The sequence below is a fragment of the Quercus suber genome, unplaced genomic scaffold, assembly GCF_002906115.3.
Source record: "Quercus suber isolate HL8 unplaced genomic scaffold, Cork oak 2.0 scaffold_634, whole genome shotgun sequence".
NCBI lineage: Eukaryota > Viridiplantae > Streptophyta > Magnoliopsida > Fagales > Fagaceae > Quercus > Quercus suber.
Genome location: NW_027070076.1, coordinates 305,585 through 376,976, shown reverse-complemented (window position 1 = coordinate 376,976; position 71,392 = coordinate 305,585). Strand labels below are relative to the sequence as shown.

The following is a 71,392-nucleotide window of genomic DNA, read 5'->3' as shown; positions in this document are numbered from 1 at the left end:
AACGCTTTTTAGCTGTTTAGACGACACCGTTTTTTGGTGTTACCGTTGTAACAGTGTCTTCTTCTTCCTCGTCAAGTTCTTGGATTCTGCAGCTTGTGCTTTCAGATTGTTTCTAAGAAGAAGACAACGAAGATCACTACCACCTTTATCTCCCAATATCTCTGGTGTTAGAAATACTGCATCGGCTGGATATCAAATCCGTTATTCAAGTCTGTGTCGAAGGAATGGTGCTCTGTTGTCTCTGTTCCTTCTTTCGCTCGCTACTTTGTTAACAGGTCAGCACTGAATTATCGCCATCATCATTGACCCTTTACCTTGCTCCTCCAGTGCAATAATTTGCTGATAAAGTACGGACATCTCCTCTTGCCATTGGAGAAGGATCCTTATTTTAAGTCTCTGCCTTACATTCCACCAATATATCAACAACACCACAATGAAGTCAACATTCAAGCTTCGTGTCATGACTTGTTCTTATGCTCTGCAGTTTTTAGTGATAATACTCACGTTTACTGTCTCGAACATCTAAAAGTATCAACATCTAAAAGGTACATGTAGTTTTTTCCTTTTGAACAATTCAATCCAAAATTCATTATCAAAGTATCAACATCAAGAATTATCATAATAATTTCATTAATGATACTCTTAAAATAAATCAGAGCTCCATGTAATAATTACAAGAACCATTGGCCACAAAAGAATGGAGTTCTGAATAAATACAATTACAAATCATTAACTTGTCCCATCGGTCTAAATAAAGTCATAACCACTCTAACATACAAAAAAATGAGTCAAGCCTACACTAAAATATACATCATCTAAATATCATCATCACAAAAGTCCAACCTCCATCAGTAGTTAGTCTAACTATCACTAGCTACAAGAACATGCCTCAAAACGATCATTGCCTACTTTGAAAAATTTTGTAAAAGAATAGAATAAGACAAGGCCCAGTAAGTAGCATAATTAATGAAGTGGGGGAAATGCAAGTTTTATGATGATGAGACAGCCTCCATATTTTTCTAAATTATATTATGGTACATTGTGTTTTTCTTTTTCTTTTTTCTTTTTTCTTACAACTAAATTATTTAAGTTTTTTATTCAAAAAAATTCTTTAAGTATCAAATATATTATTCAAATTTCTCATTTCTTAAATAAGATATCATGATAATCAAAACTCATCGCAACATTACATTTGATATTACTCAAATAGTTGAGAAACACATTCAAATAAATATCGAGATTGTATTTAGTATAAATTCTAATTTTCACTTTCAAAATAACTAAGTATTATGTCAAACAAAAATCAAACAAAAGCTATGAGAGGGAGAGAGAAGGCTTGTGATGGAGAACTCAAAAACACACATAAAATTGTATATTAACCCAAAATAGTGTTATAAAAAAAATATAATGATTCAACAACCTAAAGTTAAGTTGCAAGAAAGAATAAATAATCGAGAAAGAGAATAATCACTTTTTTTTGGAAAAGACCTGAATTGGATACATTTATAGAAAATAAGATGAGAAGAAGAATAGTCAAAACAACAGATATAGTCACACCAAATTATCCAAGTCGTGTTATGTAATTGAATAATATTATATTCTTATATTCTATCTTTATAATGCAATATAATAGCATTTGACAATCAAAAAAAGGGAAAAAATTACTTGAAAACACAAAACCAAAAAGTTTGGAGCATGAAATTCAATTCAATCCTATTTATTTTTTGTGGTTGTATGCATCAACCTAAAGTAGAGTTTTAAAGAACACACAAACTCATCAACCTAAAGTAAAGATATAAAACATTAAAAAAATCCACACAAAAAAGAAAAAAATATATATATGAGAGAGAGAGAGAGGGAGAGGGAGAATAATAGTAGAGCTCTAAAGAACATGGAAATTCATCAATATAAAGTAAAGATACAAAAAATATTTATATAAAAAAAAAAAAAAAAAACTACCAAACGAAAAGAAAAACACAAGAAAGAGAGAGTAATAACCTTTTTGTGTGATAAATTATGTATAGAGTGAAAGAGATTAGCAAATTTATAATAAGAAGATAGGGATAAGAATAGTTAAAATAAAAGGAAGATGAAGGGATAAAGGAAAAATTATATTAATGTTAATAGATGAAGGGATAAAGGAAAAGTGATATTAATGTTAATAGTAGTGGGGAGATAAAAAGGTAAAAATGTAAGGGGAAAGTTGGAGAAAATGTAACCGTAAACTACAAAATTAATTAATAAATAAAAAGAGTAAAAAATTAAAAAGAGAAATGATTGAAAATAAGTAGGTGATATGACCGCTAACATGGCTCAACAAACGCGTAGCAACAATAAATGCTACGCTTCAGCTTTTAGATATATATAGATATAGATATAGATATAGATTAGTAGCTCAAGTTATTTTTGTTAACAAATTAGAAGAAAACTATTAGGGTTTGTTGTAGTTGTAGAACAAACAAAGTAATCTTATATTAGTCTAAGTTTTTTTTTTTTTAATCTTACAATTTACCAAACAATTTTTTTTTTTTAATTCTTATTTTGAGCCTACAAAATGTATTTAAGTGGCGTGTTCAGAATCTATTTTATCAAGGATCTAAAACAAGCTCTTTCAACATATGTGTAGGCGGAAATAGCATTTGCTAACATATAGGCATATTGCGATAGAATTATGGAATAGCAGAATTTTTTTTAAATGAAATAATATATTGAGAGGATCAAAGATTCAAAGAAAGTAATAAAGAGAATACCTCTTGAACATCCTTAAGAAAAGCATCATAGGAATAGGATCCATCATACGTACGCCTCATAAGCAAGGTTTTGAAACCCGGACTGGACCGTACAGTCAGACTGGGAAAACCTCGAGCCGCTCATTTTTGCGGTTCTCTTAGCCTCAAGAACCCCTCTATGGGAAAAAATCAAGGACCCGTGCGAACCATGAACGGACCTCACGATTCTGAGAACCATGATCAGACTGCTTCTCACGGTTCCTTACTTCTCTTTGAATCTGAACCTTAAAAAAAAAAAAAAAAAAAGCTTTAAATTCTACTCCCTTCAGAGTAGGAGTTGATGGTGGAGAAGGCCGATTGTTGGAGCGAATGGTCTTTGTAGAGGAGATCGAAAGAACGAGGGATTCCAATGGAGGAGGAAGGACAGTTGCTACTGAAGCTTGCGTCTGAGTCTCGTGATTGTTTGAATTGAAGGAACTGTCATTTCCCCCCCTCCTCCCCCAAAAAAATGGTGGTCCAAAAGAACCAGATCTGAAATCACAGCTCACTATGGACTTCATTCTTCATAGTGTAGCTCCACAGTGGACTAGATGACATCTTTACTTTGTGATTTTGGTCTAAGAGGAAAGAGGAACAAGAGATTTCAAGGGGAGAGAGAGAGAGAGAGAGAGAATGGGTTCTGCCAAATAGAGTTTGAGCGAGAGAGGAGTTTTTTTTGTTTTTCAAAGGCAGTGTTAATACTTTATTTTTCAAAAGCCATGATTAGATGCTCAAATTCCTAACAGCTAGCCACCTTGAAACTTTAAACCTTGAGATTTGGAATTATCATTTATAACCCCTTTAAAATTGTACCGTTCCTAATCTGTTCAGTGGTTAATAAATAGTTAAAATATTTTAATGGTATAAATCATGGCTTTTAAAGATATTGTTATGTTGACTAATGTACAAATTTATTAAAATATTATAAATGAGAAGAAAATATCTATTTAAAATCCATAATAAATTGTGAAAAATACATTTTATTTTTAGTAGTCTCCGAATACTTGAATTTCTTTAAATGTTTAGTCAAGATTATTAATTTTTATGCATTAATTTTTATTTATTTCATATTAATTAATTATTATGTCATCACAGTTCAACTCCGGTTTGACCTCGGTTCGACCTCAAAAATCTTGAACCTCTCCCTTTTATGGTTCAATGAATGGTCCCGGTCTGAAAACCTTGCTCATAAGTTAATTTCATGTCAATAATTTTGAAGCCTAAATGGACTTGATAACATTGAAGGAAATTGAAAAGTATCACGAAGTGATCCTCCTATCAAACTATCAAAACCAATTTTTTTCATCTGCTGCTACAGCAAGGTAAAGCACATTTTTTCAGCATTAATTGTTCTACAATCACATTAGATTCAGTGTTAACATACTTGTTTTTTCCTCTTTCTATTTGGTTTCACTGCATGCTTCCACCAGTAACAAGAGCACACCCCCTCTATAACCAACAATAACAAGCCTTGAATAAGGCATAAGACTTTCATATAATTTCCTTAGCTTAACTTTTTGGATCATTTAATTTTAGATTGAATTTCTTTAGGAGTAGCTTGGTAAACTTATGCGTATTAGAGGTTTCTCTAACATCAAACCCATAATGTGGGCCTAAGATTTGGAGATGAAACTAGAAGAAGGATAGGCATTGGCGCATTGCCTAATAGACTCTCAGTTATCATAACAAATTAAAGAGACATTCATGACAACTTGTAAAGTAAGAGTGGTAATAGTTACACATTATGTAAACTAGCATTTAACCCGCACAATGCGCGGGAAACATTTTACACATTTAAAATACCATCAATTTGACATAACAATATAATAAATACAACAATTAATATGTTTATTAAAGGCTTTGTTTTAATGATGCCACTCAATTCAAAAAATAAAAATGACAATTGTGGGATATAGAGTTAAGTTCAATAACATTGTCAAAAGTCCAAAATTCCCCATAGCAGAAAATAAAGTTTAAGAACTCATTAAACCAAAAAACATTTAGTGAGCTAAGCCATATTCTAGCCCTGATGAACTGTAAGTGCCAGCTCTGTTTCACTTGGATGAATTGGGCCATCATCATTCACCTGCAAAAACTACAGCACAATCCACTCAAAAAATAAAATGATGACAAATAAATCCATTTTGCTACAAATATGGATGGACTTCATATTTGTCCATCTTGAACATGCCAACTACAAAGGTATACACAAAAAGAACAAAATGGATTCTTTAGTGTGCTAAATGGATGATTGTTGTCCAACCAGAGGCAATAGCACAATGAAGACCTATTTAAATGTAACCTCTGAAATGATAGAAGCAAATACAGCCTTTTGAGCTTCATGTTTCAAAAATTGTTTTCTTTAGTAGAAGTGCACTTCTATTCATAATCCACTCAAACTATTTTTGCCAATCTATAACAATCATGAAAACTAAGGAGAACATATTCAATAATAATATAAGGTAAAATTCCTATGTATAAATACAAAGAAACAATATTTTAATATCTATTAGAAGAAACACTCTAAATTAAATCTATGAAAAGTTGAAAACCACAAAACAACCTAAAACAAAATTGGAAAAGAAAAATTCATATTTTTTCTCTGCCAAGTTACACTTTGCTCAATCTTTTGTAGTCTGAATTCTAAGAATGCATCTTATAATCCTAGCCACCAAATCTCCTCCATGGAAGTTTCAAGTGTGTAATGGTCATAGGCACTATAGTGTCAAGAAAATTTTTATTAAAAAATAAAAGCAAATTATTATTGTAATTCAAACAGTTTTCTTTTTTTGATAAGTTGTAATTCAAATGGTTCTTTAGAAATTTTTTTACTAAACTGATGTCCAAAGTTGAAGCACATACATGCATGAGGAATTGCATCTAAAATCTCATCTTTAACAAATTTAAACACATCAAGTAGTTTGGATATTTTCTATTTTCTTTAACTTTTTACATAAAAGAACAGAGGAAAAATTCCTTCTTTTCACCAAGTAAAGACACTTCCTTCACTTCAGATGGACTATTATTTCTGGTTTAACTTCTTGGTTCTTTTATTTCTTAGGTAGGGAAAAAAACTTCTTAGTGTATGAACGATTCAACATAGTTCTCCAAATTTACCTTAAAGGATATTTATTTTATATGGTTGTATGATTATTTTTTGTCATTTTAAAAACCTTCTTACCCTTTCACTTTTTGCTGAATATGCCAAATTTCAACTTGGATGGTTTAAAATCTGAAAGTTCAAGGTGTACAGAAATTTATAATTTTCTTAAAAGTAAAATTATGGGATTTTTGGTTAACTACTGCATTTTTAAAAAATAAATAAATAGATTAATAACTAACAAATTGTTATACACTTTCCAACAGATTGTTACACTGTTATTAACTTCCTTACAAACTTTTTTTGTATTGGTTTTGCTTTGTAAAAAAAATGTTAGTTTGTTAAGAGTTTTCTTTGGTTTAAATGTTTTAAAAATTAAATAATTTTTTTTGAGGCTTTTAAATTTACATTTTAGTCTACTTCAAAACTTACATTTCTTTTTTAAAGGGAATTTTAGTCGTGGTTAGTGATGATTCTCCACATAAAAGTTTCGATATTCAAAATAGAGCTCTTTCACATGGTTTGTGATCTCAAGATTGTAAGAATTCAGTTGCTATAGTAGCAGACTACCTAAAACCAACATGTTCTATTTTGTTGAATACTTATATATGAAATAGAGCATAGAATTATTTTGTTATTGAACTTGGGTTTGGCTTTAACAAACGCTCAATTTTCTTGCTGTTTATTTCAAGTAAACCTGCCATGTTTTTCCATGGATTTTAGATAATTAGAGTTAATTACCTAGCATGCAACACATATTTTATAGGATCTCAGTTTTTAGAGCTTCATTTACATTGCCGTTTGTCAGTAATTTTGTATTTTCAATGACATTTTTTTACTCACGTGCTAATGTAGATTTATCATCTCTGCTCTGGCATATAAGACTGTTGGTAACTATTCAAGAAAAGCTCCTGGATTGAGTTGAAAGGTCAGGACAACTTAATTTCCCTTTCTTTTTTTTTTTTTTACTTTTATTTAAATTTGTCTTTTATCATTTGTTAATGTTTGATTAAAAAAACGTTGAACAAAAAAAGTTTAATAAGATTATTAAATATGTACTTTTTGACTCTTAAATCAGATGCTAAATTTTGTTTTTTCCCTTTACCATGTCTAGGATTCTTCTCTCACCCCTATTGAAATATAGATAGGTTTAGTATTTTAATTTGGATACTTTGGTGTCAAATTAACATCTCTACTTTTTTTGTTTTGATAGCATTGGGAGTATAGCCCAAGCTTAGAGTGTAGATTTATTGACAATTTTTTTCAAAGTGAAATTGGAAGTAGGAATAAACAAAGAAATAGCAAAGATTTTGTTAAAAAACTGTTACTTCATATCAAGGGATTATTTATTTGATATGGTTTTATGATTATTTCCTGCCATTTTAAAAAACCTTCTTACTCTTTTCACTTTTTGTTGAAATTCAGATTTGCTGAGTTTTCCCTGTCAAGTATGAAACTTAATAATTCATGTATATGCCAAATTTCAACTTGGATGGTTTAAAATCTGAAAGTTTTAGACTGTATAGTTATGGGTTTACCCTCTTTCTATGGAATGTTATGGTCTGAGATTATTATTTCTGGTAGTTATTTTGCGTTGTTGGAATTTTGCTCATGAAGAACAGAAAAAGGCTTATATTTTAGAAGGTAATTCAGGTATTGTTGCTTTCTACTATGCATTCTAATTTTTTTTATTTTTTTGTGGGAAAGGGTCAAAAAGAAAGAAATAAACTAAAGAATAGAGGGCATGGTGTGTGTATAGTGTCTTAGGTAAATTTGGAGAACTATGTTGAATCGTTCATACACTAAGAAGTTTTTTTCCCTACCTAAGAAATAAAAGAACCAAGAAGTTAAACCAGAAATAATAGTCCATCTGAAGTGAAGGAAGTGTCTTTACTTGGTGAAAAGAAGGAATTTTTCCTCTGTTCTTTTATGTAAAAAGTTAAAGAAAATAGAAAATATCCAAACTACTTNTGTAGGAGGCATCATTAACGGAAGCCTAACTCAAATAACGAAATCTAAACCAATCCAACCAAGAAATTCAAACCCAAATCATATTCAATCCCCAGATTTGTAAAACCAAAACAAAAAAAGCAAATAGTTTACCGCTTACCGGGATACGACCTATCTCTCTTTGCCTACAGTTCCGACAAACCTTAACTGAACAATGGACCTAAATAAGATTAAAAAAGAAAAGCAAATATCAGCACAACATTCAATCCCACACTTATTTGATCCCCAGGATTTCGTTGAGATTAGTTACAGAAAACTGTTTTTACTTTGAAAAAAATTGTCAATAAGTCTAAACAATAAACCCATCTATTGTGACCAAAGCATCCAAATTAAATTACTAAACCCAGTTCCAAAGCAATAAATTCAACTTGTCACCATTTATAGAGAACTGCTATTCCAAAGGAGCTTCAATTAGAAAGAAAAAAATAGAATAGGAAATATTTCCAAATTAAAAAAATCCAGGCCCAATTGTCCACTGCCCTTTTCTCTTTGCCCTTTGCATCATGTGTGTGGGTTTTGAGTTTGACTTGTGGTGATAGAGTCCTAAACCAAAACACAATGCAATTTCACAATGGTACACCGACCAATTAGCACTGTTTCTAGCAGGGATAGAATGGAAAAAAAACTAAAATCCAAGGGAAAAAAGCAAAAACAATAAAGCCATCTATTTTTTAATAAGGGTGAAAGAAGAACCCTAGACAATTCAGAAGGGGAAATTTCTTTTAAAATATATACAGACAGCTTTAAATTCAATTTTGAATTGTAAAAAGAACCTCCCTATAGAAAATTTTAAAACGTTGCAATTACCTACATGAATAATTATGTGTTTTCCTAGGCACCGATAAGAAGTTCCAGGGAAAAATCACTAAACCCTTAAAATCACCAAACCAAAAGCCGGATTATTGTAAATCTGGAGAAAAAATCCAAATCAATGCAATTAACAAAATGTGACCAAAGAACCCTAGCCAATGAAATAAAAAAAAAGTTCTAGAGTATAGAAATAACTAAAAATGGAGATGCTAATTCAAATAGGAAAAGCAACAGCAGAAACTTTGGATTGCAAAAACAGTATTTGAAGAAGGAAAATAATAACGCTATGCTACCTTAGGTATATGCAAAGAAGAAACAAAACATAACAAAAAGTGCAAGTACTAAAGATGTGAGAGTGAAAATTGAGAGAAGGAAGATATTTTCTTTTATCACTATGTTTTTTACCAAATTAATACATCATTTCATTTTTGGGATGTGCTGATTGTATAGGGGTGTGGCGTTTAAGGGGTTTTTGCATGTCTTTTTTTAAAATGGGTGTTTTCCCTACATAGCAGAATATCCTTGATTGTATAAAAACTATTTATGACTTAGCCGATATTGTAAATCTACTCATGCATACACATACCTTAAGCATCAATGTCTCAGTTCAACTTGCAAAGTATAAACAACATTTTTGCTTTAATATTCACATAGCCAACGGTATACCCTGCACACATATTTAAAATTTTTGAAAAAAAAAAAAGCATAAGACATCAGAAAGAAATATGGCCTAACTAAGGTAAATACAAATTTATAAATTAAACAATTTATGATAAGAAATTTTTTTGAATCATCAAACATTTTCCTTCTTGTTTACCCTAGAAGACCATACCAAAAGGTATATTATAATTGAATAATGGTCATTAGAAGGATAGTAATATCATAGATGTTTCTACAGCAAAAAAGTAAAAACCGAAGAAAATGTTCCTTCCACGGCACTTCAAAACCTTTTTGCACATAAGTAATCATAAGCTAGAGGAGCCTGTAACTGCCAAATCAAAAGAAAGGTGGAAGAGTTTCAAATTTTTTGGAAAAGTTATATTACTGACCATTACCTTTTTGTAACTCTTCAGCCATTGTTCTTATCTGGCAGTTACAGGTTTCTTTCTTTGCACATGTTCACAAACACTTTTACCCTAGGTCTTAAACTTCCATTTGAAGTTTTATCCTAAGAATCAATATAGGCAGCATTAAAGCTTTTAATATAAGAGTAGTGAACACCTAGAACATAACAGTCTATGCAAAGTGATTCATTTTCGTTTTTTAATGGTAAACGTGGCAGAAATTTAGAGAGGTACTTTTCCTACATGTCAAAACTACCTTAATTGTAGGAAAAGGCTTAAAATCAAGAGAGACAAACCATGAAGTTGACTTAAGCTAATGTAAGAGTATAACTATCAAATTATCAAAAAAGAAAAAATGCAAAAGTGAGTAAGACATTTTGTCAAACACATGTTGTATACCAGCTATGTTCTGCAATTAAAATGACTCACTGTAAGCCAAAGTAAACTTACAGAATTGGGAATCCATAGGAGAGTATGATTTGAGATACCATGAAATCCCTCAAGTCAATGATGAATTCATGGGTGACTCTTCCATTGACTCCTCGAAAAAGAATGGGGTAGTGGCTCTGTAATGTTCACATCATTATATTATACCAAGAAAACAATGAACTTCTATTTCATGCTGCAGAAAGCCAAATGAAATTATTTTTCAAGATCAACACATATATGCAAACATAAAACCAAAAGATGAAAAGGATGAGTTAAGAACCTCCAAACGTTTTGCCATGTAGTTTGCATTCAAGGTTGCTATGTTTGAGGCTTCAGTGAGTCCCTTAGAACCCATCATGGCTATGTATGTATATGAAATTGGCAAAATAAGTGCAGAACCCCGAGGAGCAGCAGAGATGGTACCAAGAGGTTGAGCCCTTTTTAGTGCTAGAATACCAACTGCTGGTACCTGCAAAGGCGAGAAAAAACATTATAGCAACAGATTGATGAATGTATCTTATAGAATTGCAATCCAGAAGTTGGGAACACATTTTCTAAGATTATCAATGAAAATCTTAAAGTCAGATGCATCAAAATACCAGGGTGAATAATTATTTTTTCATGTTCAATATACTCACATATTTGACAGTTGTTTAATGGTTTGCATATAGTAGTATCATTCTTCACTCAAGAAGTTAAAATTTTCAAAACAGAATTAAGATTTATTCTAGCATATTTTGACATCATGTGTGATGTGACAGGTTTCTCTTACCCCAGGATGTGATGGTAGAAATGGTGCAAAATGTTCTAAATGAGAATGAAAGGACAATTTAACAACATGAATCCACCCAAAAAAATACAGAAAAATGCAAAAGTGAGTGAGTCAAACATTCTAAATGGGAATGAAAGAATAGTTTAACAACATGAATCCAACCAAAAAAAAAAACACAAAACACAAAACTGTCAGAGGAAGTTTCAACTTTCAATTCTATATAAATATTCTCATGAGAATAATCTAATCTCACATCAATGTTATAAAAAATCAAGCCACACACACATTGTTCTAATCATGTAGAAATTGATGGTCTCCTCCATGTGCTTGATCAAACAAAAGTATTTAAATGATGATAAAATTGAAGGAAACCGCAGGTGGGCTGGGTTGTTGCTATAGCTTCCACTATTCTTTCAATCTCTCAGCCAACTCGGTTATGAATATGTCATTTATTTTTAAAATAGGGAAAACTGAAAAGGTTCAAGCATCAATTCACACCAACATAGCAAAAATAACATAACATTGTGTCTCCAATTTATATATTTTTTGATAAGTAACATTGTGTCTCCAATTTATTATAGGCAACTGAACACCAATCGGTCAGGGGGAAAAATCCTAAAAATAAATTAAAAAAGCTGAGAGACAAAGCCTAGGTAGAATTTGATCTTCTATGGTGTTTCCCTGAAAAAATAATAATAATAATAATCCAGAGAGGAAAACATATTAGGAATTGAAATCTACAATTGCAGCAAAACCATAATTAGAAACCCCCAAATCCCAAAATTAATAACAACTAAATAAGTATCTATTGGGTTTTGTTTTCAGTGGTGGGGAAACCGATGGTTCCAGAAAATTCTCTTTTAACCAATTGGGTTACGGTTCCGACGAACTCTGTTCTCTTTCCCCTTTCCTTTTGATTGCAATTTACTGATTTAAGTGGTTTGTTTTCTTTTATACTGAAGGCTATCAAAAAGTGTTTTAACCCTGTGAAACAGATCAAAAGGTGTTTTCCAAATCAAAACCCCAGGGAAAAAAAAACTATGAACGCAAATATTAGAGAACAGGTAAAGGCTTAAAACAAACATTTTCATGGAGAACCCAAAAGCCCGAAACAAAAAGGAATCAAAACCAAAATCAAATCTAAACCTATCCAACCAAAAAAACTCAATAAAAAGCAATATTTCATACCCAAATCTAAAAAAATGGAGAAAAACGTACCGAACCAGTTCCCGAAATTATCGATCTATCTTTCGATCTCTGTTCTTCTGCAGTTTACGAAATCTCTTTGTATCTCTCTGTTCTTTTGTGTTTTTTCTCTTTCACCAAACCGTTTCACCAAATCGTCTACCTTTATGGTCTGGGTTTTGGACGACGAAGAAGGGGTTTGGCCGTGGAGTGTGTTTTGGAAGATGGAGAAGTGGAACAGAGAAGGGGAACGGGAGAAATAGAATAAAAGATCAGAATTTCTGTTCTCTCTCTCTCTACTGTTCTCTTTCCCCTTTCCTTTTGATTGCAATTTACTGATTTAAGTGGTTTGTTTTCTTTTATACTGAAGGCTATCAAAAAGTGTTTTAACCCTGTGAAACAGATCAAAAGGTGTTTTCCAAATCAAAACCCCAGGGAAAAAAAAACTATGAACGCAAATATTAGAGAACAGGTAAAGGCTTAAAACAAACATTTTCATGGAGAACCCAAAAGCCCGAAACAAAAAGGAATCAAAACCAAAATCAAATCTAAACCTATCCAACCAAAAAAACTCAATAAAAAGCAATATTTCATACCCAAATCTAAAAAAATGGAGAAAAACGTACCGAACCAGTTCCCGAAATTATCGATCTATCTTTCGATCTCTGTTCTTCTGCAGTTTACGAAATCTCTTTGTATCTCTCTGTTCTTTTGTGTTTTTTCTCTTTCACCAAACCGTTTCACCAAATCGTCTACCTTTATGGTCTGGGTTTTGGACGACGAAGAAGGGGTTTGGCCGTGGAGTGTGTTTTGGAAGATGGAGAAGTGGAACAGAGAAGGGGAACGGGAGAAATAGAATAAAAGATCAGAATTTCTGTTCTCTCTCTCTCTATATAGGGCAAAAAGCCTTTTGAAACTGAGTCTCTTCGATCGCACCGTGCGATTTTTTTAAAGGGTAAGTTGTACACGTGTCAACGTTTTAAGGGTGTCATTTTTCATACGTGTCAGCACCTTATTAAAAGCTTCTGCTATTATATATAGTATTAGATTAGATGAGACATACAGTTGAAATGTGTACAGCAGTATGTAATTCAGCATGTGCAACAATAATTAACGATATGATAATTTTTTATTATTCCCAACTGTAGGTTAATGATTTCTAACACTAGTACATTGGCAAAAATATTTGAAAATTTTGTCTGACTTGTTTCGCTATGTGGCACGTACAGAATGCACAAATAGTAGTGCTAGAAAATAGACTAAGGAAACATTACTCACCTTTAACTGTTTTGCAACCACCAGTTGCATGATGCATCAGATTTATTGTATCCAAGTTCTGAAGCTCAACACTGAAAAAAACATTTTTGACACACTCTTCGCTGAGCCAAAGATTATCTTTGTAACCATTGCAAACAGTTTGAGAATCACAAAAAATGAGTGCACCAATATCTAATAAACATTTTAGACTAATATAAACTATAAGTGTTTTTAGGATCATGAAGTAAAAATCAAACCCAAGAATTTACCAAAATGAAAGGCATACAGACATTCTGTATATTAAAAAACAATAACTCAATAAGGAAGAATAGAAGAAAGTGTTGTTTAGCAAAAAAAAAATAGAAGAAAGTGTTTTAGGGAAAAAAACTAGAGGAAAAAAAAATTGAAAACAAACCAAATGAATAACTTATTCGGTCATCAATCACATTTAGTCATCATGCGAGCATAGTGTTAAAATAGGCATAAGCTTCCCTGCCATGTAACCAACCTGTTAATGCATTGCTGAGGGCAAATTCAAATTTAAGGTGTACATGTATGAACTGAATCTGTACATTCCATACAAAATAACAAATGAGTCTATAATCACTAGATTGAGATTCAATGCAATAGTTAGGGCTATTGCACCATCTCAACCCTTAAATAAAATTTTTTTTTTTAACTCAATTTTTTACCATTTCATTTTTACACTTCAATTTTTTATCTCTTTCTCACACATCATGACTAATTGCATGGTGCAATAGTTTTTTGCTATTATACCGGATCTCAATCTTGTATACACTAATCAAAACAACAGCGCTTGAGACTTACAAACACAGCTGTCTTATATTTAACCAAAACGGCAGCGTTCTGTTTAGTGAGAAACGGCACCGCTTCTCTTTAAACGAGACACGCTTTTAGCCCTTGTTTTAGACGACACCGTTTTTGGTGTTACCGTTGTAACAATATCTTCTTCTTCCTCTTCAAGTTCTTGGATTCTGCAGCTTGTGCTTTCAGATAGTTAACTGAATTTGTGTAAAATTTTATACTGAAGTTCAAATTCATAAGTTTACTAATAAAATTATGTTTGTTTGTTAATTAAAACAAAGCTAGGATTTATGTAATTTGTTCGCCGACATGGATAGGTCAGTGTTGTTGGTTTTTTTGTTTTTGGTATTGGTCGGTGGTGTTGATTATATATATACGGTGACAGTATCTATAAAATTGTAATCTTTAGAATTGTTTTTTAGTAAAGCAAATCCGATCTAACGATGGAGAGAAGCAAAGTAAAAAAAACGTGGTCGAATGATAGTTCGTAAGAAGAAGACAACGATGATCACCACCACCTTTGACGATCTCCCAATATCTCTGGTATTAGAAACGCTGCATCGGCTGGATATCAAATCCGTGATGTTATTCAAATCTGTGTCGAAGGTAGGGTGCTCTGTTGTCTCTCACTCTCATCCTTCTTTCGCTCGCTACTTTGTTAACAGGTCAGTACTGGATCATCATTATCATCATCATTGGCACTTTACCTTGCTCCTCCAGTACAATAATCGGCGGACAAAGTACGGACATCTCCTCTTGCCATTGGAGGAAGATCCTTATTTTAAGTCTCTGCCTTACATTCCACCAATATATCAACAACACCACAATGAAGTGCAACATTCAAGCTTCGTGTCATGACTTGTTCTTATGCTCTGCAGTTTTTAGTGATAATACTCACGTTTAGTGTCTCAAACCTAAAAGAGTTCAAAGCATGAGGAAAACATCTAAAAGGTACATGTAGTTTTTTCCTTTTGAACAATTCAATCCAAAATTCATTATCAAAGTATCAACATCAAGAATTATCATAATAATTTCATTAATGATACTCCCAAAATAAATCAGAGTTCTATGTAATAATTACAAAGATCATTAGCCACAAAAGAATGGAAGTCTAAATAAATACAATTACAAATCATTAACTTGTCCAATCAATCGAAATAAAGTCATAACCACTATAATATACAAAAGAACGATTCAAGCCTATACTAGGATATACATCATCTAAATATCATCAGCACAAAAGTCCAGACTCCACCAGTAGTTAGTCTAACTACTGCTAGCCATAAAAACATGCCTCAAAACGATCATTGCCTGTTTTGAAAATTTTTGTAAAAGAATAAAATGAGACAGAGCCTAGTAAGTAGTATAATTAATGGGATGGGAGAAATGCAAGTTTTATGATGATGAATAGCTTACAAAGCATGTTTTAATTTGAGAAATTTCTAACGAGATTCCATAAGATCATTTTCAATAATAATATAACAAGAATGATTAAGTAATGAAACACAAAGTTTCTCAAAATAAATATCATGAACTATATATTATAATCTATGCGCACTAACAGTATAATTCCAATGCCATAAAAATCTTACATAAGGTAATTTATCACAAATATACCACACTACCATATAGACCGGTCATGGGATCCACCCATTCACAATTGGTATGATATTGCCCTCTCTAGTATGCAGTCTCCTGGTCCCATGAGCAGCAATCTCACCCATACCCTCAAGGTGTTGTCTCTCCCCCTATGGGCAGCAGGAAAAACATGTCAAATATGACCTCTTTTGCATGTGCTCTTTTGGCCCCATGGGAAGCAGCCTCACCCATGCACAATTAAGAAACCTCTTCCCCTCATGAACAGTAAGGAAGAACGCGTCATTCAAAGTGAAAGGGCACTGACCTGGATCTGATTCCGTTGTCACAAAGACTACAGAAACCAAATCGGGTAATCACTAGGAAATCACACATGGTATAAGGTTAAAACAACAAAAAGCTCATAGGTTACATGTACTTTCAAATACATAGTTTATATCTAGGTAATTTAAAAAAAAAAAAAAAAAAAAAAAAAAAAAAAAAAAAAAAAAAAAAAAAAAAAAAAAAACCTTAAATAGTCTAACTTCCACAAAATTTGTATGGTTTTCAACTACATTATTGTCAAAAAAGATTTTCTATCAATTTCCCAAATAACAAGACAAAATAAGCATCTTTAAATGTTCCAATATAGCATAATTTAATCAAAGTGCTCATATTTTCCATGTCAACTATTCATGCATTTCTCCAAATGTAATACCAAAAATGATGCACTTTCATAAATAATCATATATAGTAGGGTCACAATACAACACTTTTTAAGAAAACATAGTTCTATAAATAATTTTCCAAAATGAGTTTGACCAAAAAAAAAAAAATCGTTTATGCAATATGGTTATTTTCCAAAAATTCCATTAAAAAACTATTTACCTTGCAACCCGCAAAAAATCTAATTCTCCAAGCTACAAAGGAGATTAGTTAGAACCTAAACAATATCAAGCAAACCTATTACAATAAGCATAACGCTTGAAATTGTATCTAGCTACAAATTTGGAATTGCCAAATAAGCGCTTAATTAGGCAAGCCTAGTATTCAACCCCACAAATAATGTATTTCACTTCCAAAGTTTCTCAACAAATTAATTCACAAGGCATAAACTCCAATTTATAAAGTTAACCCATTCAATATCATCTCCAACATTATGACTAGTTTCCATAAAATTTACACAACATCATCAAGAGACCCATGAAAGCAAAATCAAAATATCCTCTAAGACAAGAAATTTAGAACTTCAACTAACTCCAAATAAACCCAATAGCAATAGAAAAATTAGTTTTACCAACTATCTCATGTTATAACTCAAAATCCTAAACTTCCACCATAAATAAACCTTAGATAGCCACCATTAGTACAAACACTCATCAAATAATTCCACCAATACAAAACTCATACATATAAACACATAAATATCATTTTCAAAGCTCATACATCACATGGGCTTCATTATCAAAACTTAGATAAAAAATACCTCAAACAAAAGCATATAAACCCATCAAAAAGATAAGAAATCTTTACCTCAAATAAAAGATATGAAAGACCTTAGAGGTTCCTAAGGATTTTCCGGTGACCTTACCGGAAAAATGATGGTGGAGATTGCAATATGGAGTGGCGCTAGTTGGAGAGTGTGAGGAGTGAGAAGAGTGTTTGAGAGAAAAATGAAAAAGAAGAAAAGAAAAGAGAAGTGAGATGGCCTGCCAAGAGGGAATATGATAGTGAGAATGAGTGGTGGAGGATTAGTGGGTAGGTGGGGCACATATGTCTCAAAAATTCTAACCATATATATATATATATATATATATATTTTTTAAGTTGGGATGTTACATTCTTCCCCTCTTATAAAAATTTCGTGAAAATTTTACGTACCTTGATCCTAAAAAAGTTTTGGGTATCTTGACAGCATATCATCCTCACACTCCCAAGATGCCTCTTTCACCGAGTGATTCTTCCAAAACACCTTTACCCAAGATATTGGTCTATTACGTAGCACTTGCTCCTTACGATCCAAAAACTGTACCGGGACTTCTTCATATGACAAGTCATCTCTAATTTAAAGAGGCTCATAGCTTAATACATGTGAAGGGTAAAGAATGTATTTCCTTAACATAGACTCATGAAAAACATTATAAATTCCTGACAGGGCCGGGGGTAGGGCAATTCTATATGCAACTTTGCCCACCTTCTCCAAGACCTCAAAAGGCCCTACAAACCTAGGGCTTAACTTACCCTTTTTGCCAAATCTCATTACTCCTTTCATAGGTGCAACCCATAGAAAAACTTTATCTCCAATTTCAAGTTCCAAAGTCTTCCTTTTAATGTCATAATAGCTCTTCTGTTTAAATAAACTCAAAGAATGCCCTATCATAGTTTTGCAATGCCTTTGTGTCCATTTCTAATAAGTAATACGAAGTACATAATATTTTTCATGACTTTTATTGCAACTAGTAGCATGTCTTGTTGTGATTAGAATTTAGAATAATATCACTTTCACTTGGGTCTGCTACTACCACTAATACCGTTTTTATTATTCACCACACCAATCACAACAAGTTGTGTTAACTGTTGTGAAATGAGAAAATGTTGAGTGCCTAAATTTATTGATATCTTTTTAGAAATGTTGTAGATCCTATGACTTTCCAAAGATTGAAAGCTTCCTAGAATACTTGTCAAGGATTCATGTTAACATATCACGAGCATTTTTTCTTGTTTGTGCTGTAAGGGATTAGTTGTTCTCTAATATCACCTGCAAAATGAAATTCAAGGACAATGGGGTCTAAGTATTCCTTTATTATTTCTGTAAGGATTGAAACTGGTTTATTTATTTGGGATCAAGATCTTAAAAGTTACAACCATTTAGTGTGCGTTTGGCTCTAAAAAAAAAAAAAAACTACTTATTTTATTATTCACCTTATTTTTGCTACTATTTATGAGCATTACTGCACTTTTTGGTATTATTCATGAGTCTCACTGTACTATTTCAACTAACTTTTATATTTATCTACAGTACTTTTAGCAAAAAGTTTTTAGTTTCGGCAAAATAATCGGATCCCAAACAAACTCTTATACTAAATTTTCTTTTCTTTTAGCGTTAGTTTTGGTCTTAAATAAAATTTATACTCTATATAAAAATGGAAGCTTTGTAATAAATTTTACAAAATTTAATTATCACATATTTTCCTTCTATTTTTCTTATTTATTATTTATTGTTTTTGTTGTAATTGCCACTTTGTTCAACTTTTTATCTCCTCCAATTGTTTTCTTTTTAAAATTTTCATTTCAATCCTTTATGCATTCTTAAATTTTCTTCTTTAAATCTTTTATAAATTCTACTCTTTTACTTTGTTCAACCTTTCATCTCCTTCAACCCTTCCTATTCTATTTTATTTTTTATATAAATTTTGTATAATTCCCTTTGCACCTCAATCACCTATTCCTCCAAGTTCAATCCACAAGACCAAAATAAATAAATAAATAAAAGGGTCAATACTCTTTCTATTTCTTCAATTTTGTTTCTTTTTTTCTTTATTTATTATTCTATCACTTTTTTTTTCTCCACTAATATGGTCCTTTTTATTATTGTTGATTTAATTGCTGAATCTTTTTTTTTTTTTTTTAGCTAATATGTTTTCACTTATGCATTCAGGTACTTTGATGCTTCATTTTCTTTTAAGTCTCATTTTCTTTCTTTTCAAAAACAAAAAAGTCTCATTTTCTTTCACTCGTGCTTTTCTTTCAAGCCCAAAAAGTCAATTTGAAAAGGATAAGGTCGTTATTTTCCACAGACCCTCTTGGCGTTATTTACTTATTTTCCACTTGGCATGTAAATTTTCCACTTGGCATGTAAATTTTCCGCTAAATCCAAAATTGTACAGCAACTGTTATTTTCATTACAGTCAATGCATTTGAGCATGCGCTGGCCAAAGTGTAATTGTCACTCTTTTTTCACAAGTAAACATAAAACAGCTAGGACTTGGATTTAAAAGTGGGTTTATTGGTTGCTAAAGTTTTTTTTTGTTTTAGGAAGTGCAAGATTGCTAAGTTAGTATAGGTAAAAATGGGTTTTTGTCCATTTTGTCTAAAAAATATAGCAAAATGTCCTTATTCTGAAACTATCTAGTAAAATGCTCATATTTTGAAACTCAATTTTTTAAAAATCGAGTTTTACATTGAAACTCAATTTTTAGAAAATCGAGTTATAGATAATCAAACTTAAAAAAAAAAAAAAAAATTATGGAACTCAAGTTTCAGGTAAATTTTTCCAAATAACTCGATTTTCATTAAATCAAGTTTTACATTGATACTCGATTTTCTAAAAATGAAGTTATAAAATATAGATATTTTGCTAAATAATTTCAGAATATAAGTATTTTACTACATCTTTTAGGCGAAATGGGCAAATGTCTATTTTGGCCGTTAGTATATTCGTTTGTGTGTGTGTATATATATATATATATATGCATATTACTATTTTTTTTTTTAATATTGGCCCCACGTCCATGTGTCTATATATGGAAAAGCCTTAGTATTAGCAAATATATATATATATATATACACATAGTAAAGCCTCTGTAATCCATGCACTATACAAAACTGACACGAAATTCACAGAGACTGAGAAACATAGAGACAAATGGAGACAAAAACAAAACAAAGCATAGAGCAATTCATAGGACAAACAAGGTTACCAAAATTTGCAATCCCAACAAGTTATGATCTTTATCTCAAACTTGATCTCACAGCATGCACTTTTTCTGGTACAGTACAAGTCAACCTTAACATCATCGAACACACTAAGTTCCTCGTCCTAAATGTTCTCGAACTTGATGTACATCAAGTCTGGTTCACCAACTCCAATCACCAAGTAATTAACACTCTCTCTTAAACCATTGGTTTTATTGTGCTTTAACTTTTAATGGGTTTTTTAAAAAATGATGTTTTTGTTGATTTTTGCAGACATATAAGCCTTGTGATGTTGTTGTTTTGGATGGTGAAGATGAGATACTGGTGCTGGGGTTTGATGAAGTGCTTAGTGTTGGTGATGGGGTTTTGGGGATTGAGTTTTCTGAAGCCCTTAACCCACACTTGAAGGGTCTCTATAAATGGTAAATCTTTTTTTATTTATTTAAATTTTCTATCTTTTAGAGTGAGTTTGTTTCTAAATTTATGGAAAAGTTGACTTGGTAAGTGATTTGGAATAATTTGGTTAGTTTTATTCAAGCTTTTTCTTGTTTGGTTGCCAAGAAAATCAGTGAAAAGAAAGAAGCTATAAATTTTGAATTTTTAGTTACGTTTGAGAGTGATCAAATACATAATAATGAAACTGAACAACTATGTAAATCATTGAGATGAACAGAGGTAATTTTCTTGAATTATATCTGGTTATATGTGTTTAATGTTTGGGATGTTTAAAATTACAACCCCCCCCCCCCCTCTCAAGAATTTAATTGGCCCAGCCAAAAAGACCCATTTGAGAATTGAAGATACTGCTTTTCCCTTTATAATTCCATTTCAGGATTCAAATGGTGTTAATTTACATTGAGTATTAATATTAGCAATTATTTGCTATTTATCAAGCTTTCATTCTGTGATGAATTTTAGTACTCAAGTAAATTATCTTTAACATTAACACTTGCTTGCATCAATTTTTCATCTTTCGTACTTTTGTATTTGATGATTCATTTCTGTGTGTGTATAGATCTTGCACACATTCTTTGATTATGATATTTTGCTCTCTCTCTTTTTCCCCCTTTTTAACTTGGCAGCAATAATTGGTTTTTTATTGTTAGATGAATACTGGACATATAATGAGATCATATATATGACCTCATTTGATGTGTAGATCTTGGGAAAACTAACAAGCAACAACAGTAGATGCCATTCTTATTTTTCATGTATTAATTTATTCTTGAAACTTAATATATTTCTTACTCTTGAATGGTGAAAATTCATAATTTGGACCCCGAAAGGTGAAATCCTGGTTTCTGTCACTGTTTACAGTACTTATGTGGATGGGGGAGTGAAGAAGAATATGGCAGTTACTCAGTTTGAAGCTGTGGATGCAAGGCGGTGCTTTCCTTGCTGGGATGAACCTGCCCTTAAGGTATGCATAATCAAGAACTTGCCTTTACCCTTGGGTGAACTCATTATTCTACTTGTTTAGAACCTTTGAATCAATCTTCCGTAAGTGGCATTTAATTAGTGTCATGTACATGCTTATTTGAAAGAATTTGTGAAATAGAACTTTAATCATAAAAAAGAATATAAACACATTACCACAGATTTTTGAGAAAAGTTTATTAATACTGATGCACGTTAAACAGATAGGTAACAGGACATACATGTATTTTTGTTTTGTTTAGTAAATGTTAATGAATAACAAGTGGCAGAAAATTTCTGATTGAAGTTACATAATACTCTTCTCGTGTGGTTTAAATTACTTTGAAAATTCATTTTTCCCCCTTCTATTTACTACTCAGAAATTACTAATACTTTCTTTACAGGCTACCTTCAAGATCAGAATAGACGTGCCATCAGAGTTGACAGCATTGTCTAATATGCCAATTGCTGATGAAAAGCTTAATGAAAATATTAAGACTGTTTATTTTGAGGAATCTCCGGTCATGTCAACTTATTTGGTTGGTGTTGTTGTTGGGGTATTTGATCATATTGAAGAAACAACAGCTGATGGTAATGCATATATGGCAGAGGCGCATTCGTTTACTCTCTTTCTTCTTCTTTTTTGGTTTAAATAGCTTATTACACTAAAATGGTGGGAAAGAGCACGTGGCCTACCTTGACTAATTTGTTGAGAATCCATAGTTGACCCTAAAATTTTTAAAACTAGGGATTGGTTGTTGTTATATAGAATAATGCACTGTGCATGCAGGGATCAAGGTTCAAGTATATTGTCCTGTTGGAAAGAGTGATAAAGGGAAGTTTGCTTTAAATCTTGCTGTGAAGGCGCTTGACATATTTACTAGGTAATTTCTCCTTTTATTTTCCTTGTTCATCTGGAGATTTTAAATTTTATGATCTTCAGTCTCATTCATAAATCTATAAATTGAAATGTGTCCACCATCACGTAGTTTTACACAGAACTAAGTTATGAGGGAGAAAAAACAGCCACATGCCACAAAATAGAGAGTTTAGTGTTTGCTTATGTTCAAGGGAAGGTGATCCTTTCAATACTTTCTTGTTTGACCTTGCAAAGAACAGAATGAATTTCTCCCTTCTATCCTATTTAAAGTAACAAAGAGCATGATTTCAGATAGGATAGAATGGAGAAAAGGAATTCGTGTGGCTGACCAATCTAATCTGTCAAAGATCCATAGCTGACCCCAAATTTTGGGACTAAGGCTTTGTTGTTGTTGTTGTTGTTGTTTTTGTTGTCTTTCCTTCTTTTCTTTCAATTGATTGGTAAAGCTTGTGGACCAATTTAGCTTCTCTGCACTATATGGCTGCACCCAAAGCGAGTACCTGATACACATGGATTTCTTCCCTCATTGGGTCTCCCCTTCAAAATTTTCCAAATTAAAACAAAGTCTGTTTTAGATAACTTGACCTCCTTTATCCATGGAGATTGCCTGAAAACGGAACCAGTGTTATAGTGTAGGTTAGAAGAATCAAAAGTTACAAAAAATTGTGTTTTTTTGCTTTGGTTGAAGACTGTTTAAGTTCTCTGTGGTGATACTGATAATGCTGGTCAGCCCTGATTATGGAATCATTTAGGTACTTCTCAACTCCTTATCCACTTCCAAAACTGGATATGGTTGCTGTCCCTGAATTTTCTGGAGGAGCTATGGAGAATTATGGTTTGATTACATATCGTGAAAATATACTACTTTATGATGATTTGCTTTCATCAGCTAACATGAAGCAGTTTGTAAGTTACATATCTAACACACTTTTAGTTTCAGTTTTCTCCTTTGCATTATGATGCTCCCAAAAAGTAATCACTCTACTGCGAGGTGCAGATCTGCTTGTCAAGAAATGAAATTCAAGACAATTTTTGCCTTACTTTTTCTCCATTTCCCTTTTCATAAATGAAAACATATAAAAGGGAAGTGCAGTATTATTTTTTCTTTCCCCAAAAAGCCATAATACAGAATAACTGACAATTATTTATAATTGATTGATGCAGACAACCCATTAAAGAGTTTATATATTGATACCAATGAGAAAACTCTGGAAGCAAATAACAGTTCAATTATAAAAGAAATGACATTGAAATATGATTCTTCATTCATTTCCTAAATACTTGTATGTAATCTTCAAAGCTTATTCATGTTTTTCCAGCTCACGATTGTTGTATCACATGAAGTAGCCCATCATTGGTTTGGCAATCTGGTAACAATGGAATGGTGGAGTCATTTATGGCTGAATGAGGGATTTGCAACCTGGGTAACATTGAGACATCTTAAATCTCTGCAACTACTTTTCTGGCCATTCCACTGCATTCAATTTTATGATTTTGGTATCTCTGTTCAATCTTAAATTTCCAGATAAGTTATATGGCCACTGACATCATGTTTCCTGAGTGGAAAATATGGACTCAGTTTCTTCGACAAACAGCTGATGGCTTACGTATGGATGCAATGGAACAGTCACATCCTATTGAGGTAAGTGAATGCTCCAGAATTTTCTGGTTAGTGGGAACACATCACTTACACATGTTAAATTATATAGCTTATTAGCAAATGCAATCATAAATCAATGGTAAGAAATAGTTATTTAGAGCAAACTGCTTCCCCTAATGGCCTGTTGTACTGAATTTTCAAGCACTGCAATGATAATTGTAGGGTCAAAATCTGCAGCCCAAGCCCAAAAGAGATGGGATGTGAGCTCAACAAACCCAATACAATGAATTTGTAGAGAGTGGGTGAAAGAACTAGGCTGTTTGTGAACTCAACAACAATTAATCAAGATTTTACTACATGAACAAGTACAAAAACACTTGAGACTTGAATAAACTGATGTCCGAGAAGATAAATTATAGTTTGAAAAGCTAATATACTCTTAAAGCTACAGTAAATTCTCCTTTTTCTTCTTTCTCTCTTTTTCCGACCCCTTTTATCAGAGGTCTCTTACATTTATATAGTTTTCTTTTAAACCATCTTCATCGTACACTTGTTCTTCATCTAAGCATTCCCTTGAGTACACGTCCCATCAGGTATCTTCTTTGGTTCTCTATGAGCAGTGGCAGCTGAGATTGCACTGTTCAGGGGTCTTCTCCACATAAATGCGGCCAAAAAAGTTGATGCAACGTATATAAATGTGGTGGTAGCAGCTTTTTCTTTAGATATTTCTCTATTCTTATCATTTTTATACGTGCATGAAGTTCATCCTTATCGTTGGAATTTCTTGGAAGTTCACCCAAACTGTCCAGGTATTTGCTTGACCGATATTCTTTAAATCCAAAGAGAATGCACTCCTCAGACTATATTCCTTTATCCTTTCCTTACGTGATTCTCCGTTGAGGCCTTTCCCAATCCTTTACTCCTCCTCGGGCATACCCACATCTTCAGATAGGGCCCTAGGCCCAATATACGCATTTGGGCTTTTACCCCCACAATAATCATCAAAGTAAATGCATTGACATGTGGTGAACTTAATGTGTCTGGGTGTCTGTGCACATGAACTTGCATCTGTCATCTGTGTGTTTGGAGTTCTACCTAGTAAAATGGAGGTGACAATGCAGGGAAATTTCTTATAACCCAACTCCAAAGATTGTAGCACAATAAGTACTGTATCTTAATAAAGTCCCAATTATGACTTCAAATGAGAGAAAATTGTTAGGCAATTTGCTATATAAAGCAAGCATAACTTCAACATGTAGTTCAACTATGTCCTTCACATGCCGTTTGGAATATTTTCAGGTGGAGGTACATCATGCTCGTTCAATAGAGGAAATATTTGATGATATCAGCTACAAAAAGGGATCTGCTGTTATTCGAATGTTGCAAGGTTATCTTGGCGATGACATGTTCCAGGTGGGATAGTTTGAGTTCTTAGCTTATAGCGCTGTTTTTATATGAAGCACCAAACAATGACTTTATATTTTCATGGTTAAAATTCTATGTGGATGTTATTACTAAATTTTATATATATATATATATATATATATATACACACTCTAAAATGTAATGGCTGCAAGTTGGCATTTATTGTCTAATGTGATTTGGTTTTATATCTTTAATGGCTCTCTTACCCATTAAAAAATACATCTTTCACTTTATAATTATCAAGACTATTATGTAACTTCTGTTTTTTGTTGACCATATTCTATGTTAACCATTCTGTTGTTGTCTTTGATTGGATGGTGGGCTAAAAAATTTTGAGTTGCTGGGCATGTGACTCAGTCCTCAGGATACTTTTTCCATGTAACGCCTTCTAGGTTTGTTCCTGGGTAGAAACTCTTTGTCCAGTGTGGTGTGATTTACGAACCTATATCTGCATTGTGTCTGTTAACGTTCGTCATATTGGAAGCATTCTTTGATCACTCTTTCCACTGATTGTTGTCAGTAACATGTACAATTTATCATTTCTTGTTGTGGAATAACTTAACATCGCTTTTTCATGGAAAATGAGGTTCTTGGTAAGGAAAATGTCAACATGAAAACTTTTGTTGTCAAAATGTTGTAAATAAAGTTATGAACAAAATGACTAAGGGAAAGGTTTAGAGCATGTTCCATCATGTAGTCATTTACTATGCACTTCTTGAACGTAATCATTTTTCTATGTAATGAGTTGATAAAAATTAAGGTTGCTTAAATCACTTATTTAATTCTGTGACTTCTTATTTGAAACAGAAATCCTTAAGTTTATACATAAAAAGATATGCTGGGAAAAATGCGAAGACGGAAGATTTATGGTGCGTTCTTTCAGAGGAATCTGGTCTTCAAATCAACTCAATGATGGATGATTGGACGAAGAAAAATGGATATCCAGTTATCTCTGTAAAATCCAAAGATTATATTTTGGAATTTGAACAGGTCTTGTTATTGATTAATAAGCAAACATGCATGCATTAAAAGATTCGCAGCCACAAATTTCATCTTTATTACTTTGGAAATCTGATACATTTTTAGGATCATCAGTCACAATTCTTGTCATCTGGTTTGCGTGGTGATGGACTATGGATTGTTCCAATAACAGTATCCATTGGCTCATACATCAAATGCAAGACTTTCCTTTTGGAAACAAAGTCTCAAAAACTGGATATATCTGAACTGGTTCATTCTCCCCACCAAAACAAAAGCACATTTAACGAAAAGAATGAAGAGAAATGTGATGAACATTTCTGGGTCAAAGTTAATATTGAGCAGAGTGGTTTCTACAGGGTAAAATATGAAGATAAGCTTGCAGCTCGACTGAGGAAAGCCATAGAGAGTAATTGCTTGTCAGCAACAGATAAATTTGGTACATACTCTGTCCAAAGATGAATTAATAACTGTATCTTATATTGTTGTAGTGGGTATGCTGTATCTATTGGCATGATCACATGGTGTGAAGTATACTAGATTTCTCATTTTTGAGCCTGATTCATCGGGTGAGTTCCACAGCAGGGCGGAATTCCAATGAGTAGAGTTTGGCTAACTTAATACTGCATATTTGGTCCCTCTATATATTAAATCCTTTTGAATACCAAATGGACTGTTCAGGCTACATATTTCCTATCCCTATAATTAATTCCTTCCTTTTGTGATTTCCCTTTATTTCTGCCATTATAAGCTCAGTGATCACTGTCAAATAGCATATAACTCCTTCCAGTCTCAATTTTCAGGCGTTTTGGATGACACATATGCTCTTTGTGTGGCTTGCGAGCAACCACTGTCGTCATTGCTTTCCTTGATGGATGTATACAGAAAAGAGCTCGATTTTATTGTGTTATCGAAACTCATTAATGTAAGGATAACTTTTGTATTTTCACCAAATATTTACCAGAACTTGAAGTTTTTATGTGATATATACAACAGGTGTGTTATAAAGTTGTTGAGATCTCTGGTGATGCCATCCCAGATTTAGTGAATGACTTGAAACAGTTTTTCATCAATCTCCTTCTGTTTTCCGCAGAGTAAGAACTATCACCATATATTTTAATATGCCAACCCTCTTGTTGCTAGATATTTATTGGAACCTCTTCTTCATGATTGTTTACTTTGAGTGGAGATGAGTTTTTATTCTGTTTGCAACTTTCTTGGTTAGGGCCGAGTACGAACTATGAAACAATATTTTAAAAAAAAAAAAAAAAAAAAAAGTGAAAAGAAATTTCCTTTGTAACTTTCAATTTTGCATCAAATCGTTTTTCAAATATATGAAAACCTATCTCACAAAATGTATATCATCGTCTTTATGATGTTTTCTAGTCTCCTTGGCATCATTTTTCACATTACTGACATTTTTTATGTACTGGATTTTTGTTATGGAGTGAAGTAAGCTTCTTCACACATTTAAATATCATGTTCTTTTTATTCTTTGTGCAGAAAATCAGGTTGGGAATCAATACCAGGAGAGAGTCATTTAAATGCACTATTGAGAGGAGAAGTCTTTCTGGCCTTGGTTACTTTTGGCCATGATAAAACTAACAAAGAAGCAGTCCAAAGGTTTCAGGCGTTACTGAATGATAGAAATACTCCTCTGCTGTCAGCTGACACTAGAAAGGTAAGAGTTACATGTATATCTAAATTACTCTTCATTCATAGCGGTCTGTTCAAGGTTGATATACAGAATTGCTATGTGCCCTGCAGGCTGCTTACATTGCTGTATTGCTGAACACTAGCACCACGAATAGGAATGGGTTTGAGTCCCTACTGAAGCTCTATAAAGAAGCAGATACAGTGCAAGAGAAGGAACCACTTTTACGTAATAAGTAGTAACATTTGAAATAATATCCTGTCTTTGTGGATAAAAGCTACTTAGATTTAATGCCATTCCTTTGATCCTTATACAGGTTGTATTGCATCGTGTCCAGACCCAAATCTAGTTCTTGAGGCTCTGAATTTTATGTTGTCTGAGGAGGTATTTGCTGTGCATATTGAATTACGGTTTCTAAAAGCCCCATCTCTCTTGCCGGTCTAATTGTTGCTTCATCTCAATATCTTTTCAGGTTCGAGATCAAGATGTTCTTTATGTGCTTGCTGGACTAAGATCTGAAGGGCGTGAGGTAGCATGGAGATGGTTGAAGGTATGCAGTTCATGGTCAACAACTTCATTATGAGTGTATTACTATCATATTGGAATTAAGAAAATAATTTGTAGTATGTTCAGATATGGATATAGTCAGGAAAGTATTATGATTGGGTGTTAGGATGAAGGTTTCTTCTTGAATTTTACACTTTGTGGAGGGCCTGGAGGCTTATTATTTTTTTGTGATAAATGCAGGAAAATTGGGACTTGATCTTTAGCAAATATGGTGCGATTCTACTCCACCAGTTCATTACCTACATTCTCACTTTGGTAAGCAATTCAACCTAGTTGGATAGCAATGGTACATGTGATGCATATTGAGTCTCTTCTTTCATACATGTTGTTTGCTATGATTCATTGGTTGACTAGTTCAGTAGAAAACTCTATGCAACTTGATACGTCACAATAATTATTATTGATAAATGTAGTTTGGCCTTTGAAAATAGTGCTTTATCTATAGTAGTTAGACATATCAAGCTTAAGGTACTGCTGCCTTGTTGCGTACCATCCACCTATACGTTAATCAGTTTGGCATGGGTCAAATTCACTGTCAGTTTTTTGAATAAATTGTATTATAATTATTTTAAAGGGTGATTTCAACATATCAAGAAAAATAAGATTATTTTTTGTGAATATTCCACCACTGAAGGACATGTTCCTTACTTATGAATGACCTTGAAAAGTTTGTTTGTATTAGTATAATGAAATTCATCATAGGAAAAGTAATCACCATCAAATTACTCATATTATGTCCAAGAAGCCAGTTATCTCTTGAAATCAGGTTTTGTTCTGTCTATCAATTTTTGATAGCTTGTGCCTAGTAATGACAAGTGAAACTGCTGAGTTTTAACATTAGTGCTCAATTAAATGATGAAATCGATTCCTGCTTTACCAATGTCTATGTGAATATATGCACACATTTTTATAAGATCACATATCTGATTCACTTAATATAAGGCAATCACAGTATGCCAGATTATGATATTTGGTAAATCTATCTATTTGTGATCCTAAAGACAGATTGCTCACTCCTTGAATATTGTCAAATGGCAGTTTTGCAGCAATGAAAAGGCTGAGGAGATTGAAGAATTTTTTGTCAGCCGAGTGCATCCTTCTTTTACTAGGAATTTGAAGCAAAGCATCGAGGAAATCCGACTCAAAGCAAGGTGGGTTGAGAACATAAGGCAGGAGCAATCTCTACCAGAACTAGTCAAACAATTAGCTCTCAAGAAATGAAAGCCTTCACTTTGATTCCAAAACTATATTGTGATTATGTTAAGACTAATGTGCTACATACACTGCACACTCCACAAATTGTGTTCTATACGTATGGTGTATTGGTGTTATTCAAGTCAACTTAATATACCATGAACAGGTTCCAACCTGGCATCATTATCCTTAAGTCAGACCAGCAAATCAACTGGATTATATATATTCTCAATTTCCTTTTCAATATTTCTACTAGCCACTAGCACAGCCATACCTAGTTTTAATTTAATTGGCCAGACAGGAAGTGGTTTATTAGAGCCCTCATACAAAGTGCATGACCCCAAACGCCTTTGCTTAGTATATTATAAGCTGAATACCTAAAACTAAAAGATAAAATCGCCTATAAAAAATCTCTAATTCTTTCATTACTTGTAGAAACTATTGTCATGACCTTACTTGAACAGGAAGTGTTCTATATCAATTATCTGTCAGATGCCAACATGGGGCCATTCCATAGCCCAATCTCTCTCCCTCCTTGAAGTTGTCTAAATACAAAAGTAGCATTACTTCTGCATTACTACTTACCTGTCATATGCAGAGTCCCCATTCCCTTGACTATTCTCTCTCATATGTAGAATCTCACACAGAAAGAAAGGTAAAATCCAAATGTAAACACGTGTTCCTGTCCATTTTTAATAACAAAAGGCCAAAGACCACAGCTTTTGAATAAACACAAAATCTGACAACCTTAATGTCCAAAGCAAACCTCATCATACATCTCTAAATTTCTTTAAACAAATACAATTGGAATTTGGAAAACCTTATACAAAAAGAATTAACAAAAAAAAAAGGAAAAATATCCCAAATACATTAAACTTCCTCTGTAACTATATATGTAACATGTATAATCAGATTTTATGTGTATGTCAGAACAGCTCACTTTTAACAAAACCTTCAAAACAGAAAGTCAGGACTCAGAAAAAATCAAAAAATGACCAAAAAAGGAAAAAAACCCACTTCACTCTATATTGGGTATGCTCTTCCTCTCACTTTGGGCTTCGTTCTGGGCCTAGATTGGACCTCCCTCTCCCTTGCTTCTCCTTGAAAGAATTCATCTTCTGCAACAGCAGATCAGCTCTAAACTTTGCAATGAAGCTATCAGCCTTAGTGTCAACGTCAGGACTGGGACAGAACATAGTCTTTGTAGGTGATTCTCCCCCATCAATTGGATCTGGTGATCCACTACGTGAACTATTATTGCTTTTTATCCTAACATAGTCACCCTGCACCTCAAATTTCCAAGGCCGCATTTTGAAAGGCGGTGGCGGCGGTGGCGGTGGTGGTATTGGTTTAAGCGGTGAGTCGTTACCTGAGCTCACATTGTCGTCCCCACTATTGAAAATCCTTGTTTTAACCGGCAATGGAGATTTCCAGACCTTAGCTTGTGGTTGTGGTGGTGTTGGTGGTGGTGGTGGTGGAACTGAATGAACTTTTTTGGCCTTACCTTTTTTAGAAGAGAATAAACTCTGAAAAACTGATGGTGGAGGTGGCAGCGGAGGTGGTGGAGGTGGTGGTGGATATAAAGGATGAGAAGTAGAAGAAGAAGGTTGAGAGTTTAGAAAGGTGTCGAAATTTTCAACACTCTTTTGTCTTTGCTTCTTCTTCTTCCTCCTTAATGAGCTCAAGAAGTCTTTAGTGGCTGATCCTCCTCTCTTCTTCTCATTCTTGTCACCACTCCTTTGCTCCACTTGCTGAAACACCGGTGGTGGTAACGGTGGTGGCCGTGGCGGAGGCGGCGGTGAAGGTGGGGTTTGGAGATTCTTGACTTGTGAATCAATTTTTTCTGGGGTTCCAGTCTTTTCATTGTGTCCAAGAGTTTGATATGTTCTTTTTTTTCTGTGCTTAACCACCTTAGGCGGCGTAAATGGTGACAATGGTGATGGCGGTGTAGATGGCTGAGGTAGTGGCGATGAAGGCAATGGTGGTGATGGAGACTTGTAAGATGGAACTTCTTCTGTAGAAGCCACAAAAGTGTCTACGTGTATAATCTTGGGCTCCAAGGCATCTTCTTCTACTGCAGGAACCACAAAAATCTCTTGGTATATTCTTGGGCTCCAAGTTACCTTCTTCTTCCTCCTCTTGAGGCTGATCTCGCGTTGAATGGCGATGATGCAGCTGATCTGAGCTCTGAAACCGATAATTACCACTAACATTGGTGTCATCATAGAATCTCCACCGTTCATCATGGCTCACCCAAGCAGATTCTTGCCTAAGATCCGGGTATGAACTGCTGCTCCTTAACCTGTTGATGGTGCTATAGCTATCAGCAGTACGATCTGAGTACTGGGTGTACCATTGATTTGAGGTTGATGGGGTTGACTTGTGAGACTCTTGTGATGAGCTTGAAATGCTTGCATCTTCATACGAGCTTGTGTTTTCATTGTTGTTGGTGTTTCTGCTGAGGAATCCCAAACAATGGCAAAGAGAACAAGGACTAGATTGAGGGAGTCCCAGCTTTTCCTCACTAGATGTGGTCTAAATATTTGTGATGTGAAAGATAATAATGAAGGAATTACTATGAAGATAAATAAGATGGCTATGACTAACAAAAGTACAAGAAGAAGGCCAGGGTTGAGGAGGAGAGATGATGAGTAGCGGCGGCGGCCTCGGCGAGAGTGAGTGTTTTGTAGCCAAAATGGTGAGGGCACTTCTTCCTCTTCTTCCATTATTTGAAGCTGAATTGTGTGTTTATGCCTTTTCACAGCAGAGAGGTGTGGAGGAGCAGAGGAGGGTGAGCTTTTTGAGATACTTTTCTTTTGCTTTACCTTATGTTATATGCTTTTGTGTTTTGCCTTTGCTTTTGATTGCTTTTCCTTTGATAAATTATTTGGCTTGGATTGATAGAATATGTATTTATGGTTGAAAATGGGGAGTGATGGGTGTTTATAAGTTACAAGCATCATCACTCTTACATAACGTGGGGTCCTTTTTTATTTTTATTTTATGATAGTATGATTCATATCCAAGAAAAACGTTAGCATCTGTCATTGTTAGTATGACAGCTAAATTTGCATACTACTAGGCATATGATTGTAGAAAACCATGTGATTTTATTTTGTATTTTTTAAAGTTTTGAGCTTTATAACTTTGACCAAGTAGCTGATTCAATTATTGAGATCCTAGTTCAATCAGAATATGGTAAAATTGTGTGTCATTAATTTTTCACCAAAAAGTAAATTTGTATCTTTTATGAAACAGTTGTGCAAGAAAAAGAAATATGACTTTTCTTACACATTTTTGTAGTCGGCACCACAAAAAGGCCTGAATTTGCGGCCTGTATCATGTAAATTGATTAGCCTCTCAAGAAATCCAAGCTATTTATTTATGTATTAAAAGTTAAAACTACCACTTCATTTTTTTAGAAGGTTCATAATTGTTACTTTAAAAGCAAAGGAAGAATTATAAATTAACAATTATGGGCACACCGATTTGGTCATGGTCACGCACACATTCCGCGTTAAGACAATTAAATCTCACAAAACCCTAAAGAAAAATAGATTGATCAAACAAAAAAAAAGTATTATTAATAATTTAATATGATGTTTTTGTACAAGTTTTATAGAGTAAGACAATGACAATGACTAGTATAGAGAGAAAGCTAAGTACAACGTATAGATGTTTAGACAAACGCGTTTTCCACTCATTGTTATGTCTCTATCAGATTGTTTTATTCTTCACTAAAAGCAACCACTTTTAAAGTTGGAAAACACTATTCAAAACTTCTCCAGCAAGCTTCTAAACTTTGGCATCAAGAATGTCAAATGGTTGCTTTTCCCCCCTTTAACCCTGCGAATTCATCAGTTTAACATTGTTATTATCTTATTTGTATGAAAGTTTAATATAACAAATTTCACAATATTTTTCGTAAAGTAAATGCTAGTATACACGGTTCGTTGCTTGCAATTGTAAACACAATCCTGTGTGTATGGTTGTGTGCAACAATAGTATAAAATAAACATTGCTCTTTTTATAACGGTTAGATAGAAGATTATGATAAGTGTACAATATAAATAATGTTAGTAGTAATTTTGTGTGAAAGTGATGTTGTACTAATGATGTCAGTGACAACTGACAAGTTTATATAAAAGTAATGTCACACAAATCATAACCATTTAAGTAAGTTGTGATTTTTTTTATAGGTCTTATCACCCTTTTTTTTGGGTTGAGATTAGTAGATAGTAGGGGATGGAAATGTAGGGTTGGAGCCATAAACATGAACACCACAAAGAAATATCACTTCAACAATTCAAACCCATTACTCTTCCTTTATCATTGGAAATTCAACATCGAAATGATGTATTTATATGAAATTCTAAGAAACTATAATGTGTGTGTGACTGTGTGTGTGTTTTTTTTTTTAAAGTATGTAAGGGTCATATGACCTCAACATTCAATTTCTTGTTGGATTTTTTAAGGGATCTTTTGTTAGCCGACATCCTTTGCATACAGAGTAATTACAAGGTTGAATTTCACTTGCAACACAAAGACTGTAACTGACATGATAAGCCTTTATTGTTGCAGAAATTGTTCCTCAAGATAATGCACCAGAATTTTAAAGAACCGAAAACAATTTTGAAAAAGAAAAAAAAAATTGAAAGGCTTAGGGGTTGTTTGGTAGAATAGTTTGAAAATTGTTGTTTGTAGTTTTTTGAAATATGTATGGGTAAAAAAATGTGTTAAAATGTGTAAAATATTGTTTAAAAACTAAAAAATGTTGTTTGAAAATACAAACCAAACGGGCCCTTAAAAATAAGCTGCAGGGCTCAGACTCCAATTCTAGACTTTGTCAACGACTCAACATGGATAGCTTTTTCCAATACGCTTGATCAGAGCTTAGAACTCAGGACACAACACCATGGAGTTTGCTCAAAGTCTTCTTGTCAGATTACAACAGCTTTGTTTGGCAGACAGGGATTCCTTGCTCACATTAGAATTCAATTTCCCATGCAAACAAATTCTTCAGGATAATATTTGTAATAAGTAACAATGGGACCCCCTAGGATGAACAAAAAAAAATCTCCAATTCACCAATATCATAATTCAATAATTTGTAACCAAAAAAATCTCATAGAAAAAAAAATTCCCTTACAGGGGTTACAACAATTTATATGACTTTTTTAATTGATTTATAAACTATGGGAAAGTAAGTTACAATATTTATATTTTTTTCAAAAGATAAAATGCCAAAACTCTTTTAAAAGCCAATATTGATGACGTAGCATTGCCAATGCTTAATATTGATATCCCAATTTTTTAAAATCCTTAAACAAAGTTTTGAAAAACTTCATTAGTGTGATTTTCAGTTACATCCAAAAGTATGAGATTATCATATTGGTAAGTTGATCAACATGATAAAATCAACATATTAATTCCAATTACCCAAAATCTGAAGATCTAAAGTCCTCTTCTTCTTTTCTTCTTCTTCTTCGAAAAATGTCAGAATATCATGTTGTAATTTTCAACTTTTTTGGTTCATATTATATCCTTCTTAACTTAAATATTTAGGTCATAAAGTGCAATTTTTTGTCTACTATTTTTTTTTTTAATTAACCATGTCGCATGAAATTTTTTTTAGGTTCAAATCTTGGTTCCGTCCCTGCTTGAGTAACATGGTATTAAACAAGTAAGTTTTAATTCAAGAAAAAAAAATTGAATTAATTAAAATAATAGACACGAAATCTAATTCCAAGAGGGAAAGGGAATTCCCACCAAACAAGTATTCACATTTACAATGGGCAAACATACGTGATGCACGTACAAAACGAACCAATTGAAGGTTATAGCAGCATGTCTACACAATGTGCAGTGGTAATTGTAGAAGTTTGGTGTGAATTGTTAGTTGCTATGTGGACCGGTAGAATTAAAAAGTTGTGTTGTGACTTGAAAGACTACTTTTTTATTTAAGGGTATGTAAACGGATATTCTTACGTATTTGTTAATAAATTATAAGTTTGGTTTATCTCTAATACTTTTTTAACTAGATGTCTCTTTTTGTTTTAAATACATAATAGCAAGTGATAGTATGTTTTAATTTTCACATTTATTTAGTTAGTGGGTGATGTGATAGTTTCTCACTAAAATAAAAGGAAATTCCAGTTAAAAAAGTACTTAAGGTAAGCAAAATTCATAAATTATTTTAGAAAAGTTTTAATCTCACTTTCATGAGAATATAAAAAGCTATAAAAAAAATTTTTTTTTCCCATAAAGAGTTTCTAAAAAAAGTTTTTAAACCAATACTCTTAGGGCATCATTTAACTTTTTCTTTTGTGTGAAGGATTTGAAATTTATGATGTTTGTTTCAAGATAATTATTTTTTATTATTATGATAAGACACCAATAAATTTCTTTTTAGTGTGGACAAGATTTGAATCAAATCTTTTTCTAGAGAAAATCAAATCTCCTATGTAGTGGGTTTTAATACGTGTGGTCTTATAAATCACCATCTAATAATAAGCGTGGTCTTGTAAATCACCATCTAATAATAACAAAATTCTCTCCGATTTGGAGAAAAACTTTTTCTTTTTCACAACACAAAAATTTTTACCAAATGATGCCAAACAAGCTGACGGGTTAAAAAACTGAAAAAAATGGCAACCAGTTTTGGCTCACTTTGTACACCCTCATTCCATCAAGGCGTCAAGGTAAAAATTTGACATTGCCTTGGTTAGTTTGGTTAGGTTAATAACATTTTCGTACCATTGGGGTTGGATAGTGGGAGCCCCAGCAACATCATCCTAGAGATTTTATGAATCTTAAAAGCAAGGGCTAGTAAAGATATGTTTAAATGATTAGGCTGTAATTATAAAACTGACCGACCCCATTAAATTTTTTTTTCCCAACTGCATCTGCATAGAACTTAGTTTATGGCAATTTAATCTTTTACCAGCTTCATTGCCTTTGCTTTTATATGAGGAGGAGAGATGATGAGTAGCGGCGGCGGCCTCGGCGAGAGTGAGTGTTTTGTAGCCAAAATGGTGAGGGCACTTCTTCCTCTTCTTCCATTATTTGAAGCTGAATTGTGTGTTTATGCCTTTTCACAGCAGAGAGGTGTGGAGGAGCAGAGGAGGGTGAGCTTTTTGAGATACTTTTCTTTTGCTTTACCTTATGTTATATGCTTTTGTGTTTTGCTTTTGCTTTTGATTGCTTTGCCTTTGATAAATTATTTGGCTTGGATTGATAGAATATGTATTTATGGTTGAAAATGGGGAGTGATGGGTGTTTATAAGTTACAAGCATCATCACTCTTACATAATGTGGGGTCCTTTTTTATTTTTATTTTATGACAGTATGATTCATGTCCAAGAAAAACGTTAGCATCTGTCATTGTTAGTATGACAGCTAAATTTGCATACTACAGGCATATGATTGTAGAAAACCATGTGATTTTATCTTTTATTTTTTAAAGTTTTGAGCTTTATAACTTTGACGAAGTAGCTGATTCAATTATTGAGATCCTAGTTCAATCTGAATATGGTAAAATTGTGTGTCATTAATTTTTCACCAAAAAGTAAATTTGTATCTTTTATAAAACAGTTGTGCAAGAAAAAGAAATATGACTTTTCTTACACATTTTTGTAGTTGGCACCACAAAAAGGCCTGAATTTGCGGCTTGTATCATGTAAATTGATTAGCCTCTCAAGAAATCCAAGCTATTTATTTATGTATTAAAAGTTAGAACTACCACTTCATTTTTTTAGAAGGTTCATAATTGTTGCTTTAAAAGCAAAGGAAGAATTATGGGCACACCGATTTGGTCATGGTCACGCACACATTCCGCGTTAAGACAATTAAATCTCACAAAACCCTAAAGAAAAATAGATTGATCAAACAAAAAAAAAGTATTATTAATAATTTAATATGATGTTTTTGTACAAGTTTTATAGAGTAAGACAATGACAATGACTAGTATAGAGAGAAAGCTAAGTACAACGTATGGATGTTTAGACAAACGCGTTTTCCACTCATTGTTATATGTCTCTATCAGATTGTTTTATTCTTCACTAAAAGCAACCACTTTTAAAGTGGGAAAACACTATTCAAAACTTCTCCAGCAAGCTTCTAAACTTTGGCATCAAGAATGTCAAATGGTTTCTTTTCCCCACCTTTAACCCTGCGAATTCATCAGTTTAACATTGTTATTATCTTATTTGTATGAAAGTTTAGTATAACAAATTTCACAATATTTTTCGTAAAGTAAATGCGAGTATACACGGTTCGTTGCTTGCAATTGTAAACACAATCCTGTGTGTATGGTTGTGTGCAACAATAGTATAAAATAAACATTGCTCTTTTTATAACGGTTAGATAGAAGATTATGATAAGTGTACAATATAAATAATGTTAGTAGTAATCTCATGTGAAAGTGATGTTGTACTAATGATGTCAGTGACAACTGACAAGTCTATATAAAAGTAATGTTGCACAAATCATAACCATTTAAGTAAGTTGTGATTTTTTTTATAGGTCTTATCACCCTTTTTTTTTGGTTGAGATTAGTAGTTAGTAGGGGATGGAAATGTAGGGATGGAGCCATAAACATGAACACCACAAAGAAATATCACTTCAACAATTCAAACCCATTACTCTTCCTTTATCATTGGAAATTCAACATCGAAATGATGTATTTATATGAAATTCCAAGAAACTTATAATGTGTGTGTGTGTGTGTGTTTTTTTTTTTTAAGTATGTAAGGGTCATATGACCTCTACATTCAATTTCTTGTTGGATTTTTTAAGGGATCTTTTGTTAGCCGACATCCTTTGCATAAAGAGTAATTACAAGGTTGAATTTCACTTGCAACACAAAGACTGTAACTGACATGATAAGCCTTTATTGTTGCAGAAATTGTTCCTCAAGATAATGCACCAGAATTTTAAAGAACCGAAAACAATTTTGAAAAAAAAAAAAAAAATTTGAAAGATAAAGAAAAATAGATTGATCAAACAAAAAAAAAGTATTATTAATAATTTAATATGATGTTTTTGTACAAGTTTTATAGAGTAAGACAATGACAATGACTAGTATAGAGAGAAAGCTAAGTACAACGTATAGATGTTTAGACAAACGCGTTTTCCACTCATTGTTATGTCTCTATCAGATTGTTTTATTCTTCACTAAAAGCAACCACTTTTAAAGTTGGAAAACACTATTCAAAACTTCTCCAGCAAGCTTCTAAACTTTGGCATCAAGAATGTCAAATGGTTGCTTTTCCCCCCTTTAACCCTGCGAATTCATCAGTTTAACATTGTTATTATCTTATTTGTATGAAAGTTTAATATAACAAATTTCACAATATTTTTCGTAAAGTAAATGCTAGTATACACGGTTCGTTGCTTGCAATTGTAAACACAATCCTGTGTGTATGGTTGTGTGCAACAATAGTATAAAATAAACATTGCTCTTTTTATAACGGTTAGATAGAAGATTATGATAAGTGTACAATATAAATAATGTTAGTAGTAATTTTGTGTGAAAGTGATGTTGTACTAATGATGTCAGTGACAACTGACAAGTTTATATAAAAGTAATGTCACACAAATCATAACCATTTAAGTAAGTTGTGATTTTTTTTATAGGTCTTATCACCCTTTTTTTTGGGTTGAGATTAGTAGATAGTAGGGGATGGAAATGTAGGGTTGGAGCCATAAACATGAACACCACAAAGAAATATCACTTCAACAATTCAAACCCATTACTCTTCCTTTATCATTGGAAATTCAACATCGAAATGATGTATTTATATGAAATTCTAAGAAACTATAATGTGTGTGTGACTGTGTGTGTGTTTTTTTTTTTAAAGTATGTAAGGGTCATATGACCTCAACATTCAATTTCTTGTTGGATTTTTTAAGGGATCTTTTGTTAGCCGACATCCTTTGCATACAGAGTAATTACAAGGTTGAATTTCACTTGCAACACAAAGACTGTAACTGACATGATAAGCCTTTATTGTTGCAGAAATTGTTCCTCAAGATAATGCACCAGAATTTTAAAGAACCGAAAACAATTTTGAAAAAGAAAAAAAAAATTGAAAGGCTTAGGGGTTGTTTGGTAGAATAGTTTGAAAATTGTTGTTTGTAGTTTTTTGAAATATGTATGGGTAAAAAAATGTGTTAAAATGTGTAAAATATTGTTTAAAAACTAAAAAATGTTGTTTGAAAATACAAACCAAACGGGCCCTTAAAAATAAGCTGCAGGGCTCAGACTCCAATTCTAGACTTTGTCAACGACTCAACATGGATAGCTTTTTCCAATACGCTTGATCAGAGCTTAGAACTCAGGACACAACACCATGGAGTTTGCTCAAAGTCTTCTTGTCAGATTACAACAGCTTTGTTTGGCAGACAGGGATTCCTTGCTCACATTAGAATTCAATTTCCCATGCAAACAAATTCTTCAGGATAATATTTGTAATAAGTAACAATGGGACCCCCTAGGATGAACAAAAAAAAATCTCCAATTCACCAATATCATAATTCAATAATTTGTAACCAAAAAAATCTCATAGAAAAAAAAATTCCCTTACAGGGGTTACAACAATTTATATGACTTTTTTAATTGATTTATAAACTATGGGAAAGTAAGTTACAATATTTATATTTTTTTCAAAAGATAAAATGCCAAAACTCTTTTAAAAGCCAATATTGATGACGTAGCATTGCCAATGCTTAATATTGATATCCCAATTTTTTAAAATCCTTAAACAAAGTTTTGAAAAACTTCATTAGTGTGATTTTCAGTTACATCCAAAAGTATGAGATTATCATATTGGTAAGTTGATCAACATGATAAAATCAACATATTAATTCCAATTACCCAAAATCTGAAGATCTAAAGTCCTCTTCTTCTTTTCTTCTTCTTCTTCGAAAAATGTCAGAATATCATGTTGTAATTTTCAACTTTTTTGGTTCATATTATATCCTTCTTAACTTAAATATTTAGGTCATAAAGTGCAATTTTTTGTCTACTATTTTTTTTTTTAATTAACCATGTCGCATGAAATTTTTTTTAGGTTCAAATCTTGGTTCCGTCCCTGCTTGAGTAACATGGTATTAAACAAGTAAGTTTTAATTCAAGAAAAAAAAATTGAATTAATTAAAATAATAGACACGAAATCTAATTCCAAGAGGGAAAGGGAATTCCCACCAAACAAGTATTCACATTTACAATGGGCAAACATACGTGATGCACGTACAAAACGAACCAATTGAAGGTTATAGCAGCATGTCTACACAATGTGCAGTGGTAATTGTAGAAGTTTGGTGTGAATTGTTAGTTGCTATGTGGACCGGTAGAATTAAAAAGTTGTGTTGTGACTTGAAAGACTACTTTTTTATTTAAGGGTATGTAAACGGATATTCTTACGTATTTGTTAATAAATTATAAGTTTGGTTTATCTCTAATACTTTTTTAACTAGATGTCTCTTTTTGTTTTAAATACATAATAGCAAGTGATAGTATGTTTTAATTTTCACATTTATTTAGTTAGTGGGTGATGTGATAGTTTCTCACTAAAATAAAAGGAAATTCCAGTTAAAAAAGTACTTAAGGTAAGCAAAATTCATAAATTATTTTAGAAAAGTTTTAATCTCACTTTCATGAGAATATAAAAAGCTATAAAAAAAATTTTTTTTTCCCATAAAGAGTTTCTAAAAAAAGTTTTTAAACCAATACTCTTAGGGCATCATTTAACTTTTTCTTTTGTGTGAAGGATTTGAAATTTATGATGTTTGTTTCAAGATAATTATTTTTTATTATTATGATAAGACACCAATAAATTTCTTTTTAGTGTGGACAAGATTTGAATCAAATCTTTTTCTAGAGAAAATCAAATCTCCTATGTAGTGGGTTTTAATACGTGTGGTCTTATAAATCACCATCTAATAATAAGCGTGGTCTTGTAAATCACCATCTAATAATAACAAAATTCTCTCCGATTTGGAGAAAAACTTTTTCTTTTTCACAACACAAAAATTTTTACCAAATGATGCCAAACAAGCTGACGGGTTAAAAAACTGAAAAAAATGGCAACCAGTTTTGGCTCACTTTGTACACCCTCATTCCATCAAGGCGTCAAGGTAAAAATTTGACATTGCCTTGGTTAGTTTGGTTAGGTTAATAACATTTTCGTACCATTGGGGTTGGATAGTGGGAGCCCCAGCAACATCATCCTAGAGATTTTATGAATCTTAAAAGCAAGGGCTAGTAAAGATATGTTTAAATGATTAGGCTGTAATTATAAAACTGACCGACCCCATTAAATTTTTTTTTCCCAACTGCATCTGCATAGAACTTAGTTTATGGCAATTTAATCTTTTACCAGCTTCATTGCCTTTGCTTTTATTAGAGATATGGATGATTGTAATTCCCTTATCAAAGTCCATTAGTGCTTGATTATAAAAATAAAAATTCAGTTAGTACTTAGTAAAAGCATAATCATTAATCATTACAGAGTAAACACGTTTAAGAGTTGAGGAGCTCACCACCATGCACTATTCGTGCGGTGGTCACTTCACAAGTATAAGTGCTTGTGAGGTGTAGGGGGCAAGGGCCGAGATTCAAATCTCTAGAAGAAAACTTCACACACATATACACTTAGATTAGGTTAGAGTAGAAATTCTATCTTGTAAAAAAAAAAAGAGTTGAGGAGTTCAATTACACTGCCCAGTCTCTCCCATAAAAATAAAGAAAATAAAAATTAATAAAAACAAACAAACAATCCTACTTTTTGAATAGCATTCCTCTCATTTGTTGTAATCATTTTTGTGGATCAAAGTTTTTTTTTTTTTTTAAGGGAGATCTTTCCTTCACTCTAGTTGAAGCATTAAAGCATTCTAGGTATATATTGGTTTTTCCAATCCCCAAATTAACCCCCATTTTTAAAATATTCCAATGAGTTTTACATTTAACGTCATTAATTTTGGGTGAACACAAATTGACTAAACCGTTTTACTATCATCTTAATTTTAATTCTTGGTCTTGCCTAGTGGTTTACTGATTTCCTCCAAAATTGGTATCACTAAAGTTGGTTTATCCACTTGACAAATTCTCTGGTTTATCCACTTGACAAATTCTCATGTTAGGTAGTTAGGAAAGCCTCATGCCAAAACACTTATGGAATGCCTTAACTCAAATTCATTCTAATTTCAAAATTGTTACAGTGTAGAGGCGTGCATATGTCAAGTTGCAGGGTTTTTTTTTTTTTTTTTTTTTTTTTTTAATGGGTTGGACTTAAAAAAAAAAAAAAGCATTAGAATAATAAATATATAAGAATAACAGCACAAATAACAACAAATTTACTGATCAAACCTGAGCATAACACCAAACCAACATATAAAAGTAGATTTATAACTTTATAAATTTGTTGCTAGTTCATCGAACCAAAAGAGTAAATAATAAAACCAATAAATATTTCAAATATTTATTTAATATAAGTAAGTCAAGTTAGATTAGGTGAATTTGTGAATTTGCTTAACCATACCCCACCCAACCCACTTTAAAAGAAAAAATTTGGCAATCCAACTCAACCCACCAACTCCTAAACAGATTAAGCTAGATTGGGTCGGTTTTGACGAATCGGTGAATTAGCTACACACCCTTAATGCCAAGTTCTAGTTACCCTCTTTAGCTTGAGCTCCCTAAAATTTCTTTCAAATAAAAAAATAATGAGCTCTAATGAATTCCAATGTCACTTCTTTTTCTCACAAAATTAGATGGACTAAAGACTCGAGTTCAAGATTCACTCAATCTGTAACTTACCAATAAAACGGGAAAAAATTCATCCAAATAGATGCAGATATAGATTTTTCTTAAGTGTCATTTACAAACAAATAACTTTCCTACAATTTCATCTACCAGGTAGGTACATTTCCCACTGAGTGGGATCTAAAGGCTCTAAGAAGTTGCATTCTCTTAATATACAAGGTTTGTATTATGCACAAGAATAAAGAGAAACCCAAAAACTACTTTAGTGTTCATGTGACTGAACCTTCAGTGACATCAGTTTGCTCTTCTTGCACCAATATCAATTTCCCAAAGGACGCTTGAGTTACAAACCATCAGTTCAGGCTTCCCCTTGAGGAAGGTGAACTCAAGTGATGACTACTGGTGCGGATTTGTAGCAAGATTGATTGTAAGGATAACAACTCCGGCAATTATAACAGCAATTGTACATATCAAAGCCTGCAACAATCATTAACATCTGGGATTAATGAAAAAGATAAATGGCACACATGCTTCATCATTATTCATGACAATTGTGTCAAGATCTTGGATACCAGTAACAACATGGTTATTCACAATTTTATATAGAATCAAATTGAAAAATATATAGAAGTACGTTGTGTGTGTGTGTGTTGAAAGGAGTTTTGAGGAAAAGCATAAGGATAAAATGTAATATTATTTTTTGATGATATAAATTAGTAGTCTTGCAATGCATCCCATTTTAACATTCATTGACATCACATTAAATTATTTTAATATTCTGAAAAGAGAGAATAACATCCATAAGAGATTATCAAGATTGTCACACATTGCTTGAAACAAATAATCAATGGAACAGAACATAGTAAGTGTGACACTTACAGCTACTGCATTGGCAGCAAGTCCGTCTCGCTCCCTTGGATCTCTCTGGTAGTATTTCCGAAAGTAAAGAAACGTCGCATAGTACCACAACAATGGGCACACCAATCCTAGCAGAAGACTGCAAAAGCAAGTGCATTGATCAACATAAACACGTGCACAAAAAAACTCATCCACAACAAACACACACGCACACATAGAGAGAAGAGCTGTGAGAACTCACGAAAACCATCCAATTCCACAGCCAAAGCATGGAAGGGGCTTATCAAACATTCCCAATTCAGGATTCTCCACATCTTTAATCTCAGCATAGGCGCCATTCTTATGGTCCACTACATCTGTTGAAAGCCCTGTGTCCAACATACCACCTTCAGCAACTTTTTCAGACAGTTTATGCTCAGATGAAGACATAGATTCAGTTAAGTTGTTAGTAAAACAACAATGCCCAGTGATACAGCCGCAGAAAAAGAGGACTCAATTGCTGCCTCTTCATTAGACTCCCAGTTTTAGTAACTTGGGGTTTGTTATTGTCTTTGAGGGTTGTCAAAAACCCAGTTTTATGATTAAATAGGTTTTTGATATAAGTCGGTGGTTTAGAAAATTATGGGGCTTTATTTTTGTTTCTGCATAGTGGCATAATTGTAATTTTACAGAATACTGAATTAGGTTTGGTCTAGTACTTCTTAGTAGTATGGGAGTCCATTGTGTGCTTACGTGGGTTCCAAGGTAAGTATTCATCAGGTAAAAATAATGCTTGCGTTTGATTTTCTTTCAATATTTATAATAAAAAGTATATATTTACTTTACAAGCAAGTTTCATAGTCGGTTAATTTCAGTAAATTGTAAATTTGAAATCAAACGAACATATACAGAATTTTGAGTAACCCTTTTCTTTTTTCTTCTTATTTCTTATTAGTTTCTGCAGTGTTCTATACAAAGTCTGATTGTTTTAGGTGAAAATATGCATATCAATCAAACCCTGAAAGCCTCATTCTATCAATGCCCCATCACCTCAGAAAAAACAATAATATTGGACCACATTCATCATGTACAATATAACTCATAAAAACCTCAGCATGTTTGTTTCTCCATTCACTTTGAACACAAAATTACCAATAGGCTAGCCAAACCATATCAGAAAGAGAACTGGGGTGCAGAGGTTCTCTGCTTATGCTTAATTTCAGGCTAAATCCTGGGTATGTATGGGTGTTTGTTATTCTGATGAAACTCGAAAACAATATCACAATTTACACGATAACTACTACCACGTTATCTATGGAATGGTGCTTGAAAAGAGAGAATTAAGTGTTAGAAAAACAAAAACCCCAGGTAGCTTTGTTAACTGAGATCATAAGCAGAGGAATTTCGGTGAAAGAAGGAAAAAGAAATTGTTCTGACTCTGTTAAACGCACAAGAAAGATCAGAGGATGAATAATTTCCATTACTGAGACAAACCTTGTCAATAATCTAGTCACACAATTAACAATCTGGTAAACCATTAACATTATGCATATAAAGAGCCTCCAGGTTAGACAGCTTATTGACTACAAATGAACTCAATGAAAAACTAATAATTTTTTTAGTATCCATGAAAATTAGAGCCGTTCCCACCAGTTACATTGCAAGAGGCTCACAGGGATGGAAGACAATCAAAGATTCTTTCTCTCATTGGTCTGACAAGAAAATTTGGTTAGGAGGTGTCACTATATAGAAATCTCTAAGCTCATTGATTTAAAAGACATTTAAATTGTCAATATGACAGGTGAGTAGTTTCACATCTCTAAACCAAATTATAATAAGTGCAAAAATATAAACAAAAGAAGAACACAGGAGAAGTTAAGTACTCTGATCCATGTGTCCCCAAGATAAACTATCACACTTCAGCTCCCCTCTCTTCCTTCAAAAGCACCTGCTACAAGAAGTATGCATCTATTAAAATTATGAAAATTGGGTATCTTAGACAGTTAAAGAAGTCCACACGCACACATTAATCAAAGATCATTGAGTGCATTGCTTTTTAGAAAGGGTAAAAGGTGATTAATCCTGCCTATGTACTGACATTTTAACATAAGAAATTTCCTACCCACTGAAAACCCAATCTACTTAATAATTGGCACAAATTTTATATGTCAGAAAGCAGGTACATTTATCAAGCACTGTTTTCACCATTAAGGTAGTGTTACCATCAACATCAAGCAAAATCTTCATATAGACAAAATATATACATAAATAAACCACAAACACCTCTTGACACTACAAAGAAACAGGCTTGAAAAATCCTGGGTAATCACTTATAACAAGCTCATGAAGATCATGTAACCTTCTAGCTATCTTCCATGGTTGCAGAGGAATATAGGAAAATAACTCTCACTATACTCACTTGTCTCTAAGATCTCACTCCTTCACAAAACCCCACCTTTGATATCAACAATTCAACCCCGGAACTTTGTTGTAAATGCACTGCACTCAAGCATACACTGAAAGAAGGAAAACGGGATTTTTAGTGTTCCAATTTCCTTAAGAATTTGCACCATTTCCAACAACAATGATCCCTAATCCCATTCCATTACAGAAAATAGCATAACAACTAATTATCTAACCTACATTCTGTATCCTAAGTGGGTTTTCACTTTCACCAGAGAACTGCACAATTATACTCATTTGAGTTGTAATGTGATTGGTGGATTCAAAATCCAGTGCACAAGATCAAGCTATCATGGCTCCATAAGCATTCTCAAGAAGAGCAATACATGTCCAAATTCCAATTCCTTTAATTAACACTACTTACCAGCAAATTTGATAACTTGAGCTAAGTCTTCCAGAGTCACTTGGTGGTTCCAAACAGTAAAAGAGATTGAATAGAAACAAAGTTGCATTTTCCTCAACCACAGCAGGATGCATCACACAGAGAGGGATAATAAGAGTTACTGTACGATTATCATTGCTTCCCTAGATGTAGCCAAACCTCCTCAAACAAGAAAACCCATCTCAAAACTTCAGGCAAAATTTCACAATTCGACACTGGTTGTGATTTTAAATAAAATACCAAGGCCTTTAGGTACTAATAATGTAGCCAAACCTCCTCAAACAAGAAAACCCATCTCAAAATGAATTTATGCAAAAACCAATGAAATGATGAAGGGAAAAATCTCATATGTAAATAGGCATTATAAAGGCATTAACTTGATAATCAACCCAAGCAAATGGAAAAAAACGCTCAGTAAAACCCAACAACAATAAAAACCAATTTCACATTCTTAGAAGTTAGTAGTAAAAAGAGAAAGGTACAAGTTGCAATTTTTTCACTTAATTTTGGCTCCCCTTTAAAAAATTCCAATCACACAAGCCCAAAGAGAAAAAAGAGATATTTGGTCTGCAGAGATTTTATCATCAACACCCCCGCAAAGCCCTTCATTTCTAACAAACATTACATTACAAAAAGAATAAGTATATAAATTTTCACCGACCCACATCAAAACTGAGAAATTTCATCAACCCCACCAAAGAAAATAAAACCCCAAAAGCAAAAAAATTTAATCAAAGTCCCAGAAGCCAAAAAAAAATTAGTGGGAAAAAACAAGAATACACAAAAATTAAAGAAAACCCATATCTCAGCACAGCAGTTCAATCAAAACCCATCAACAAAAACAATCACTCTAAGAATATAATTTCAGCAAAAGTATTTACAAAGTAGAAGAATTCAACCATGCACTGGTAGAAATGAATTCAAAAATCCAAACTTTTCCATCTCTCTCACCTACCAGATAGAGAGAGAGTCAACTTGCCTTCAAAGCTATAGGAGAAGAGGAAAATAGCAGAAGCAGTTTTTCTATTGAAAAGTGCTTTTCTTTGATCAGACCAAGAGTAGCAGCAGCAACAGCAGCAGGATAGTGTATGAAAAAAAAGCAATTTCAAGAAATGTGCTTTTTCTTGTGCTTTTTTACATGGTAACGCATCGTTCCTCTACCATTCTTCAACCGAACAGGCAATGACTGAATGAATAAATTATGAAAGAAAGAAAAGTACACTCTCCTCTCTCTCTCTCTCTCTCTCTCCTGATAGGAGGTAAGGAACAAGTGATTGTGCCAAGGAGTATTATCAAGAACCAAGCTGTGATTGGCTTGTACTTTGCTCTTATGGCACTCTTTTGTCAATGCCAATTTGTTGTCAGGTAGCTGTTCTATTCACCATAATTTTATAATATTTTTATTATATTTTCATAATAAATTATAAATAATAAATTATTATTAATTTTAATATAAATTTATAATTTTTTTTTCCTTTTATGATAGTAAATAATAATCTGCTACATATAATTTATTGTGAAATGAAGTGTGATTTGTTCCTCTCACCGGCATATGAAATTAAAATCAAATTACACGATTGGGTTTTTCAGTTCTTTTTTTAATAAATGAAAACAGCTGGATATTGTTGTTAGTTGTTGACTAGTTGGTTTGTATGTTAGGGGGATTTGATTTTGAAAGCACATAGATAAATTGAACAAAAGAATGAACAACTTACAATATTGTACTGTAGTAGATAAGGTTGATTTTTTTTTTTTTTTTTTTAAGAATCAATTCAGTATGGTTTTATTTAATAGTTTGAACGATTTGAGGAACAAATTTTATCCAAACTAATAAAAGAAAAGACAACCTAGCACTCCTAGTTCTAGTAAGACACATGAGAGCATGAATAGTTCTAAAAAGAACTAATAATAGAATTTAAAACCTTTTTAAAAGATGACCAAAGGAAGATAGAGAATTGTTTTCATTTTTGATCGTATTGATGACAGTCTTTGAATCTCCCTTGAAAATGGATTGATTTAAATCTATCTCGTGGACGAATTAAGCAGCCCTTCTTGCCATTAGCTTCTCCAAATCCACTATAGATGGAGGTAGTGGAATTTTCTCGAATAATGCTGCCATGACCTCCCTTATGGAATTCTGAACCACAACACCAATTCCAACTTCATTCGAATTTTCAAAGACCACTCCATCAAAATTTATTTAATACTTTTCTATCGGATGTGGGTGGTTTCCATATGACCTTTGCAACTCTTAATTTTGGTGCAAGTGTTAATGAATGCTTCTAAAACTTATCCGGGCTACTTTTAGCAAAATCAAGAATATTATCAAGAGGGATACATGACTCATTTATTAAATGTGTCTATCCTATCTCAATTACAACTTTTGTCAATTTTGTCTCACAACTTTTAATATCAAAATAATTTCACCCTTAATTTGTTAAATTTTTAACATGATTGTCCCTACATTGATTATAGGATACATGTGATAAATAGAAGGAAAGGAAATCACAAAGATACATAGGTTGGATGTTGCAATATTGAACAAACAGATTTCGAAACATTGAAGCAAGCATGGAGGTATAAAAGGATAGAGCTCAAAATTGATTTGATGAGTGGTAGCCTACCTGCTCGGGAAAGCAGTTTACTTTTCAACCAACAATTTGTTGGAAATTTTCTTTACAACCCTTAAAAAAGATTTGCTTTCCAACATCATATAAACTTCAAATTATCCACTTGGATAATGAAAAAACTTTACTGATAGTTCTGATTTTTTTTTTTCTATGTTTTTGTATTTGAGTAAAAAGTAAATTTTAATTAACTTTGGTCTTTTATTAACAGGCTGCATTAAGTGAATCTTAGGGCACTAGGACCAACTCGAAAAATCTAACTTATGTTTTAACTCGAAAAATTTAACTGGGGTAAAAAATGTCTCACTTTAAGAAAACTTTTTGAAAAATACGAAAATTAACATTAAAGATGAGAAATCCTAAAATAACAAAAGTTCCTAAATGACTAAATTGGATGCTTAAGCCTAAGTTGTCTCTATTGAGATTGATTCAAATTAAATTAAATTGATTCAAAGTGATTTAAACAGACTAAATCCAATTGCTCTAATTCAAAGTAAATCTAATTGAATTAAACTGGATCGAACTGCATCATCTTGAAGTAAACCAAATTGAAGGAAATTATCTCAAAGTATATTAAATTGCAACAAGGTAAACAAATTAAAGCCTAAGTCGTCATTCTAACATCAAATTGATTCAAAGCAAAGAGAAAGTCAGATCAAACATGAACAAACACTAAAGTATTGCATCAAACTTAACTAATACTTGATTAAACAAGATCTCAATTATAAATGAAGAAACTTACAAGCATAAAGTTTTCTACAAGGCCTAAGAACTACTTTGATTTCCTAAGAATCTAATTACATATTATCTCACAAGTGCTATGGAGTATTCTCGATTGTGGTGCATGGTTTCTTTTTTGTAGAATGAGTTTCTATTTATACTTAAGGCCTTGGCTATCTTCCTATTTAATTCTTTTTTCCAAGTATCTCATCGCCAACGGGGCTTGACAATCTCCTATAATTGTTCGAGGCAAATGTCACCGAGCTACTTATGATTGCTTTGCACATCTCTCCATGCCTAGCTGCGTTTTGTAATTGTTCGAGATAAATGCTTGTAACTTTCTCAAAATAACTACCCACCCACTTTAGTAACTGCCTTGAAAACCACTGATTTAATGTCACTTATTATTTCATTGCTCTTTAATCTTCACTTTAATCAAATCCCACTGTGTAGGCATGTCACTACTACTTTTTCACATGGCTTTTCTCCATTTTGTCATATGTCTTGTGAATAAATTAATTATTTGACCTTTTCATCCAAAAAAAAAATTATTATTTGGCCTAACATTATAACTTGGCTCACAAATCTCACCATAGGAACTCAATAGATTCTTTTAGAATTTAATGGGTTGTTCAGATGCCTTGAAGAGTATAATAGAATCATATTACAAGTTTAGGTAACTGATGGGAACATCACTTCTAGTAATGCATCCATTACTTGAGGAGGACTACACAAAAAACTTGATGGCACACAAAATATTGAGATAAAAACAAGGCTGCGTAAAGTGACAAATTTAAATGAGATTTTTTATTATTTAAATATCATTAACTTATTTATAACTTTTATTATTTAAAATATACTTTTCATATTTTTTGAGATGCAAAAATTGCTAATTCAAAGTTTGTATTCAAAGTTTGGGTAGCATCTTTTTTTCAATTGATAATATAGCTAATCTATTTAATATTTCTTATGACATAGTCGATCTTAGATAGGGTTTTGTCAATTTTAATATGGAAAAACTTCTTTTAGAGGTCTTTTTAATGAAATTCAGTAAGCAATATATGCATATGGAAAATAATTTAGCGTGTTTTTAATATAACATAATACATCAATTGGAGTATTTTTCATATATTTGTAAGACTTCTTGTAAAAACTTACAAGTCTGAAGTAAATTTAAACCATCAGTATCATAGTAATATTATGCTTAGGAAAACATTTGAGACTAAGACGAATTTTTTTACAAATTATCATCATCTGGTAATTTTAATATTTTGAAACTAAATAAAAAATAAAAAATATGTTCATATATTTAAAATTGTTCAAACCTACTTTGAATTGAAGAAACTGCCTGAGTTATAGAGAATAAAAACCCATGCACCAATGGAAGAATTCGAAACATTTATGAGAGAGAGAGAGAGAGAGAGAGAGAGAGAGAGAGAGAGAGAGAGAGAGAGAGAGAGGAGAGGAGAGAGAGAGAGAGAGAGGAGAGAGAGAGAGATCGAATGTGTGCACAATCTACTAAGATAGATATTTTAATCTATACACTACAGCGCACTCTTGGTGCGGTGATCATTTCACAAGTATAAATGCTTGTGAGGTGTTGGGGGCAAGAGTCGGAATTCAAGTCTCTAGGAAAGAGTTTCACACACATATACACTTAGATTAGACTAAAGTATAAATTATATCTTGTATAAATAAATAAATAAATAAATAAGATATTTTAATCTATGCTAAAATGTATTTGCATCCCATGAACTTTAGGCAGTTGCATTTACACCCTTGTACTTCTATTTTAGCTAGTTTAGTATGTAAACTTTTGTAGTGTCTAATGAATGGACCCCCTAAACTGTTATGTTGTTGCAATAAGATCCCTCATTTTCTTTTTTTTATATGATTTGGTGCAAAATATATTATGTTGGTTTTTTAATTAAAAAGAAGAGTATTAAAGTTTATTTACTAAATTGGCAAGAAAAAAAGTTATGAGGATCCATTTCCTATAATAGTAAAATTTATAAAATGTAAGTGCATTTCCCCCCCCCCCCCCCTCTCCTTTTTTTTGGGTAAAAACTGAACTATGGACCCGAAGTAAATTTAAATCATTGAGAACGCCCACCGTGGGGCTCGAACCCACGACCACAAGGTTAAGAGCCTTGCGCTCTACCAACTGAGCTAGACGGGCCTCCTTACTGGTTATTTAGCTAAACTTTCAAACTTATTTAATACTTCCACAAGATAATTAATGCCCCAATTATTTTTCTATCGCTTAAAAAAATATTTTATTGATTAATACTTATAAATTTTTAAAAAGATTTTATTGACTAACATTGGGAATTTTTTTAGATTTGATTGACTTATGCTTAGAGCCTTCTTTTACTTCAGGACCTGGGACACACAAAAAAAATGGCAAAAAAATTTCACACTTAGATAAGTTAAGATAAAAATCAGAAAATATTACTCATTAATGTGAAAATATTGTAAATTTTTTGTGCACTACATTTCTTGTCCACAACTAATATGGACAAAGTTTAGCTATAAAATCAATTATAGCCTAAGACTACAAACTACTCTAATAAACTGATATGTGTAAAAAATAGCATATGCATTGCACATGATTACTTAAGTTAAACTTAACCCAACTAACCACTAGTTAACTATATTACTTATTAAAAAATAAAAAATAAATAAATAATAGAATCTCTCTCTCTATCTCTTTCATTGAAGAAACTGGCCAGCTCCCAAAACCAAAGACCCAAACCCTCCTATCTCCATCACTAGCCAACCAACCCAAACCCTCTATTTCACCACTGGCCAACTTCAAATTAGTTGATCCTTTCGCTTTTGTAGACACCTTAGAATAATAATAGAATCTTTCTTCGGCCTTGTCTGTGTAAGTGATGAGAAGTTGAAGATTTGTCGAAGTTCTTTTTGTTTTTCTTTCCTGAACCTTAATAGTAGAGAACTAAGGACTTTGATGCGTAGTTGACAAAAGTGAATTTTTTATGATGTAGTTTTGGAATAGCACAGATCCTCACATCTACATGAGTTGGATTTGTAGTTATTGAACATAAAGTTCGGATTATGGTACTTAGGTGCAATATGTGATTAGAATATACTGCAGGTTATCTCACCTCTAGGATAATGTTCTTGTTCTCATGATGATGAAACTTAAGTGGTTGAAATTGGACTCACATTGCCATTGGAATTCATGAAGGGTTAATGTGATTGACAACTCGTAAATACATAAACTGCCATCCTTTATTTGGTCTCAGTTTGATTGCAATTTTGGATTTGGATTGGGAAGCATTTTCTAGTGAAAGTCCCGTCTTGTCATTATAATTTTTATTAACAACTTTATTGTGTTGGCTGGTGGTGGAGACAGAAGGTTTGAGTCTCTAGTTTTGGGAGTTGGGTTTCTTCAATGAAAGAGAAAGATAGAGAGAGAGAGAGAGAGAGAGAGAGAGAGAAAGAGATTATATGTTTTGTCCTTTTTAGGTTTTTAGTTTTTATTTTTTTAATAGGTGGTGTAGTTAACTAGGTTAGTTATGTTAAGTTTTTTAAGTAATCACATGCAATGCACATGTCATTTTTTACACATGTCAGTTTATTAGAGCAGTTTGTGACCTTAAGCTACAATTGATTTTGTAGCTAAATTTTGTCCTAAAAAAAATATTTGCAAAAATTCTAGTACTACAAAAATACACAATTTTTGTCACAATTCACCACGTTGTTGTCTGTGATTGGTGTACAAAAAATGGTGGATCCATCTAGAAAAGATAAACATCCAATCACAATCTACCACGTAGAAGAACTATGACAAAAATTATAAATGTGCTGGTGGTACCCAAAAAAAAATTTTAAGTGAAAATTACACATAAAGTTTAAGAATGTTTGAATTTTATATCATAAAGTTTTAAAATTTACATTTTACAGTTTGTTACTTATATTTAACTTGTCAAATAAATAATAATATCACATCATTTTTGTAGCTTAAAAATTTTAAAAAATTAAAAATAATATTGCACAATAATAATTATTTGACATCATTTTATTGATGAACTAAATAGCATAGTAAGCCTATGTGACACTTAACAGAAAATATAAATAGAATGATTGCTAAAGCAAACAGAAAAATTTCAGATCTTTCGAGTAAAATCTAAATTTTGAAAGTTCTTAATATAAAATCCAAATAAAACCTCTCTGATTTTTCTAAAAAAAAAAACAATTAGAACCTAGTTTGCAATTAAAAAATAAAATAAACAAAAACAAAACTAAAACAAACGCAGTCACTCGCGCGCACAGACACAACAGAAGACAGCCACCCACCACCGTGGAACCAAAACCCTAAACCCCAAACCCAGAAACAGCTTTTCCTCTTTCTTCACAGATGAATTCAGACCCAGAAGACGCCAAATCCCCACAACCCAAACCATGAAACCCCACCAAAGAAAAAGAAGAAAAACAAGCACAAAACCCCTCAACCACCACCACAACCACCTTCACCACCACCTTCACCACCAGTCCAAGCCAAAGTCCAATCTTTCAAAGAAAACCCAAAAAAGTTTCCACCTTTTGTAGCTTACTTTCCCTGGTTATGACCCAACGAAAAATCTCAACAATTCTGAGCAAATTGATGGTCATGAGTCAGCACCTAGTGTTAAGGTTTATAGGAGCCAGGAACGACCTCAGAGGGTTGAGATGGTGGTAACCCCAACTGGGTCTAATGTGGATTTTGTTGGGTCTAACTATTCTGGTGAGTCCACTGGTGGCCACCACTGTAGTTATGCACTTGGGGTGTTTGATAAAGAGTCCGAGAGCTTGAAGATTGTTCCTGTTGCCTTTGACAAGGTGGAATTTTCTATTTGATTTGCTTAGAAAGTTTGAAAATTTGGTGGCTGATGGGTTGTGGAATGTGTAGTTGTTTACTGTTGGGTTGCTGATGAAATGTGTGAAAGTTTAGCTGTTTGGTTAATGTGAAAGTGTTGAAATTTTAGTTTTTTTTTTTTTTTTTTTTTTGGGGTAACTGCTCAAATGTGGAAATTTGATTTGTGTATTGTTGTTTGGTTGCTGAAAAAGTGTGGAGAATGTACTTTATTTTTTTGGTTGCTAATAAAGTGTGGAAAATTTTACTTATTGTTGTTAAGGAAATTCATACATTTGCTAATGGGTTATGGATGGGAATTTACTTGTATATTTTCTTTACTGTTTAGTTGTTTCTTGCATCTATGTAGTATGTGATTATTGACTCATAACATATATTTGCAATTGTCAAGGTATTTAGACTAGAACCAAAAGTCAGAGGGTTAGAAGCTGCTGATAAGAAAACTGAAAGCCCAGTAAAGGAAGAGCTTTCTGCTGTAAAGAAGGCAGACAGATTTAGAGAGCTTACTAATCTTTATGGAACAAAGAAGGCAAGAAATGAGGTAAGCCCCCCTCCACTTCTCCCCTTAGGCTTTATAATAAAATTAAGAATAATTTTTTATTTTTTATGTTAAAATTCTATAGACAGGTGTATTTGGGATTTCAATTGGCATTTGATGATTTAACCTGCCATTTCCCTCTACGATTTTATTTTATTTTTAAACATAAACTTCATTGGAATATGCCAAGAGCCTTGTAGGTCAACTAGTTGGCACCTCCTAGTGTTTCCGATAGAAATATCCAAGGTTCAAATCCCCCCACCTTTAATTATCGATGTATAAAAGAAAAATGTAACCTCTTCAGGATATAAATATAATTAGATCTATTAGCATGAGTGAAATTTTATGAATACAATGTCTGTCTTGCAATTTTAGGCCTATGGAATGCTCCATTGGTGAGGTTTCTTGGATGTTATCTTGCTTCTTGGATTTGTATATTTAGGCAAAAAGAATTCTCTCTAGTATCAAATTTATAATTCATGTTAACTTCTTTAATTTTTTACTGGAAGTAAATTATCAGAAACTTAGGCCTGGATATAGCAGTATCATGTAGAACTTTTGGGCAGCCAAGCCAAAGTAGTTGAAAATTTGGATGGAGCACTTCATCAAGTTGAATAGAGTTGTGGCAAGCAGTAGCACTTAGCAGTTGAGTTTAACTCTATAATTGTATTGCAGGCTAAAAAGAAGCACTCTCTGAATCAAGAAGATGATCCCAATTCTCAGAAGGTGCTAGACAGGAAAATCAAAGAAGTTAAGATAAATAAGGAGGCCCTTATAGGTTCAGATGGTGCTGAAGCCACTGTTGCTCGCAATATCCCACCATATGATGCCAATGCCACTACGCCCCAGGAGGCTTATCCACTGGACAAGATCATTCTCATGGGAGAGTGGGATTACATTGCAGATATTTTTGAGCTTTTGCAAGAGAAACCAAAATTGGCCTCCAATGCCTACTCAACCTTTGTCGGCAACAGAATTGATAAATTGCAGGGGATACAGGTATGGAGTATTTTTGCAAATACCTTTATGGAAGAAGATGCACTTCTTATGGTCATTGCATTAGTGTTGACTAATTCTATATTATCAATATATATATATCTCTTCAAAACCAAGGGCATTTCTCTTTTATCAGATTCCAGAGAATGCCAATTACTTTCCATTAGTACTTGGTAGCCTATGCAGCTTTCATTTTTGAAAATTTATAATAAATGGCTTTAAGCCAACAGTTGAGGAATTTGACAGCGGCATGTCTCAAACATAAGATCCCTTACCATTGAATCTGAGCCCCACTACTTGCAAGTTGCAACTTGAATATAATTAATTACTAATTGCATTTATTACATAAAAATTTATATGCTTGGAATGCGTTAATATGCTTAACCACACTAAAGACACTATGGACACAAAGATAGTATGAAAACTACTATTTTGCTCCCTTGCTCCTCTACTTGTTAAGAAAAGTTCCCCCTCATTACTTCATACCCTTTGCAAGGTAATGGCAGTTTAGTAGATGAGTTATGCGAGAAAATGGCAAATCAGAAATATTATAGAATATGCTTCTTTAATCCCAAAAGTAGGTGTGCAAATTTAAGAGGACTCACTTCCATATCAGTCAACTCTTCATTCAGTGAACTTTTGGCAAGTATTTGTTGCAGTTTTAGAGATTCATTCAGTGAACAGTTGATTGATATGGCTGCGAGTCCTCTTAAATTTGTATACCTACTCTTGGGATTGAAAACGCACATTCTGCAATATTTCTGATTTGGTGTTTTATCGCTGACCAACTAAACTGCTATTAACCTGCAATGGGTATTTCTTTGTTGCTAGGCTGAGAATGATCAAGAAATGTCGAGGAAATTCTTGAAATGGGTAACATCTATATGTTGTAATTACAAAAAACCCTGCACCATGGTAGAAAAACCTTCTATCAATGATGTTAGTTGATAGAAGGTTTTTCTGGCTTAAAAAACACTCTATCAGCTGTGTTTTTTTTGGCTTAAAAATACCTACATATAAATGATGTTAGTTGATGTTTACACAAAAAGAAAAAGAGGGTGATATCTTTATTGTTGAAAATAAGTAATGTTATTGGAGTTGCTTATAAAAAAGAAGTAATGTTAGTGGAGTTAAGTAACAAGCAGAAATTTCCTAAATGAATTGAGGAGCTACTATAGTCATGTCTAGGTAGGTTACCACAGCTGGTCACCCCTCCTGTCCTTTTCCTTAGAAAAAAAAATTTACAAGAAGAACTAACCTCAAGAACAACTATATCTATTAATGGTTGACTAAATTTCTATTGAGTCGTAGGCCTTTATAGAGAAATTTACTTGTAGTCAAAACTGAAAACACTTAAGTCATAGTTGACATAATGAGTAACTTTATTACCTTTCCTTCATTTTTGAGATTAACAAATTCATTGGAGATGTGATCACTTAATGAGAGATAATTGCTTCTAAAAAAAGAGAGTTAATTAAACTAATACATACAAGGGAAAAAGATTAAGAATCCAAATGGCCTCTCTATTGAGCATAATGATAACCACTAGAAAGGAAAATTTTATAAGATTGATAATCCATATGGTTTTTATAATGATAACCGCTACCAAGGAAATGGGTGAAAAAAGAAGAAGAAGAGAGTTTATAATGGTAACCCATTGACCAATCCTTTTAAGTTTCATATACATGAACTTTTCATTTTTGAATTTCATGTACATGAAGATCTAATGGTCCATGAACATTTGTCAAATGTCACATGTCTCACATCTGGCTAAAAATTGGAGGATTTAAATGGGAGTGGATCTTTCTCTGTACTAAATAGACAGACCTTATCATGAAATCCCTCTGATTGTGTTGATTTCTAAACCTGTTGTATCTTTTTTTGTTTTTATCTCTCTTTCCCCCCTTTTAAGTTATTTGGGTTCAAAAGCTAGATTATTTATAATTACATTGTATCTTATTTTCTATAGGATGAGGCAGAGAAGAGAACGCTTTGTTGCATATTCTCATACATTACTCATCTAATAAAGTTCAGAGATCAGCATTCCATGGATGCCTTTTCCTCTGCAAAGGGCCACAAAATTCCAGGCATTCTACGCAATAGGTTTTCAACCATGTTTGCTGATCAATTGTCAAAAAGGCTGTCAGCTGAGAAAAATGATCTTCTCATTAGTTATATCTTGGTGCTCACACTATATGCTGATGAATTCCGAACTGATCCAGCTGATATAGCAAAGGATCTGAGAATGAGTCCAATAAATTTGAGAGCACATTTTGAGCATTTGGGTTGCAAGCTCTCGCGGCAGGACAAATTGCAGATTTTTACCCTACCTTTACCTCTCCAATTTCCAATACTTAGGCAGAAGCGGCGACGATAGATGGATGAATTGTGTACTCTTTGTTCCGCTCTAGCAAGTTAATTATAAATTTTGCGATTTGTGAGTCCTGATGTAGTGATTATCTTACAGCAATTGGAAGAATATGGGTGCTTCTAGTATGGAGTGAGACTGCACACTAGTTACAGGAAAAATGTTAAATTGTTTATTATGAATTTCAGAAAAGTTTCAGGATCTTTTTTACAGTAATGTTCTTTGGATGTTAAAACATAGTTATGCTTACATCTATTTAAAGAGAATGGCATTACATAAAATACTTTCCTCCCTTTTATCACAATCTCGTTGGGCTTGCATTGGATTGAATTTGGTTGGGGGTGAGTATTAGTTGTAAAAGCATTGTGATGCACTACTCGACTAATCACTATTTATAATCTTCATACATTGATTATCAAAGTATTGTTTTGTATGGATCTTAGGCTCATAGCATGGCTATTGATGCCCTTCAGTTCTTCACCATGAATCTTAAATTCAATTGTTTTTATTTAGTTTTCAAATAGCTACATCTGTCAAGTAGAGAAGAAATTACTGCTTCATTGAGTGTTTTCTGCAATGCCTTTCATAACTATTGAGCAATGGGTCTCTTTTTGGTTTTGGTTTGGTTTTTTAATAACCAAGTTTGAGAGATTTGGTGGTGGAATATTTCACGCAAGAAAAAGTGATACCCTTCTACTTTCACAATTAGGTGAATCTAACGTGTGGGACAAATGATGATTGATATCACAAAAAAACATGTTACAAAAGGACATAGTAAACGTGCACGCTATGGATGGAGTGCAGCCCAAAATTAACAAAGGATTGGACATGATTCATAAATGCAAGGGGTGGGTGATTTAAGTGATTAAAGATGTTGAAAGTGTGCTCTATTGGAAGTTGGAACCAGCTTGGCTAGCCAGCCACATTGAATGTTATGACTTATTATGACTCCTTTAGTTGGCTTGCGAAGCGTAGATGGCAAGATTAGTTTGGTACTCTCAGTTTCTTTACCTCATTCTTTGATTTTCTTGCTTAAATTTGGTAACTTCTATCATTACGTTTTTAGTAGGAATTCATTATTGTCAATAAGCTCTAGCTCATAAACTACCTACTCTCTAATCTCTATAATAATGAGGATAAAATTGTAGGCAACATTCTTTGATTTTCTTGTTTAAATATGGTAATTTCTATCATTATGCTTTTAGGACTGTACTAATTACTATAATCTCTATAATAATGAGGATAAAATTGTAGGCAACATTCTTTGATTTTCTTTTTTAAATTTGGTAATTTCTATCATTACGCTTTTGTAGGACTAATAATTACTGTCAATGCTCATACAATTCCTACTCTTTATAATATAAAGAGGATCAAATTGTAGGTTCAAAACATACTAGATACATTGCAATTTTGAAAATGGGAAAATGAAGGCTTATATACTTTTGATAACAAATGCCAAAAATTAATAAATACTCAATTATGAAATGTAAGTATATTTTTCAAAAATAAAAAAATACACATGTTCATCGGCTTGATTCTTTAATATTTGTGCACAATTCGACTTTATTTGTTAGAAAGTGTATGAAAACATCATTTAATAGTGTTAAATGCATCATAGTCTGAACACTAATAACAACTACTTAAAATCATTATTATTGCCATCATTACTGTAAGTGGTGGTGGCAATGTCTACTATAGAAATTAGAAAGGAAAATTCGACTCCATGATTCATGTTGCTAATTGATGAAAGATTCTTTGCAAAATGGGACGTTCAGAGTTAAAACAGCTGTTGAAATGGTTGATACGAATCTAGGACTCCTATCCTTGTCAGCTGAAGATGCCATGAACAGGCAAAGGGAGTAAGAGGTGGCCATTGGATTGGACCATCCTTGTGTTCAAGCGACTGATTAAGTTTACAGTCATGAATGGTAGACTGAGCACTGAGCACCTTGAACAATTACATTACACAAAGCCAAGCTTAAGTTTCCTTGGACCAACAGTAAAAATAAACCCAGACTCATCTTCAAGAAGTGGCAAAGTATATTGATATAGCACCATGTACTTAAAATGAACCAAAGGGAATGATATAAAAGCCCTCACAAAACCTTTTTGAGTACTGACTACTGAGAAAATTGTAAATTTCTCTCCCTAACATACTTGTAGCACCTCAAATTTACATAACTTAGCAAGATGCATACCAAGAGATAAATATTGCATTCCACCATAGTTACTATAGTACATACAAATTTCTATACTCTTACACACTTTAAGCCCATAAGGAAAAACGAATGGACTTGGCTATGTATTTAAGTCGATGTACTTTTCTAACATATAGGAAATAGACTTAAACCGAATCGTGATGAGGACTTTTCCACTAAGACTTGGTCTTGAACTTTCTTTGAGCTTTCAAGTCCACCACAATCACAGAGATGTTATCCTTGCTTCCTTTCTGGAGGGCAAGAATTGAAAGGCGATCAGCTGCTGCTTGCGCTGCAGGATCAATTCCTGTGCCCCTCTCCAAAAGAGGTGCACTCCCATTCTTTCTGTGCCAAAGAAGGATCTGCCTTCGAGCCACTTCACAAGCTTCTTCATTTGTCATCACATCCCACAAACCATCACTGGCTAAAATGAGCAATTCATCATCTCTGGCTCGGGGAAGAAACATGACTTCTGGTTCTGGAATAATCCATGGTTTCAAATATCTGTCACCTGTAGGTGGCAGAGAAAAAAAGTAGTACAAATTTTGAGATTTTGCTCATTTGTTTTCAAGTCATATTTTGCATATGGTACTCATCAAACTTTAGTACCATATACTGGTTGCAATGCAATTGCTCAGATAAACAAACCAAGATAGGTACATATTCATTGTAAACAACCATATTTACTCAAAAGCAAAGGCATTACACCAAATTAAATCTCAGGGGGCTATTTCAAAGTCCAATGAGATTATCAAGCCAATTGATAAGAGCTTTGGAATACACATTTTGCAGCTTAATATTACATCAGCAACAAAATAACAGACAGAAACTAATCTACATAGGTATCTTGAAAATATCCCCTTTTTTATGGAATGCCATTGGCAATATACAACTTTGTAGCTTAACTAGTTCAGAAATTAAGTTCGCAGGTGGTATCTTGTTTAACAGTTGCTAGCAATGCCACTCTCACATAGGGGTGGATCTCATGCTTGTGGGGTCCACACCCATGTGTGAGGGGTGTTGTATGCAACTGTTACACAAAATAATAACTTCACAGGCAGGGTTCACCGAGTCACTAGGATGCTAGACATCTATTCCTTTGTATTAACAACCAACAGTTTGAAATATTATCTTTTAAAAGGTAGTTTTGTAGAACTGATCAGAATTATGTCTAAATTTGAGGACTGACATTTGTGTCAGTATGGACATTGAAGCATTACCCAATATGATGCTTCCTTAACAATCCCCCCTTTCTTTGACCTTGATTTGAAAAGAGAGAAATCAACACATTGAATGATCAAACAATTTTTCTTTGACTACTCAAGGAGATTTTTCTGCACGTTTACAAAAACTCATGGTTACAAGGTCATGTTAAAAGGTACACCTACCAATGGACCTTGACATTGCAAGAACTCCGAAAACACGATGCCCATTCCACTGGATGACCTTTCCTCCAGATGCCTCAATTCTTGCGTATTCATCTTCTCTATTTGGCTGGAAAAAATAAATCAAAGCATGAAAGCAAATTAGTTTCCCCGGGAGGAAAGAGACTTTGTCCACAATGGTGTAAGGATAGTAGAATAAAAACACATGCCCTACTTTATGATCAACTGATAATGCCATGGCTTCTTTGCCACGACACAGTACTGCTCTTGAATCACCACAGTTCGCAACAATAATATGGGAAGAACAGACTAAGGCAACCACAGCTGTAGATCCAACAGTTTCTGGAGCAACAGGCTCAGAAGCATCTTCATTGTTTCCATTGATGCCTCTACTAACATTTCCTGCAATTTCATCATCAACCTTTTGGAAGCAACTAATGAAGGCTTTCTCCCACTGCACTTGCTGATTTCCCCCCATACTTCCATCACTTAAATTGTCTTTAATCATTCCAATATCTTCATCCAAAGCCAAATGGATGCGGTCACGACAATAGTTTGCAACCTGCAAGAGGGACCCTCCAATCACGCTAACATATACCATTCCAGAATATTTCAACATAAGGAATATCTCAATCTTAAAAATGACTGCATGTCGTAACGTTTAAGAAAAAAAAATCATTATCAACAGGAAAACCAAGGCAGATTACATTTTGTCATTTGTGTTGTTTATAATAGCTCAGTGCACAACACGTTCACATAGGAAACTTATGTAAAATAAACAAAATTTGCTTACCATTTCAAACCCTTAACAATAAGTTTGCTAAATAAATCAGGTTATACATGATCAACAAATGAATCCTGTTTCAGACAGTTAAGCCAGACTGATTTCAATGAAATACATCCAGTTGGGCAAACAAAACACACTATAACTCAAATGAATCAAATAAACATTTAGAAATAAAGATGTACCTGAGAGCCCCCGTGGCCATCATAAACAGCAAAGAAATGACTGGTTACATGGGTCAAACTTTGCTTCATTCCATCAATCACACGATCACCGATAAGCATTTTGATAGGAATTTTCATAAATCGAGGTACAGCAGCAACGGCATCTTCCATTTCTGGTCTGTCTCCAGGAATGGATACAGAACCCCATAGGGGAATACAGTCCAGCTCAAAAACACTCCGGATGCCTCCTTTACTGACATTCTTCTGCATGTGTGACTGGAAAACCACTGTAGAGGCCTTTATCTCAGATTTACTAGATATCTTTGAATCTGGGCTAACTGCTGTGACAATCAGTTCACCAGAAGGCACCTGCCCTATACTTGATTCCACCAAGATAATAGCCTTAGCAACAATCTGAGCATGACCAACCTTTTCAATTTCCGCAATATCTGGCAATCTTATTTCAGACTCTACATCCAAAGTTAACAACTCCCCTCTAATAATCCCGTTAGTGTCATGTGCAACAGACAAGATTCCATCTTCCTCACTTTCCTGCATCACAACATCATCAGATATTGAACCATTTCCATTATCTGGCAACATTCCCGACAAATCATCTCCTCCCTCACCACTGCCTTCTGGTGCTGACATGGTTAATCGGTGAAGTTCACTCTTAACATCATTGCAATTTCCATTTCCACTAGAAACAGACTCTGTAGACACAACCTTAGCAGGATCCAACAACAAATTTGATGCATCTGTTACCAACTTGAGCCGCGTGATTTCCACATGGGTCGCAATTCCTGAGTCATCACACATAGAATTACCTAAACTAAGAGTCACTGAGACTGCTGAGGACATCTCATCCATCAACTCTCTTTCTCTCTCTCTCTCTCTCTCTCTCTCTCTCTTCCTGTACCAGTTACCTTCCAAACTCTCTACACTCTCACATAACTAGTTATATTTCATCTCCTTCAAGCAATGAACTTTTTACAGCTATAATTATACTGAATACAAACCACACCACCAAGATCAATTTAAATTATGGGTATATATGAGCTAAACTTGAGAAGAATAAAGCAGGACTATCAGATCTGCTTTGGAACAATGGATCAAACTTCCAATTATAAATACTCCATTCATTCACAAGCATTTTGAGTTTGTCAAACACTCTAAAGCATACCAAATTCTCCTCCTCCTGGCACAGAACTGACCACAAATTCATAAATCTTATCCAGACCACCAACCCCTAAAAACACACACATGACAATGACCAAAATCCAATCTTTATCTATAAGCCCAATATAAGACAAAGCCAAAAAGGGTCATAAGAAACAACCTAGGCAGAAAAAGAAAACCAACCGCAAATAATCACAGGCTAACCTTAAAAAGGTAAACCCTTTAACGCATAAAAACTTAAAGTTCCCTGGATCTAAGGCAACCCATCTCAGCCTATCTTGAAATCTGGGTCTTTTTTATCTTACTTACTCTTCTTCAACTCACACAACCAAATCATCAATTATCATCAAAGTCACACACATATAGAACTAAACAGTTATCTGGGTGGGCTAGTAAATGATCTAGTTTCCCTCAAAACCATGGAAAATATCACATACAAGAAAATAAAATTGAGGGGTGCTTACCAGTTGGAACCGAAAAGACTTGGTACCAGAAAACCTGGCCAGTGAAGCCTCTTTCCTAGATTTTTTTCCCTTTGTTTCTGGGCTTGGAGTTAGCTTCAAAGAGAGAGAGAGAGAAAGAGAGAGAGAGTTGTATCAATGTGGAAATGCTTTTCACCATGCACTCCTTTAGGGGACACGTATACATTGATTATCTAATTTCATTCAATGCTTTTAAGACAGAGAATGCTTAGGTTAGGACAGTGCTTACATGAGGACAACTACTCATGGATTTTTCATGAGACAAAAAAAACTTTGGGGAAAGACACGTGTCTGTGGACTTAAAGGTTGACAACAAACAAATAATGTCATGTACCCATGTGGTACAATGTCTAAGAGGTGCAATTTTTTTCCCTTTGTTTCTGGGCTTGGAGTTAGCTTCAAAGAGAGAGAGAGAAAAAGAGAGAGAGAGAGTTGTATCAATGTGGAAATGCTTTTCACCATGCACTCCTTTAGGGGACACGTATACATTGATTATCTAATTTCATACAATGCTTTTAAGACAGAGAATGCTTAGGTTAGGACAGTGCTTACATGAGGACAACTACTCATGGATTTTTCATGAGACAAAAAAAACTTTGGGGAAAGACACGTGTCTGTGGACTTAAAGGTTGACAACAAACAAATAATGTCATGTACCCATGTGGTACAATGTCTAAGAGGTGCAGTCTATTTCAATGGTGAAAAGCTGTAATGATTTTTTCCTAATTTTGCTTTGTTGACAAGTTATTATTAATTATTATAGGCTAAAATACAAAATTAATTCTCTAATTTTTTTCAGATTTTATTTAAGTCTTTTAATTTTGTTTTAGTTCATTTCAGTCCTCTAAATTTCAGGTTAATTCAATTAAGGCATTTTCGTTAACTTTTGTTAAAATTTTTTGAAAAAAAAATTTTTGAAAATTTTTTTTCAGTCATTAATTAAATTTTTTTTCCTTTAAAAAATTTGAAGAAAAATTTATAAAATTGAAAAATTAACAACAACATATAACAAAGGTTGATAAAAAAAATCTTAATTAAATAAATTTGAAAGTTAAAGAATTAAAATAAACAAAAGCAAAGTTAAAGGGTTAGTTTTACATTTTATCCATTATTATATCATATAAGACATAATCATTAACATCACTTTTCATTGTCTATTCTAAAAATAAGTTGCGAGACATTTACATGATGCTTAATTGGAGGTAATTGATAAAATTTGATAATAAAAAAGGAGTCAATTCAAATCCCATTTTTAGGTACAGGTACAACACTAATATTTCACCAAAAATGGTCATTGTCTGTTGTTAGCCACTTGCCATAGGTACGTATGTATCTGTAGGTTTGTTAATCTAACTGATATTGACTACTAAAGTTAAAAATCATATTAGTCATGATTTGACTCCTCTCTTTGATGACACTGTTTTGAGATAAAATGCGCATCATAATGTGGAATCTAGATAACGTGATTTCATTTTTATTTTACCCAAAAATGTGATCTTGTTTGATCATAAATAGAATTGGATAAGGGAATGGTCAAAGGAATCATGTTCGGTCCAAGGAATCATGTTCCGTCCAATTAGACAATACATTTGGGCTCAAATCTAGCATGTGAATCCATATCAGGGCCACCATGTCTTAGTAGACTGTAAATGCCTAATTTTTGTTCATAATTTCATAATGAGCTTTTTTTTTTTAATGCACTCTTTGACAATAACATAGAATCATAGATAACACTCTTTATTTTGTAAGAGTAAGTTGAAAATGGGTTTGTGGGTTCAATTTTCTTATCAACTATTAAAACTAAAAACAAATGAGGCCCCCTTTTAGAAGGCTCATAATGTGAGACCAATTGGGAATGAGTAACACAGAGATTAATAGATCATGGAATAATAGTAGGCCCAGACCCAGGAGATTCTTACTCTAAATTGAGGTGAGGATGGTGAGATATGATTTTGGATGAATTTGGGCCAGGTCCAAAGTGGCAACTAAACCCATGATTCCCTTAGGTATCACATATAATAGGCGCTGAAACTGGCCCATCTACTAGGAATTAGCCCAAGAGCAGTGAACTTCCCTGATGTGATGTCACTACCCATTTGCCACATTTATGGCTATATAAATTTAGAAAGCGATTTTTAGAGGATGTTTGGTTTGTATTTTCAAACAACTATTTTTAGTTTTTAAACAATATTTCACATATTTCAATGCACTTTTTTAGCCGCACATGTTTTCACAAATATTTTCAAAGAATAATTTTTAGTTTTTAAACACATAGGCCCCGTTTGGTTTGGTATTTTAAACAACATTTTTTAGTTTTTAAACAGCATTTCACGCATTTCAACACACTTTTTCACCCACACGTATTTCAAAAAACAATAAACAACAATTTTCAAACTACTCTACCAAACACCCCCTTAGGACTGGCCTTGTAACTGTATTTATTTATTATTTTTTTTTTTTTGGAAAAGAAGGCCTTGTAACTAGATTGGTATTTTTTAATGCACAAAATGTTTGGGGGGAGGGGGGAGGGTAGTGGGGAAAATGGTTCGAGCAGCCGGTTTTAAATCCCCTCTTCCCAAATATTAATTATCATTTGTGAATTTGACAGCTCAAAAATTATAACTTAATTTGTTTAGTATACTTGATATTCTTTAGACTTATAGCATGCTTAGAGCAAAAAAAAGAAGGTATATAATAGCATTGAAAAACCAACTTGCTTTTTTAAATAAAAATCTTGTGTCTCATTTTGAGTGTTCTATCAATTATAACTTTCCACGCATTTTTTTTTCTTTTTTTGTTGGTAAGCTATACGAAATTTTTTAATATAAAATTTAAAAAAAAAATTAGACAAGTGCTATACTGGAATTGATGGAGAATAAAATGGATCACTAAAAGAGTGAAACTTAGAATTTTTATTCATCAACTTATTAATTACTCGAGAAAGTTCAAGAGAGAGGAGATATATTTTGAGTTAGTTAAGGTTGATTGTTTTCATTTTCTATATTTTGAGGATATATGTGTGTGTGTGTGTGTGTGTGTGTGTGTACATATATGTATATATATGTCAAGGGCTGGTGTTGTAACTAAGTTGGCACATCTCAATGCATAAAATGTCTGGGCGGGAGGCTGGGGGAAAAGGGTTTGAGTAGTCATGTTCAAATCCTCTCATCCCCAATTATCAATTATCATTTGTGAATTTGACTACCCAAAAATTATTACTTAATTTTATTAGTGTACTTGATATTCTTCATACCTATAAGCATGCTTAGAGCCAAAAAAAAAAAAAAAAAGGGGGTTTATAATAGCATTGAAAAACTAACTTGCCTTTTAAATAAAAATCTTGTGTCTCATTTTGAGTGTTCCATCAATCATAACTTTTCATGCATTTTTTTTTTTTTTTTTGGATAAGCTATCCGAAATTCAAAATATAAAAATTAAAAAAAAAAAATTAGACACATGCCATACTGGAATTGATGGAGCATAAAATAGATCACTAAAAGAGTGAAACTAAGAATTTTTATTCCGCAACTTATTAATTAGTCGAGAAAGTTCAAGAGAGAGAAGATATATTTTGAGTTAGTTAAGGTTGATTGTTTTCCTTTCCTATATTTTGAGGAACACACACACACACACACACACACACACACACACACACACACACACACACACACGTATATATATGTCAAGGGCCGGCCTTGTAATTGAATTGACATCTCTCAATGCACAAAATGTCGGGGGTTTTGGAGGGAAAATGGTTTACGCATATCCTGGGAACCCCACCTGGTTGTCCCTCTTCAGTTGGGCAAGGCGAACCATCGTGCCACTCCCCGGAAAAAATAAGGAAATCGTCTTTAAAACCCTTGTTTGAGGTAGGGAGGCACTGAATTAGTCTTACTGCAGGGTACCTAGACTTAAGGTAATATCCCTGATCCCTCAAATGATTGAGGTTATATACCCAATTCACATCGTGATGTGTCAAACCTAAGTTGTATAAGGCGTTTAAAGCCTCTATACTCCCGAGCACCCTGAACATATTCGAGGCGCACTGCGTAGGAGATAACGTAAAAAACCTAAGGTAATTTCTCGTCAAATTACCCATGGAGATAGTCATCCCTCCCTCGACAAAAGCTACCATGGGAATGACTACCTCCCCCGTTTTTCTATCGTGCGACCAGGTTTAGGAGGAAGCGTATCTCATACCCACTGTTGAGGGAATCCTGTACTTAGTCCTAAATGATTCTATTTGCTCCTCGGAATCAACTAGATACTTAAATCTACCCATTTTCTAACAATAGCAGAGAAAAAATTGATACAGAAGATGGAAAACTAGGGAGGGTTAAGGAAACTTACAGGTGTGGAAAATAAGCTCCTCGGACGGACTCTTGGTATTTATGAGAGCGAGGAGTAATGAGAGAAAGACAGATTCAATGAATACATGCTGAGAGAGAGTAATTTGTAACTGAAGAAAGATTTGATTTGAAAGGCACTTTACAAGAGCACAGAAAGTAGGAGCGGGAAAAACCCCACCCATAAATGCAAAGGATCACCCACTGTTAGATTTGCATCAGGTCGTTGAACGTGTGGGACAACAAGCAGTTACCATTTAATAATGGCGTGCCCATGACGCCGAAGCGTCAGGAGCGTGCCTTGGGCAAACAAAAAGACATTCTGAAAGCGGGGGAAACCTACGAAATAAATGAGGATTGATATCCAAATCTCCTTTTTCCCGAGGTGGCAAAAAGCGAGATTTTGAGGGGCTATTGTGGGGCCTGTTAGTTAAAAAGGTATAGTAGTCCTCAGAAGTGGGCTCGGGGCCCAAAGGCCCAATCCGAGAACACGTAGTTATCCGAGGACAGCCTAAAAAAGTTTTATTCTTATCAAATGGGTAATATGAAAGAAACGAGTAGATATTATATACAGCGGCATAACACACGTCCGAGGACACCAAAGTCCGAGGTGAAGGCAACCTTCATGTTAGCGGAAAGACTCCGGCAAGTTGGATCTGAACTGGAAATTGGATATAGCTTAAAGAGGCGTCGGGGAAGGTAGCAAATATCTTCTAAAGGCTATCACCTCCACATTAAATGCTTTCCAACTAACGCTCTGGCCGCATTAATGTGGAGGTGATACCTGAACAGTAACTAAGCAGCTTTATGACCACTAAGCTGAAAGTTCTGGTAGGTACTGGATGGGACAGAAAGGAGCTCCCGGGATAAGAACTACACGTGTACGATGGAAACCAGGAAAAAACGGAGTATATAACATAGGAACGAAGAAAACAGGGGGGGACTTTTTTGAACAAAAAAGAAAAGGAAGAAAAAAAGAAAAAGAGAGAGACCAACTGAAAGAATGCCGAGGATAGTTTTCCTCAAAGAGCGAACCGAAAGTATCCCTTATTACTTGATGAGTAGAACCTTTCCT

General features: G+C 33.3%; 5 protein-coding genes, 2 long non-coding RNA genes and 1 other non-coding gene across 27 annotated transcripts; 2 read left to right on the top strand and 6 right to left on the bottom strand.

Annotated features, from left to right (window-relative positions):
* Positions 1 to 7,897: 7,897 nt before the first annotated feature.
* LOC112003477 (uncharacterized) lies at positions 7,898 to 12,435 on the bottom strand. Of its 3 annotated transcripts, none has more exons than XR_002881982.2 (5): positions 12,172 to 12,435; positions 10,462 to 10,650; positions 10,203 to 10,374; positions 9,275 to 9,355; positions 7,898 to 8,038 (listed from the first exon to the last, which is right to left on the bottom strand). It is a non-coding gene; the product is annotated as an uncharacterized LOC112003477 (long non-coding RNA). The 3 variants fall into 3 exon arrangements; XR_002881977.2 differs by having other exon boundaries at positions 7,917 to 8,038; positions 10,203 to 10,318; XR_010625812.1 differs by lacking the exon at positions 7,898 to 8,038 and adding an exon at positions 8,072 to 8,788 and having other exon boundaries at positions 10,203 to 10,318.
* Positions 12,436 to 15,731: 3,296 nt separating this feature from the next.
* Positions 15,732 to 17,560, bottom strand: LOC136064146 (uncharacterized). 3 transcript variants are annotated; one of them, XR_010625815.1, is made up of 2 exons: positions 17,329 to 17,560; positions 15,732 to 16,175 (listed from the first exon to the last, which is right to left on the bottom strand). It is a non-coding gene; the product is annotated as an uncharacterized LOC136064146 (long non-coding RNA). The 3 variants fall into 3 exon arrangements; XR_010625814.1 differs by having other exon boundaries at positions 15,732 to 16,150; XR_010625813.1 differs by having other exon boundaries at positions 15,732 to 15,968.
* Positions 17,561 to 20,376: 2,816 nt separating this feature from the next.
* On the top strand, positions 20,377 to 30,448 carry LOC112003476 (aminopeptidase M1). Of its 2 annotated transcripts, none has more exons than XM_024035688.2 (19): positions 20,377 to 20,671; positions 20,764 to 20,912; positions 21,808 to 21,910; positions 22,311 to 22,497; positions 22,697 to 22,790; positions 23,539 to 23,692; positions 24,106 to 24,210; positions 24,312 to 24,428; positions 25,686 to 25,799; positions 26,619 to 26,801; positions 26,907 to 27,228; positions 27,593 to 27,714; positions 27,786 to 27,883; positions 28,293 to 28,470; positions 28,557 to 28,671; positions 28,760 to 28,827; positions 28,916 to 28,993; positions 29,191 to 29,265; positions 30,049 to 30,448. In XM_024035688.2, exons 1-19 carry the CDS (start codon positions 20,441 to 20,443, stop codon positions 30,229 to 30,231), a joined length of 2,676 nt encoding a protein of 891 aa, XP_023891456.2. In that variant the 5' UTR covers positions 20,377 to 20,440; the 3' UTR covers positions 30,232 to 30,448. The 2 variants fall into 2 exon arrangements, with proteins under 2 accessions (XP_023891456.2, XP_065621592.1); XM_065765520.1 differs by having other exon boundaries at positions 26,898 to 27,228.
* A 602-nt stretch (positions 30,449 to 31,050) lies between these two features.
* On the bottom strand, positions 31,051 to 33,125 carry LOC112003463 (uncharacterized). The gene is given in 3 exon segments (XM_024035655.2): positions 31,051 to 32,273; positions 32,275 to 32,675; positions 32,678 to 33,125. Coding segments are annotated over 3 exon segments (1,677 nt in total). The 5' UTR covers positions 32,931 to 33,125; the 3' UTR covers positions 31,051 to 31,250.
* Positions 33,126 to 44,041: 10,916 nt separating this feature from the next.
* Positions 44,042 to 48,917, bottom strand: LOC136061307 (large ribosomal subunit protein eL20z-like). Of its 13 annotated transcripts, none has more exons than XM_065765509.1 (7): positions 48,607 to 48,917; positions 47,634 to 47,813; positions 47,226 to 47,322; positions 46,690 to 46,754; positions 45,069 to 45,195; positions 44,849 to 44,966; positions 44,042 to 44,446 (listed from the first exon to the last, which is right to left on the bottom strand). In XM_065765509.1, exons 4-7 carry the CDS (start codon positions 46,697 to 46,699, stop codon positions 44,366 to 44,368), a joined length of 336 nt encoding a protein of 111 aa, XP_065621581.1. In that variant the 5' UTR covers positions 46,700 to 46,754; positions 47,226 to 47,322; positions 47,634 to 47,813; positions 48,607 to 48,917; the 3' UTR covers positions 44,042 to 44,365. The 13 variants fall into 13 exon arrangements, with proteins under 13 accessions (XP_065621581.1, XP_065621580.1, XP_065621583.1 ...); XM_065765508.1 differs by having other exon boundaries at positions 47,634 to 47,810; XM_065765511.1 differs by lacking the exon at positions 47,634 to 47,813.
* Positions 48,918 to 50,222: 1,305 nt separating this feature from the next.
* On the top strand, positions 50,223 to 60,077 carry LOC112003473 (DNA-directed RNA polymerase I subunit rpa49). The gene is given in 6 exon segments (XM_024035669.2): positions 50,223 to 50,228; positions 55,393 to 55,583; positions 55,585 to 55,843; positions 56,269 to 56,418; positions 57,091 to 57,414; positions 59,381 to 60,077. Coding segments are annotated over 6 exon segments (1,338 nt in total). The 3' UTR covers positions 59,789 to 60,077.
* TRNAK-CUU (transfer RNA lysine (anticodon CUU)) lies at positions 53,105 to 53,177 on the bottom strand. Its single transcript has one exon. It is a non-coding gene; the product is annotated as a tRNA-Lys (tRNA).
* Positions 60,078 to 61,801: 1,724 nt separating the features above from the next.
* Positions 61,802 to 66,147, bottom strand: LOC112003464 (protein phosphatase 2C 16). Of its 3 annotated transcripts, none has more exons than XM_024035657.2 (5): positions 65,954 to 66,147; positions 64,332 to 65,519; positions 63,577 to 63,924; positions 63,366 to 63,471; positions 61,802 to 62,488 (listed from the first exon to the last, which is right to left on the bottom strand). In XM_024035657.2, the coding sequence occupies exons 2-5, from the start codon at positions 65,178 to 65,180 to the stop codon at positions 62,154 to 62,156; spliced, it is 1,638 nt and encodes a 545-aa protein (XP_023891425.1). In that variant the 5' UTR covers positions 65,181 to 65,519; positions 65,954 to 66,147; the 3' UTR covers positions 61,802 to 62,153. The 3 variants fall into 3 exon arrangements, with proteins under 3 accessions (XP_023891425.1, XP_023891427.1, XP_023891424.1); XM_024035659.2 differs by having other exon boundaries at positions 64,332 to 65,508; XM_024035656.2 differs by having other exon boundaries at positions 64,332 to 66,147.
* Positions 66,148 to 71,392: the final 5,245 nt, after the last annotated feature.

Coding starts and splice junctions, on each gene's coding strand:
- LOC112003476 (XM_065765520.1), top strand. CDS start 20,441: ATGGAGACAAAAACAAAACAAAGCATAGAGCAATTCATAGGACAAACA. Junction 28,471..28,556: donor TGTCAGCTGACACTAGAAAG/GTAAGAGTTACA, acceptor TGTGCCCTGCAG/GCTGCTTACATTGCTGTATT. Junction 28,994..29,190: donor TAGCATGGAGATGGTTGAAG/GTATGCAGTTCA, acceptor TGATAAATGCAG/GAAAATTGGGACTTGATCTT.
- LOC136061307 (XM_065765516.1), bottom strand. Junction 44,967..45,068: donor TGTGGAATTGGATGGTTTTC/GTGAGTTCTCAC, acceptor TTGCTTTTGCAG/TCTTCTGCTAGGATTGGTGT. Junction 44,447..44,848: donor TTGCTGCCAATGCAGTAGCT/GTAAGTGTCACA, acceptor TGATTGTTGCAG/GCTTTGATATGTACAATTGC.
- LOC112003464 (XM_024035656.2), bottom strand. CDS start 65,180: ATGGATGAGATGTCCTCAGCAGTCTCAGTGACTCTTAGTTTAGGTAAT. Junction 63,925..64,331: donor ATGGCCACGGGGGCTCTCAG/GTACATCTTTAT, acceptor TCCCTCTTGCAG/GTTGCAAACTATTGTCGTGA. Junction 62,489..63,365: donor TGCAATGTCAAGGTCCATTG/GTAGGTGTACCT, acceptor TGCCACCTACAG/GTGACAGATATTTGAAACCA.